Genomic DNA, 72089 nt, shown 5'->3' with positions numbered 1-72089 from the left:
CGTGTCAGACACACTGTGGTGTGATTTTGACTCATCTGTATTCTGTCCTCATTCTTGAAGTTGAAAGAAAAAAACAAAGTGCAATCGCTAGCAGTTTTGCTTCATTAGCAACACTTGGAGAAATTTAAACTGACCTCTTAGATGCAAAATGTTTTTCATAAAGGATAACAAGATGCCTTCTTTTTAACAGCTCAGTCAGGACTTGAATAGTTTTCAGATGACTGATATTCTGGATATTAAAAAAAAATGTAGTCTGATAACTGATTTCTTTGAGGGGTGGAATTTTCTCCGAAATTCATACTTTGGGAACAAATCCATATTTTGCAAGCAACTATGCAGTTGATTTAATTAAGTTAAAATCCACCCAGCTCTCTTTCGGGAAAAATATGTTATCTAATACTGCTTTTTATAACATTTTTCAGATAGATAGTTTCCTGAAATGGAATGGAAGATTATGAAAGAACCAAGACACTGCAAAATGGGATCCGAATATGGATTATTTAAAAATAATCACAGGTAGCATTTGCAAGTTTTCATAGTGCTTGGCTAAAAATACCTGCTACATACTAACAGCCCATTGTTTCAGGTAAAACATTGAACACTCACAGGGGAAAAATTTAAAGTTTGTTATTTAAAGAGATAAGTGCTGAAACACACACACACACACACAACTTCCCCAGCCAAAACCAACACAGCAGTTTGCCTCCTCCCAAATTCATCATCAACCTCTGCTTTTTACTACTGAAATTATTGTTGTGTAGAATTCATTATTTTGTAAGTTAGCTTTAAAGGCAATATTACATTCTGTCTTTGCAGTTCTGTGGCTACATCTGTACTAGCAAATTAACTAAAGCAAGAGCTCAGATTTGAGTCCTCTGACGACTTGAACATCTATTGATAGAAGAGTGCTGGCAGGCTCTTAAATGAAATAAATATTACTCTCCCAAACAACTTCTGTGCAAGGTTCAGGAATGAGCACATTTAAGGGACCATTCCCAATAATTATTTTGCCTGCCACCACTCTCTTTTGGAGGCTAACAGAGTTTAATTGTTTGGATACAGACCATTTCACACCAGCTGGCCTTGCTGCCAGAGACTAGGTTTCAGCCCGTTTAGTTTATTGGTTAGACTAGCAAACTTGTTAGACTACATCGGTGAAAAGATTAATACTGCCATGTGAGTTAAAACTTTCCTGGCTGAAGATAAAAAAGGACACATAAGAATGCCTTTCTTCAAAACTCACTTTCTTTTCAGTGTTTGGTGACAGACTGAACCTTGTCAGACCCTTACAAAAAGTCTTGCTGAAATAAAGGTGTCTCTGCTGTTTGCCTTAGGAAGAAAAATCTTTTTAAAAAGCAAGGAAATCTGGAAAGCCATTGAAAAAAGATGTCTGTGTGGTTCAAAGCAGTAACACTTCAACAAACTCAGGATTTTTATACCCAATGGGTGAATTAACAGAAATTTTCCAAAAGTAAAAATGTTCTTTTCACGTCTGTTGTTTACAGTGACAGATCCTAACCTACATCTGCAAGAAGCTCGGGAGAAAATTCACAGTACATGTTGGGGGTGGATGCCTTGAACGCATGTTTATCTCCGTCCCTGTGTCCCACCAAAATAGCCCACAGTGCCCAGGATCTCACCGGGAGCAGGGCAGCCTGTACAGGTCTCTGCAGAAACTCTCACCGGCCCCAGACTTTTAGCTGTGCTCCACGCTGTGGTCCAGACAGACGTACAGCTCCTCATCACAGACTGGTTTGGGTTGGAAGGGACCTTTAAAGGTCATCCAGTCCAACCCCCCTGCAGTGAGGAGGGACACCTTCAACTAGATCAGGTTGCTCAGAGCCCCGTCCAACCTGACCTTGAGTATTTCCAGGGATGGAGCATCTGAATTCCCTGTCTTGGAAGAGGCATTGAGGATAGCAGTACATGTATTTACCTTTCTTCAACTTATACGTAGAAAGGGACCTTCTACACCTGGACAAAGACCCATTTTATGCTGCTCAGCACTTTCCCTTACTTTGAACAGAAATAACTAGTAAATAACAAAGCAGTAAAGTCTTGGCTGCTTCTGTAACCACTAAGTATCAACAATATTATCTCCCATTCTGATACTTACCCTTGTTTATCTACACCAAGAGGAAACAACTCATTTTCAGAAAGAATCATACAGAAGTTAACAACAAAGGTTGCATTACGAATGAGACTGCTTTTCATCACGAAAACTTTGCAGTCTAAAAGTCTCATACACTGTTTTCTGCAATTAACTATAAAGGCAGTTAAGCTCTAAGCTATGTATTTTTCTACATTCATATTCATATATACACACACACAAATCTGTATAGCTTCTCATGCACATATATACATGCATATACATATATATGTATATATATACTATATATGCACACATAAATATACACATACCATATACATATACCATGGATATATATATAAAATATATATATATAATGCATAATTAATGCAGACACATACATATACATATATAATGCACAATTAGTGCATTATATCAGTGCACAACTATATATGCATATATATGCACTAATTGCCATGTAATTAGATGTTTAAGTGGTGATACTGGTGCTCACAGGTTCAAGAAAACATACATATTCAGGGAAATACTTCCTTCTAAATGGATATTTTCCAGAAACAAGCCAACAAAAAGTGAAAAGATCAAAAATGTAGCTGCAGTCATGGAAGTTCATTTTGAAACTATAAGCCTATTAACAAAAAGTAGGAATTTTATATTACTTGTCCACAAAATTTATCAGCATCTTCGTATCTTACATAGTCAACACAGTCAAACTACAAACTTTTAAGCCTATTTACTTAGTTCTCATTGTATACATATTTGAGAGGAAAATTCCAAATAAAAATATCCTGACATTTATCATATATATGCTACCTTCATGAAGCTTACAAGTTGTGTGGGCAACAGCAAAATTTGGCTTTAGAAAATAAAATAATTTGTTTCCACAAAAATGTACATGAAAAAGTATGGTTTTCATTATCTATTTAGGTTGTAACATACTGCCGGTAATAATTTTGGTATTTGTTTTAAACTTCGTTGGTTTTTTAATTGGAATTTCACGTAACAGTAATTTCTTAAAGAGGTAATGTAGAGACACAGAAGTGAAAAGTGTTAGCTCTATAAACAAACTAAATAAGCCACAATTAGGTTTAAATTCCTCTCACACCCAAGGGATTATGAAATAACACATGGGAGACCTAAACTGAATAAGTGAAAATAAATAATCTAATAATGCCTTGGTTAACTTGATAACAACATTTACCATTCAAAAGAATAATGTGCCATGCTTAAACCGGCTGATTAATGATTGATGCTGTAACATTTTAAACCTGACTGATTGATCTATCAGTGTTTTACAGCTTTTGTCGTGCTTGACTCCTCTGTCGGGCTGGGGAAAAAGGTAATTTAGGGAGCCAGAACACAGCTCAGAGGAGTTTATTAAGGTTGGATTAAATATTTTCCTTCATATGTATACATGTACTTCTCTAACAAGTAACATAAATAATATTTATAAAAACTAGTTTGCAATCGAATGAAAGATGTTTAGCTCAGTTAACAACCTGGATGTTCCATTCATTTTTGTTTGGACCCATTACAAAATATTATGCTAGTTCAGCGAGCTAAACCAAAACTCAAGTGAGAAATATATCAACTAATATCAGTATGATCTGGACCAAGAATTCATCCTTCATGAAAAGAAAAACAGAGCTGATTAATAAAAATCTTAGTTGTTAGCTAGAACAAAAAAATAACTTTTCTTGCACTCTTTTCAACAGCAGTTGACTCCAGAAGAACTTCACAATTCCTGAATCTTCTCTTGTCTACTTTCTTTTGAAGGGAAGTTCACTTCTTGAAATTTCGAATCTTCCCTGTGACTCATTATTTTACCTTAAAATCTAAGCTATCAGTTTCATAACTGAGACTCTTCCTATATTTTAAAATGTAGCTTTTACTCTTGCATTCAGAAAACTTGTTTAGTGAAAGCTTGAAATGTGATGCTCTTTCTAAGGTAGTATTTGTTACTTTAATGCTGGAAATTGAGATAAAATTGGGAGTTTAAACATTGCAGACTTTCAAAATATCTTACTGCAAATTCTGGAAGAAATTACCTAAGTTCTGGAATGAATTTTGCAGAAGGAATATGATGTGACAGGCAGCCATTTAATTTTATTTCATGTGTAGTCATCCTAGAATGAATGAAGAACATTTATTAGAAAGTTAAACTCAAATGTACAAAAACTATGATGGAAACTAGTATTTTTAGTAATGTTTTCCCAATTATTCTTTATATTCCAATTTGACCTTGAATATTTATAGCATTATTGACATTGTTATAGCATTATGGGGGGGTGTGCAAAAGTGTATCATATCATACATATATATAATACATAGCATATTTTATTAAATTTAAAGTTCATATTAATTGCATGCTATACTCTACCTGTAGACAGTCATAAATATGCATGTGTATTGACTATATACATAGGAAACTGAAATCAGATCAGTGGATTTTGTACCTTATTTTATCATTATTGGATATATTTTAGGTATTTGTGTATCATAAGAACACTATTTTTCATGTGTCTGAGTGCTTTCAAAACAGTTTAGAAAAACTACGTTTAACCTCTCCATGTAAAAATCATTTTTTCTTCAGACAGTATGCACAAAAATACAGACTTGAGGAAGAAAGAACAAAACACCACCAAAAAAGCCACCACCCTGAGAAATCCTGAACAATGAGCTTTAGAAAAGAACAACAATTTGGTATCTCTTTTTCTGAAATGCTGAAAATAGCTTTCTGATGGTCCTGCACCCCGGTATTCAAACCCCGAAAATGTCTGCCTGTGAAAAGGGTGGGTATGAAAACTGTGGGTTGATAGTACTATATTTGCATCGCAGAGCAGGATAATAAAGAAAAGGGACGTAGCGCAGAACTGCTGGAAGGTGTTCAGTGGTTTGGTGTGTGGACAGCCACAAGCAAAAAGTTTCAGAAAAGTGCCAAACAAGAAAGTACAGCGAAGTACAATAAAACATCTTTCTATAACATATCCATACGGTATGTCTTATCCATATCAAGTTTTATTTATAGTAAGTGTTTGAAGATCACGGGGGGGGGGGGTCTATAAGTTACAGAGCTAAGTATATCATACATGTATTTAGTTGCGCAGTAGAATGTATTTGAAATCTTTAAGGTTCTCGGCTCCACTGTAAGTCTAGCTCCTCTTTCAGACCATGCTGCTTCTGACCAGCATCCAGACACGTCTTCAGAATAATAAGACCACAGTTGCCTTATGTACAATTTAGGGTTGGCTCGGAGCTTGATTCCGACCTGAGTAAAAAAGGGGGGAAAATGAGCAAAGTGCCAAAGCAGTGGCTGAAATAGACTGATTCCTGCTCACGGCTCTTGATCTGTGTTTTATAGTATATATATTAACAACTTAGTCTCTTGAGTGTGAGTAAGTACATTCCTGCTATCAGATCAGGCAAGAAATGTGTGTGGTTAAGCTGATTGTAAAATAATTAATATAAGCGATAATCATTAAGAAGGACTGAAATGGAGACTATGGTCAGATGTTACAATAAATGCAGATTCACTGGACCACATCAAAATTGCTGAGGCCACATGGGAAAAGTAGCCAACTGGGTCAAATTTATTTAAGAAAATGTATGATAATAACTTCGAGTAGACAGATTTTCTTGCATTAGCATGCTTAGCCTGATAGCACATTCTGCAGCCAGTATGTATCATTTTTCTGTCTCTTGCTTATTCCTCTTCCATTTTCTAAGCCCAGAACCTGCAAGCAGATGCTGGCCCATGCCATGTCCCTCTTTGCCAGACCCACTTCTCAGGATCAGGCTTTCTTCACCCACCACCACGTTCTCTGAGCCAGAACCACTACTCAGAAAGACCTTTTCATCCTGGTACTCAATCAAACCACTCACACATCTTTTCAAAGACACTTAAGAAATAGCTCCTTTTATTTTCATTCCAGACTCTCTGTCTCTTGACCATCCTGACACCAAAGAGCTTTATTCTCTCCCACCAAATGGCAACCAGAATTAAACCTCAGATGTGAGTCGATCCTGACAGAGAGTTAGGATGCTAACTGCTCTGAGACTGCACTCTGCAATTTCTGTTTGCCATGTTCCCCACTGGACCCCTACAGAAGCAGTGAACTTGTTAGAAAGAGAGGGAGGCAGTCCAGTAATCATATATTGAAGAGAACAACAGTCTCTTCTATTTTCTTGCCGAAGTCTCAGCCACTATGCATGAAGCCAGACTGCGATGTGTACCATATACAATAGCAAAGGCAGAAATAGCAAACCGGAGGAGGTTTGGGATAGAATGGGTGACTGCAAAGCAAAAGGACACAGTCTTGGAAGGGAAAATGTGAACAAACACCCAATTTAATAAGGTATAATTTGCCATCATGTAGGAAGGAGTCTGCAAACGCACAGTCCTCACTACAGAAGGAGCAGGAGCTGTTGTAAGCAACGCTAATGCTCACCGCCGGTTCTAGCAAGTGCAACATCTGTCATTAGTTAGTGCTCTGCAAAGCTGAGCTGTGCTCAAACTTGTGTTTTGCATTTTACATTTTCAGTAAAGTTTTGCTCTTCTCTTTCATTTGCCTGACATCTTTACCTCAGTATTTCTAGAGGAACAGATCTGTTAGCAGGGCTGGGAAAATGAAAGACTGGGATGTGAGGAAAGGAGTCTGGAAAGTCAGGAAAGGCTGGAGGCAGACAGCAAAAAGTGAAGATAGGAACAGGAGACAGAATCTATGAGGGACTATTTATTTCAAATTAATAAGCACACATGTTCACAAAGGGCAACCAGGCTTTTTGCACAAAATTTTCAGCAGAGCATCAAACATAAGTTAGTTTTCCTGGGTGACAGGGAAGAAATAAGGAAAAAAAAATGTACTAGACGCTGCTCTTTGCATTTGTCTTTTTCTCACTTCCAAAATTCAATCACATGCTCTTGCAAGGTCTAGCAAATACTGTGGAGGTCACCCTAGAAATGATGCCAGTTACAGACTCTGCTGAGATTTATGCTCTATAAGCACCTCTTTCACTTCAGAAACTGGCAATGGAGAAATATGCAGACTTTCTTTTACTTTTCTCTGCATGAAAGACCTTGGACAGTAAGAGACAGTAGAGAGATGGAGTAAGCTTAAGAAGGCAGGACTAGGCATATCACTGCAGCAACACCTCAGTGAGACCCGATGGAAGGTGAAGATAATTTTATTTTATAAAAACACTGAAACAAAACTGATTTCATGCACTCAGTTACACTGTCATACTCACATTCCCACAAGCACCAAGGAGACATCTGCCCATGCTGCAGACACCAAGACCCCAGGAATTCTGCCCAGGTTTCCTTGTGACTGCAGGAGGGACAAGGGACGCCAGCTACCGAGTCCTCCTGGTGTTTCCTGCCTCTTGCTTAGATAGGCAACCCCATGCACACCTGAGCCTTTTCTCTGACTTTTGTACCCTCCTATGGGCTGACCGTGACTGTGATTTTTGTATCTCCATCTGCCCCAGGCATGGAGGCATTAGGATTTACTCACTGTCCTTTGTCTACTTATCTAGGTGTATTTTGGCTCCTTCCCTGTTCTTTGTCTTCCTTCAATCACCTTTTAACGGCTCCAGTCTGTCCAGAATTGGCTTGTTTTAGGCTTTCCCTTTTCTTAGGCTGTTATTTTCAGAGCTGGGTGTCCTGAGAAGCAGCACATCTATGTGCCAGAGTCTTGGTGACCTCCTATTCAAGATGCCATTGGGACCTGTCCTCCTTCCAGCCCTTTTCCTACCCTCTGGTGCTTCTGGTGCTTCCCTAGCCAGACATTTCCCTTATTTCTTCGTTCAGACTGGTCTTAAGGTTTCTGTGCCAATTTTATACATTAACTTGTATTGTTTCAAGAACCCTTTTGTACTTTTTGGACATATCCCCAGACACAGAAGTAGTATAGAGAGCAGATACTGGCTAAAGCTCTAGAAGTTTTTTAGGTTAATAGAAGACTTGCTGCAGTTACTTGCAGAGCAGTATTGGCTATTTCACTCTGCTTTTTCAACAATTAAAGTGGTTGAAACACTGAGTGAAGCTGAGTTAAATCTGATCACTTTTTTAGCCTGTCCTGAGTTATTTGCTTCTTTTGTTACAGTTAATAATAAAGGAGCTATAGTCTAAAATTATCCCAGGTATGTGATCCCCACCCTGTTGGCACAGTAGTGATTGCTCAGTAAATTACTCTTAAACCCAACTATGTGTGGAATGACATGGACAACAACAGAGAAAAAATTTTGAGAACTGGAAACATCATATTTCTGAATTGTCTAACTTAGAAAGAGCCTCTAGATTTATTTCAAATCTTGTTTGAAGTTTCCCTTCATGCAAAATCTTCCATGAGAAGTAGTTAAAGGGAGCTTTTAACGTAACAACTTTGACATGGAACTAACCTTTACTGCAATTTCACAATTTACCAAATTGGCAGTGAAAACGTCTACCAACTTAGCAAGCAGTAGCTATAGAGTTGCGCAGTTTGTATTTCACTGACAGAGTTGTACATGAAGTATAATTTACACATGTTGTTCAAAAATATATGTAAAGAGCCAGAGGTTATCTGGCAAAGCTTCTGATGAGCTTGTTTTATGTTAAGAGCTGCCGCAGTAGCAACCATTAACTGCAGTAATTGATGTGCTACATCCTTAGAATTTACAAAACAATGCTTTACTTCCAAATGTCCCTATAACCTTCTTACTTTCTTTGGTATTGATCTTCAATCTCCATACTTCATATCAAAATTAATCTGTAGTCCACATTTTTCTGATTAAATCACTTATATTTTGATCTCTCCCTTACCTACTTCTCTTACTCATCTTTTTTTAAACCTGGCTTCCTCACGGTCCTTTTTTACAGAAAGTTCCATTAGAAATCTAATACAGAGGATGATGGTGAAGGCTGTGAGTACAGCTTTAAAGTCTAAACACCTCATCACTTCAATAATGTGGTTAGCCTTTGAAGCTTTATTAGGCCTGAGACACAAAGTCTGATCACTTTCACAGTTTTCCCACTTGGCAGCCATTGACTGTTAACACATCATTGAAACAGTTACTTAAGAAACTTGTGTTTTATTGGTTTAAACACTTTTCAGCATACTAGGAGTGAGGGTATGATTATAGATTAAAGGAGCTCAACAATTTTTTTACTGAATATTTTTGTCTCCACTTGATGAGTTCTTCCTGCAATAACTTGGAGCAACATCACATGATTTTTTAAGTATTTAAATGACAGACCAGAAAAAGTATTTGAATAGGTTGATAGGGGTTCTATCAGAGAGTAACAAACAGGTATCTAAAATAGAACATGTCAGCCATGTAGTGGCCACCTGTTAGCCATATATTAGGATGGCTGACACAGATATAAAGTATTTATGAAAATGGTGTCTTAAAGCTTCTTGGACAACTTTATTCTCCTCAACATTTAAACAACTGTGATTTGAATGAAGACAATAAGTTTAATATTAATCTAAGAAGAAAAGGAAATTAAAGGATAACTACAAAAATATACAGTAGCCAAAATTTTTCAACCACTTTCATGTCCATCGTTACAGCCTAAGAATCAAAATAGAAGATCTCCATTGGTGTCATTCATCATAATTGCAATGGATGTCCACTAGCTTTAGGCTCTGGATCCCTATTGTATATCTCTCCTTACTCCATTAGTCTCCATCCTCACACCCCACTCCTCCCAGCGCTTCCTCTTACACATGCCCGCTCACAATGAAAAGTAGCAGACTTCCACTGTACACGATGGACCGAATTCCTCAGACATCAGCACCTGAATATTTTTTGCTCCTCAAAGGAATTAAAGATGGGATCAGGACAACAAGGATATATCTCCTTTATATTCTGGAAAAACACTTTCAAGCATCTGTGTTTTCTATCCTCTTCATTTTCCTGAAATGACTAAACCTCATTCTGCTGTGGACACTGACATCCTTAAAGGGTATCTATTGCCTATCATTAACACAATGAACATTCAAGATCAGAAACTAGATGAAAGACTCTATATGAAACACTACAGTGGTAGGAAACCAAACGACACTAATGAGAGAAAAATTAATGTACAAGATGCTTTTTCTTCAATGAATATTTCACACAATGCTTTTTTTCAGATTCAGAGCTTAAGTGTTCTTTTTGCTAATGGCAAGTAATACACTAGAAACTATCAGTATTCTCAAATAGAAAGTGTTTTTCATTTCTGAAACAAGTGTGTTTCACAAACACACACACGTTTTCCTACACTGATAAGACAGTTGTAACTGATATTGCAATATTGCAGGATATAGCACTGAAGAATATAATCTTATCTTTAATTCTCTTGCTTAATCCAACACACAGAACTTTTGTCTTGCAAGCATAAATCAAACATCATCTGCCAAAACAAGATGATGTGTGGAAATATATCTGTTGGTAATAGCATTAGATCGGGTGAGACAGCACAGGGGCCATAAAGGGGAGCTTAAATTTATACATGCCACAATAAATAGATTAAAGAAATATAGCAATTGTTAACATCCAAAACCTTTTCTACAAGTGGGAGTGGAGGAACAGTAAGGCTCAAGTCTACATATCAGGGGTCTATAACCCAAAACAAGTCTTTTTTGCCTTACTGTAGTTTCATTGCATGGATATTGTGGTCTGTAATTAATGCTGCAGGAGTGAAAATAAGCAATGAAATGGAGATGACTAACAGAGCCTACAACAATTTGAAGATAGTATAAATACTTTGTGAAAAGTACAGATCTTAAAATGACTTCACAATAGGCAGTGGAAATGGTACACCTCTCAGAATTTGTGTAAAATATGTTCTGTTATTTCTTTAAAACTCTTAGATTTAAACATTCCCAAGGCAGTAATATCTCTACACAAAAGTTTATTGAAAGTGTAGCATGGCTCATTCCCCATGTCATAATATTCACTAAGATGAGTGAAAAATTAGAAAGCAAGCAAATTATTTTCTTCTTTAATGCTTTACTCATGGTAGCATGCTGCTGAGTCTTATTTCTTCCAAATTGCAAGCTAATTTCATCCCTTTCTTGGGAGGTAAGCAGGGGTATTCAATGTTGCTTAAGAAAACACCAACTTTTAGAATATAGATTGCCTTAAGTTCATCTTATATAATCAACATGTTAAATATGATAAAATTAATCCTATCATTGTCATATAATTCTGTTTTGAAAGGCAAGTCAATATTCGGTATTGAACACATTGAACCGCTCAACAGTACTCAGAGAAATCTTCTAGGCCAAATATTGTGTGAGGGTAACAGCCAATCAAGTTCCCATGGATACTCATAACGCATGAAGGCCCAAAGGTCAACGGGTCATGAGAAAAAAGAGTTACCAACCTGAAGAGTACGGCTGCTGCATCTGTGAGCAAGTTCCCAAGAACAGCCGTGGTGCATGAGTGGCTGGAGGTCACGAGGGCGTGAGAATTTGGGAGGTTCCTGCGCAGTGAAGTCCACCCCTAGAGTCCACCAACTCCACTCTTACTAGGGCTCACGTAACCCCATGTTACAACTAGATTAGCTCTTCAGGAACATTAGGATGTCAACAAAGACTCAACATACCACTATTGCCTAGAAATGCCACCTCTTGAAAAATAAGAGATCTAATATATGGCTGTCATGCAAACACACTTCTCTAAAACGGACAACGTTATTTTCACAATGTATATAAAACATTTTTCAGAACAAATACATGTAATATAAGTTTCAGGTTGCATAAGCCCTGAAGGCATCACAGAATAACCCAAGCATTTCTTATCTTTGTAAGAAAAAATAAACATCCAAAACTAAAACTCTCTCATAAAGCAGGTGCCTTTTTTTCTCCCCATAATAATTTGTTTCATCATTTACTCATATAGCAAGTATACCTGAAGTACATGAAAATATTACCAAGAGTTAAAGACTAATTCACAGAATTCAGAAAAGAACTCTTGTTACAAAGTTGAAGTTGCCACAATATATATATATATATATATATAAAAATATATTTATTCTTAGTTTCAGGACAAAAAGATATCACATAGCATTTCACAGGAAACTCTAACTAAAATATAGACAAAATAGACATGTGAGTAAATAAGCAACCAAAAAATTATTTCTGAGAATGTGTCAGAGTGAATGTGCTGTGAAATGTACAGGTGTACAACTAACTTGGATGTCATATAAAATGGAAGAATTAGAAATCTAAGAACTAAATTTGAAGGCAAAAGCTTTTGGGAGATGATGAGAATGGTCTCAAGGAAGAAAGCATTCCTTTTACTAAAGAAAATGCAACAGAGGTCATTTGTATATTTAAATAGAGGTCATATGGATGGAGTCTGTTTACCTATTAAAAAACCCAACAACAACAGAGCATTACTTAAATTTTGTATTTGGCTCTGGTTTGGTGATGGGTGGTGGTCAAAAAAAAAGCAAGGAACGTAACATTTTCCTCAGTGGGATATTCTTAAACAAAACACAATAAACCAACATTTTTGCTTACTTTCCCTCAAGAACTTTTGTAAAACAGAGAAACAGAGCAGATAATTTTTTTTTTTTTTTTTGGAAATGAAATTGAGTTGCATACTTATTCCAAGAATTTTTTTCACTATATTATTTTGAAGCAGGACATGACATTTTCTCATGCTTTTTGAAGACATAAAAAGCTGTAAGTATTTAAAAAGATGAAAATTAAAAACAGTACAGAGGAAATACCTAACAGTGCAAGAAGCCTTTCATTATTTGTCCTTGGATATGAATTATTCATATTTTATTACAGTAAGCATTCTTATTAATACAACTACAAAAATTCTTTACGTAAAAAAATATGGGGAAAAATATACATGAGTTTAAGGTGAAAAAATACTTCCCTAATGTATTTAATAGGCAGACATTCCAAAGTTCAAATAATATGCTTTTCCCTAAAGGAAAGCCATTTAAAAAAAAAAAAAAAAATTGGATCAGTTAAAATATACACTTACTTTTATGGTCTCTCTCAGATTTTGGATCTGTCATACAACAAAAAAAAATAATGTGGACTTCTGGTTTCAGGACTGCAGTCCAATCAAGTTTACAAATTAGAAGTGAACTGTTGCTATTATAGTTATTGAGCACTTGGAATAAATATCTTGTTTGATATAGTAATGAAGTAGGGAAGGAGAAGAAGTCTGCAGGATTGAACTAAACTTGGCAGAAGAAAGAAGTCAGGAAGGAATTATGACAATTAAAAAGTAAAAATTAGACTGAAAAATCAACTGAAAAATTGATTTTTCATTAACTAAATACTGAACATCCGAATCTTAATCTCCACTCCTTATTAAGAAATCCATCAAAACCACTATCTTCCCAAGAATCAGATGCAGAAGACTGGCTTCTCTGTCTGCAACAACACTTATGTGCCAGAGCATGCCACAAAATTTCCCAGATCACAAGACCTGGTTCTCAGATCATACGTATGTCACAGCACGTGGCGTGGATGACTTGTTTTCCTTTCTAAGAAAACCAGTGTATGTGATTATGAGAGCCTACTGCTTATGTAGGTTTTATTCAGATAGACTCGGAATTTAGCTGGACTGCATCTAGGGATGGAGACCGTTGGAGCCGGGAAACCAGCAATACTTCTGGATCCTGCAATACATTTCTAGCTTCTCATAATGTCAATGCAGTTACAGTTAATAGGCTTGGATTCACTGGTTTTTGGCCGTAAGACTGGATTATGGCCAACCACCATGCCAAAGCTAACCAATAAATGACATGCAGTAAGCTTCTGCCCTTAGACTGCATTGCACTGTTTGCGTTGGTTCCTTACAGAGAATCCTAGATCTCTCAGTTGAGCTTCAGTGCTCTTGACAGTTGCATTTCTGGTTTTGGTGATAACCTCCTCAACAATTACATTTATCAGAATCAATTATAATTTCCTTAAAGATTCACACTATTGGCTTTTTGTGCACATTATCCAGTTACCTTATAACTAAAAAAAGAATTCACCTTCCATTGAGGAACAAATCCCTCCATTCTTTGTTATCAGAAACTGCAGCAGAAAATGTATCTTACAAAATTACAAATTTCAAGTAAAGCACGATTGCAACTAGATTTAAAATGTTTGCCAGCTTTTGCTTCCAGGGCTGAAAATCTTAATCTGCCCAGTAATTCATAATTTGTTATTAGTATTGAACATTCAAATTACACATTTTTTCTTACCTTTTCTCAGGTATCAAAGCTCTATGGTTAGCAAAACAATCTTGGCTGATGTCGTTCCTAATAAACCAGTGCCAATTACTGTAGGAGGCCTTGACACTAACGGAAGTCCTCAAAGTTTGTTTCAAAATTTCCCCATGACAACTTTATAATTTTAATAACAGCATAAGCAGACTTCCTAGGAAAAGGGTTCAGATTTGCCTTGACTAGTTGTTAGGACATTTAGCTTAGATTTTTCAAAATTACCAATGTCAACAATTGGGAAAAAACTTCATGAAGAAGTAGCAGTCTGGTTCCTCTTCCCTGGTGCAACTCTTGGTGAATCACAGAACTTTATTTTCCCTATGAAAACTCTCACACCACCAAACTGAGACTACATGTAGGGAAAGAGAGAACATGCTTCTGATGGACAGCTCTGGGCTGGTCCTGGTCACCGTCCTCCTCCCAGATCTGCTCCCTTACTGGGTGCTGTGGGATGGGGCTCTCATTACAGAGGGCCCAGACCTGCTGGCTCTGCGGCCACCCTCGGCTCCCAATTCTCTCCCTTGGCTGCACCCTAACCATAAAACCTTTTAGGAAAAGAAACTGGGGGAATATGTCTTTTGACGATAGGAATTGACTTTTTTGGGTGTTTCAGGTAACCTAAAAGTGGATGAGAGAGAACAGCCCACCCAACCTCAGTGAGGTTCCTCTGATGACAGCCAGATGACTTCCTTACTTCTCAGGGACCAAAGCTATTGCACAGGATACTGCCTTGAGAATCTAAGGCAGCGCTTTGGAAAAAGACTTCAGGTGGACGCAGGGGTTCTTAACATTGGTCCTGTTAAACCACAGGTGATCTCTTGGCCAGATGCAGCTTTTATTTACCAAAATTGCTTACTCTATATTGAGCAGAAATTATGGTAAGGATATGTCCACTTGAGTTTAAGATGGCAAAAAATCTTGACATGTGACAGCCAATTCAAGAGTCGGTGTCACTTGAATGCAGAAGTTTTAAGTCCCTAATACATTTCACATCCTTTACAGTTTCACTTGGTTCAATAACAAAGCCTGTAAAGGCCTAAATGTCGATAAGAACCTCAGATCTCTGGAATTTCATGGTATCTTTTATTTTGTAAAAATAATCTCAGAAAAGAAATACTCCTACAGTTCAGCTTCTAAACTTCGAACCTTCTAAAGCTAATCAGCCATATCCTAACTAGAAGTTTCTTTCTCAGCTCTCACATATGTATGATACGTGGTCAACATTAATGAAGAATATTAATCAGGCCATTGGACTGAGAAGCCTGTTAGAAAGTTGGACAATGCAATGAAAATAACACTTCTCTAAATTAATTTCTGTGCGTGAAAGATTTTTATAACATGAGTCGCTGTAAGATTCAAAAACAAGGATTTTTTTTCTTCATTTCAACCTCAAGTAATACAACTAATTCTGTTACTTTCATAATTTTAGGCTCAAGAAATGCCATTTATGAGTTGGGACTGCCAAAATGTCTGCCTCTAGTCATCAGTAGGCTTTAACTCCTTTCTGAAGAGAAAGTCTTCCTGAAAATTAGATTTGAAAGATGCCACTGTTCATGTAAATGTGTGACTGTTGATCATCCTGAATACCCTATTCCTAATCCATAACCACAAACAGACTGCATTCTTCTGTGGCTGTCCCTCACCATCTGAGGGAACAGTTGCAGTTTTAATATATAACATTGTCATAGACAGGAAAAAATTATTCACAACATGCCTGTCATAAGCCAGCTCTTACCTTATGAAAATTGTCACTTGTTGATAGTACAGAAAATCTTTGCATACAAAACAAATATTACAAATTTTTTACAGTTTAGTATGTTTAAAAAATGTGTTTTGGAAATGTGATTGTAATTTAGTTCTGCTCCTGGAATAGGTTCTTAAGGCCAATAAGGGACTATATATTCCAGGAAAGAGAGAAATCTCATTTTTCTCCTATGAGGTAGGTAGTAATATTTTTAAGAGGGAGGACTACATGTCTTATATTAAATTATGAAATCTCCTTGCAATATACACTTTAACTTTCTGGTCACAAGTTATTTTTTCTTTTGCTGATCCATGAGATGGAATGGAGGAATTACTACTACCCTGAAAAGTGATTCACCAAACAGCCTCTCAGATTTCCTAGAAGTACTTTGTAGGTGCTTGGACCTGCCCCTGACCAGTACTCTTCTGAAGCATTTCTACTGCTCTGTACCATGGTAGTAGGCTCTTTCAGCAGGGAATACTTCATCTGGGAAGAAAGGATCTTGCTTTATTTACACCAAAGAATGGGTTAAATGGAAACTGAAAACAAGAGCAGAGAAATGAATGAAGAGGCTTTTTAATAAATAAATAAATAAATAAGGAATAATCTATTTATTCTCTCCTTGAAAGAGAGAGAATTTGATGGACTGCAGGGCTTGGTTGCCTAGAGATGAGTAGTCAAAACTGTGCAATCTGGGGTTACCTTCTGGTGTGGTCTAAGATACCAGAGGTTGGCTTGCCATGAACGTCTATATTTCCCTCTCTCATCAGCACTCAACTACAAAATAGTGCCTTTCTCCAAGAGGTTTGTAACAGCTATGTACCTGACAGTCTCTTGCATGATTCACTTCCTTGATTCCACACCTGGCTGAGAGACTAGGATGAAGAATGAATTTCTCTATTTCTCATGAGCTGACATATCCTATCCCTGTCAAGCCTTTCGTAGTTCTCACCTTTCCTCGTCAGATCCTCTGATTTTATCACATCCTGAAGACCTCTTCTATTGCCAGTTTACAAAAGCAACATGAAATCTTTCAGTAGAAAGTTTGTGCGTGTCTTAAATGCTCCTTTTATTTTTATGCTTTTTTTCTTCAGCCAAGTTACTAGGCTATTTTCTAGTACAAAATGGACATAGAGAATATTCTTTCAGCTTCCACCACCACCTAGTGCAATCCAGTGTAACAAGGAAGTAAAAGACTCAGTGTGCTGACTGGCCGGAGGCAAACAGGGTCCCTTTGCCAGCATCAAGTCTGTCTTGAATTCTCAGAAAAGCTGAAGAAAAGAAACAGGAGTTGCTATGTCCCTACCTTGGGAAGGAAAGCTACCTTCTACACCAGTAGAAGACTGGCAGATCTAAGGATCTGACCAGATTGTGGGATTACCACCAAGGCAGAGTAGTTATTTCAAAGTGCTGTCAGTAATAAACACTACAGAAAATCAGTTTTTTTCACTGTGGCTAATTCCTGGGTCCCTGGCAATAGCAATGGTATGGAAATTACAAAATAAGGTGTTCAAAACAATGACAATGAGATTCACACCTCAAACCCACCCAGCACAGAACAAAAGACAATTTTTGAATGCGAGAGATCTTTCTGTGCTGGTACTAAAAAATCCTGTCCCACAGCACTGGCAATATTAAGGCTTTTTTATTATTGATTGGTTAACTCCAGTTTTAAAAATTTAACCGATTTTTCCCAAAGTTGCCTTCTGACATCACTATTCTATGTATAGATAATACTAGAGCAATATCTAGGAGTAATACACTACTTCTCACTAGAAAATTAAATCCACAGCTGCCTTTTTGTGTTTACCACTTGAGACTAGGGTGAGGAAGGCACATATCTGGCTCTACATCAAGTGATCAAATATTTTATAGCTAACCAAGGGCATTACAATTTTACAACATGAGCTTTCAGATTTCTTATGCATTCAGTAACGAAGGAATCACTTTATAACTGTCCTGAGCCAATCATCTTTCCTGACCTGTATATCTTTTAAACAGATGTCATTCTAGCTAAAGGAATTTGAATATTGAAGAATCTGTTGTGTAACTTACAAGTACAGGTAAACACTGTTGATAACAAGATGCATATTTTCTATCTTCATTTTATTGTGCTGGGTTTTTTTTATATGCCTTTTTCAGCTTTCTACTATGGAAGGAGAAAAGATGAGCTGAAAATCTTCAAAATGATACAAAAATGGAAATAAACAGATATATGTTTGTAGTCTTCTATTCCGTCACTGTTGTCCATAAAATTCTATGTTTTGGATCTTGTAAACTCCCCATGAAAAAGAAATAATTATCTTATTCACGTAAGACTTGTAAAGGGCTTCAAATTGTGGTAAATGAAGAAAATGTATTTTAAGCCAAAACTTCAAGTATGAATTCTTGGGATTCAACCTGAATGCCAGAGCCCTGACCTTTAACACTTCCTAGACCAAAAGGGAAACTATAACAAATATGTGTCAAGAGGTGATGACTCTTCTCTCTGTCATCTTAAGAAACAGCAGTATCTGTGCCCTTCCAAGCATAAGCATTATTACATCAATAACAAGTGATGTCCAGATGAAGCAAACAAATCTTTAACTAATTAAGAATTAAGCTGTTTTATATTGCTCACTATTTGGTTAGCTTTCATTTGATAAATGCTATCAAGATCTTTCTCCTTCCTCAATTTTCTCATTTTGGAAATGGTACCTCAAAAATAATCATAGAAATCTACTTTTGATCATCATAACATTTACAATTATGAGACTTACCAGTTGATCTGTTAAGAATATAAAAATACATCTGCTTTCAGTCTAGAGGGCTATTAATGGAATATGGATGACTAAGTAAAGAGCTACTGACACACAGAATACAGCCTTACCTGAAAAAACTGGTGAGGGAATCTGTAAGAAAACTCCACAAATCGTTTAAAAAAATGTGGAAGCTAAGTCAGTTAAGAAATTTGTATAAATGAAAGGCACATCTGAAATAGATAATGTCACTATATTACTGTGGATAATGTATTTTCCTTTTTGTGGGGATTATATGAAGCTACAGCAGTTTGCCATGCCTAACAGTAATGCAACTCCAATGCTGGTTTTTCTTTTTCCTAGAACATTGTCAAAGAGAGAAGAAAATGGGAAAAACCAAATCATTGGTTTCTTCTTCACAATGTGACAGAAAGTGCAACGAAAATTACTGTAATGCTAATGCAGGAAAACAATACAGTAAGTGAATTCTAATGGCATTTAATTCAATTTTGACTAAGATAGAAATAAGGATCTGCTGCAAGAACACAATGGTTATTGCAATGCAGAGAATTTATCAGAAAATGCAGAATATCAGGAACATGGTGTCAAATCTTTGCTTTAAGACTACAAAGAAGCAGCCAACAAATCAATAACATTTATAAGCAGTTTACTGATAAATCCTGGAAATCAAATGATCTCTAGTCAGCTAAGCCTCTAATCTATGATTATTGTACCATCAAAATAGGTCTTCCATTTTCCCTGGGTATAACTGGATACAAACAAATTTGCAGAGATGACTGACTCCATTTTGAAAGAATAGCAGTCTGTTATCATATATAACACTGCAACTAAACCTTATAAGTCATTATAATTTGACTGCTAGTGGGAAAAGGGAAGAGACACAAAAAATGTCATTTTAGGAGTGAAAGGGAGTAAAATAAGCTGCAGCTACCACTACAGCCATTCTGCTGTACTTGCAGAGCTTGGATAGTCTTTTCCTTTTGAGTGGTTAGTAAATCCATCTCATCACCTTTTTCCTCCCAGTGGCAGTTCTCAGGTCTGGTCACCTGCCCTTTTTGCTGACAGCTACAGCTTTTTTGTCTGCTTCTAAGGAGAAAGATTTTCTGTAAAGGAGAAGCAGAGAATGGTTGATGCAGTGTTGACAAATCAATGAAATCTGTATCAGGCCATTTGATCATCACATTCTGCTTGTATACAGAATCATATGTACATATTTTGGTACCTTAGGAGTGTAATTCCATAATTCCCAATGTTTATGTCTATAAGAGTCCATCTATTAACTGTGAAGTAGAAGTTACATATCAACTGGTTTGCACTCATTATAGGCTATAAATCTGTAAAATTCTACTACAGACAATACTTAAAGAAAAATATATTTAATGAATTCTATGAAGAGTGACAAGTTATCCAACAGCACTCTCATGTATGTGCATAACATATTAGCTAACATTTTAAATTAGAACTGCTGGCCAGCTGAGATGCCATTTCTTGTTTCCTCTATATAAATATAATTATAGCTATAAAAAACTATAGCGAGAGATTCATAATGTTTACAGACTAATTAGAATCACCAAATTAGCGAAGATATTTGAAATGTTAATAATGGATCATTTGCAAACTCTTTTTGTATACTACAGAAACTATCATTTGCATTTTATGTCCCATTTTAATAATATCATCCCAATGCTCCTCATCAATGTCAGTAGTGCAAGAATACTGAAAAGTGTGCTTCAGCATGCAATTTAAATCTTCTTCCTAATGTGACTTCAAAAACACTAGAGAAAAGTTCTTTAATGTCTTCAAAACAACTTGCCAATTTCTGAAAAAGAAGTCCAAAAAAAAAAAAAAATAGTCCAAACTTGACGGTCAAATGTCATAAAATGTTATCGGACAAATTGGTTGGAAAAAGTCCCAACAGCTTTCATTGCTCCTTTTCTTTGTATTGCAATGCCCCCTGCAGGTATCAAACACCCTCTGTTTCTCCATAGCATTTTCTTTAGCTCTTTGAGTGGAGCATCTCCTCTGAGAAACGCATGACTTGCAAAACCCTTGCTAATTGCAAAATATTGTTTGAATCACAGAACAAACTTATAAAGTAGAAAACGGAAAGTAGAGGGAAAAGAAACTTGATATATACTGTATCTTAGATGGAGAAGACTGTATGTGTAAGACAGAGAAAAAAAAACACATTGCAGAGATTAGTGAAAATTTGCATCCTGACCTGTACTCTGTAAGTCTCAAGAGGTTTAAACTGGAGAGGAATATGACAGTCCTCTAATGCAATTTGAATGCAAAACTTCTGGCCTCAGTCTTAAATGAGCTGCATGTTATTATTTTTCTTAAATGAACACAACAGAAAAAGTAAATTAAGTCTCTCAGGATGATGACATAAGATCTCTGGAAGACCGTAAAGTAGCCTTCCAGTACATAAAGGGGGCCTGCAAGAAAGCTGGAGAGGCACTTTTTACAAGGCCATGTAGTGATAGGACAAGGGCTAATGGCTTTAAACTGAAAGAGGGTAGATTTAGATTAGATATTAGGAAGCAATTCTTTACAGTGAGGGTGGTGAGGCACTGGCACAGGTTGCCCGGAGAGGCTGTGGATGCCCCATCCCTGGCAGTGTTCAAGGCCAGGTTGGATGGGGCTTTGAGCAACCTGGTCTACTGGAAGGTGTCCCTGCCCATGGCAGGGGGTTGGAACTAGATGATCTTTAAGGTCCCTTCCAACCCAAACCATTCTATGATTCTATGATAGATTTTGTGAGCTACCCACCCACATCAATTTATGTTAAGCATGAACCCAGACAACTGACTTTATGTGATTACCATTATACTGTAGAACATACCTGACAAATAATGGATGCTCATACCTCTTTGGCAGGTTTCAGATAGGGAGCTATGGAGCAGACAGTTGAAAAGACTGAGGAGGCAATGTGAACCTCTGAAACCCAGGTGGGGCCCTGGTGCCACTCAACACCAGTTATGTTGGTATGATTAGAGTGATTACGGGTCTATTCCAACTGCATTGTTAAACCTAGGTAATTTGAGGGATCTGTGGAAATTTTTCACAGACTAGTAGCTTGATTAAGGAAGCATGTCAAAAAAGAGAGAAAGCAAGGAGATTTCACAGTGGTTGGCAGGTAATATTTGATTGTATTAGTTAAGTGTCATGTTTCCTTCTGTGTTAAACCCTGGAAGGATGTTAAGCAGAAACTCCATGAAGTAATTACAGCATACTCATACCAGATAGGGCATAGCTGAGGCAAGGAGTGGATACAGTGGTTTCTCCATTTTTGTGGAACATACACAGTCTCAACGTACGGACACATAAAGCTTCAACAACACCTGCAGTACATAAGGGTAACAGATGAGTGTATAGGCATGGTCCCTTGCCTGTCCCCCCATCCACAAATTTGAAATATGTAACTAAAAATTAATAAATTAATGCCTTTACTCTGTAAATTGTTTTCCCAAAGAAGCTGCTTCTATATAACTAGTACTAGAGTAAATTAAGAGAATAGTAAATGTGGTGGGTTGACCCTGGCTGGACACCAGGTGCCCACCAAAGCAGCTCTGTCACTCCCCTCCTCAGCTGGACAGAGAGAAAATATAAAGAAAAGCTGGTGGGTCGAGGTAAGGACAGGGAGAGATCACCCACCAATTACCCTCACGGGCAAAACAGACTCAACCTGGTGAAAATTAGTTTAATTTATTACCAATCAAATCAGAGTAGGATACTGAGAAGTAAACCCAAACCTTCAAACACTTTCCCCCCATCCCACCCTCCTGCCCGGCTCAGCCCCACTCCCGGTTCTCTCTCCCTCCTCCCCCAGCAATGGGGGTTGGGGTCAGCTCGCCACACCTTGTCTCTGCCGCTCCTTCCTCCTCAGGGGAGGAGGACTCCGCACTCGGGCCCTGCTCCGCCGTGGGGTGTCTCCCGCGGGAGACAGTCCTCCACCAACTTCTCCAAGGTGAGTCCTTCCCGCGGGCTGCAGTTCCTCACAAAATTCCCTGGCCTGGGTCCTTTCCCCGGGCTGCAGTCCTTCAGTCCCAGCCTGCTCCAGCGCGGGCTTTCCCATGGAGTCCCAGCCATCTTGGGGAGCACCCACCTGCTCCAGCGCCGGCTCCTCTCTCCCTGTGCTCACCATGGGCTGCAGGGGCATCCCCTCCTCCGGCGACCCTCCTCCTCCTCTTTCTTCACTGACCTTGGTATCTGCAGTTGTTTCTCTCACATGTTCTCTCTCCTCTCTCCAGCTGCAGTTGCCCTTGCACAGGTTTTTTTTTTTCCCTTCTTAAATCCGTTCTCCCAGAAGCACCACCACCGTCGCTGATGGGCTCGGCCTGGGCCAGCAGCGGGTCCGTCTTGCAGCCGGCTGGCACTGGTTCTGTCAGACATGGGGGAAGCTTCTAGCAGCTTCTCACAGAAGCCACCCCTGTAGCCCCCCTGCTAGCAAAACCTTGCCATGCAAACTCAATAAAGTAATTCAGTTCTAACTGAAGCCATGTAAATATATTATAGATTATAAAAATGAATAAATAATGTTCCAAAATACTTTTGTATTTACAAGTAGTTTCTGCTAATTTTAAATCGACTTGGTCTTCAGCAGCACTGCATTATAATCTTGGAAGAGTAGAAGAGCACATTCTAGCTCTAAGGCTTTGATTGCAAACTTTTTTCCTTCAATTTTATAAATAGCTATTGCAGCTGATTAATTAGTAGTGACTGATCAAGTTGGTCAAATGTTATTTTTTTACCCATTAGATATATGTTGCAGACTTTGGAATTGAAAATACAAGGCATTCATAAAACTACGTGACGGAAGTCTCATTAAGGGAAATGTCTGTAAACAGATATAGCTCAACCTCCAATTTAGTGATGTCAGCTTATGGCACGAGGGGTTACAGTAGTAAAAAAAATGTATATCCACTGAAATATAGATGCACATAAATGCACATGCGTACATATATATGGGCATGTCCTTCAGTTCAGAACTATTTAATATCTCCACTAGGCTGTATCTCTACCTTGAAAATGAAACCCAAAACATCCATGTGGAATTTTATTCTCCTTAACCCTTCTGCCAGTGACCAATTCACTCAGGATGTGTATTTCAGAAACAGAAGAGTATAATATTTAGGAAAGGGGGCAGGGAGGGCAGTTGTCACATGTAAGTACTTTCCCTAACTTCTGGCTTCTTCTAGAGTCACCTGCTTCATGTGCTTTTCTACTCACCTTTCTTTTATTTCTGTATTTCTTCCTTCCTTTTTAGATGTCTTGCTGATCACTACTTCAGACACTTTTTCTTCTTGTCATTAATGGAGAAGTGTTTATAAACACTGAAAGACAATAGGTCTTAAGATAGTAGATGAGGACATTATTACAACAGCATTTTTCTTTAGGCTCTAAAAAGAAGTGGCCATTTCCTACACCTAGCTAGCACCCAAGGTTTTGCTGTGTCTTGCGATCAAATTACATACCTTGGTCATTAGTGAGTTTTTTGGTATGACTTAGTCCTTGCAAACTGGATGCCCGCAAATGACCTGTTTGGTCACAGTTCAGTTTTCAGTATTGGTCAATCCATCTAATTAGTTAATTTAATGTGTATTACATATAAGGTGTTTTTTAAAATTGAAATCCTAATCAGCATAATTAAAGAAAATAACATACTTGAAGCAGTGCATTATTTGCTAAGCAAATACAGAAGGTTAAATCAAAAGAATTTTTTTGTTGGCCTGCAGAGAACTGGAAATTCTGGAAAGAATTGGCTGCAGACTTGGTTTAACAACCATGTCTCATCTTATGGTTTATCTAAGTACACTTACACAAGAATATAAAACCACATTAAAAAAACCCACAAGTACAAAAATTTCAGAATGAAATATAAAGGCTGCCCAACTATCATTTCTGTTCAGTGCTGAAGAGACACAAGAGATTAGCAAGCAAAACTTATTTTAATGCTTTTCATGATTCATGTCTCTAAATTTGATTCTTCTTATTGAACTTTGGCTACCTACTCAGACAAACACCATGCTAAGTATCTGAAAAGAAGGTGTTTAGTTGAAACTTGTTCAAGGCTCCCTCTGCAGTCTGCGAGACGAGGCAACCCATCCCGCGGCAGATGTCTAAAGGGCAATGGCATTGATTGTTGCCTGGAGATGTCGATCCCCTTCTCCCTGCAAAGCAATCCAAGAGGGTATACAGTAAATAACAAGCAAACAGTGTTGGTTTTCAGTGAAAATTTTGAGAAGTAACGGTGGATAAGTGGAATCTTCTCTCACAGTGAGAAGAATGTGTGAATACAATTAGATATACAGAGCCTTAAGTGTTAAAGAAAATCACCGAATAGTCAGAATTAATGGATATACAATGGATACAGGGAAGGAGTTACACTGGGTTTGTAAAAGTTCCATGAGACTAAGAGGACAATGACAATCAGTACATAAAACACAGTTAAAATTATTGCCTAAGAAATGACAGCATACATACACTTTTGCTTAGGGAATTACTCAGAATAATCAAAAGGAAGATATTATATTACAAATTCTTAATCCATAGAAATAAACTACAACTATATTTATTTAAATATTGTAAAATGAATCATAGAAGAACTACATGTGATCAGGAATACACAGTCATTTTAACCTGTGCCTCTGGAATAGGAAACAGCTTTTTCTGAAAAAAACCCCTTTTCTTTTCTTTTTTTGGTTGGCAGGACTGGGTCGTGAGTGATGGAGGAGTTAGGAAGAAGAGAAAGAGGGACTCCCTTTTCAACAGCAGCACATAACTATGCAACTTTTACAGAAACCTCTAACTATGGGCCTCAGCTTGCAGGGAACTAGATCCAGAGAGCAAGAAGTCTCTCCCACTTCTGTATATTATTGAAAGTACTCAGAAACTGAGGACAAATAACTAACAACTTACGGGGGGGGGGGGGGGGGGGGGAGGTTGAAAGCAAAAGCAGGATGAATCTACCCTAGACTAATATCCTTCTATAATCAGTGAATAAAAATGGACCAGACGCTATGTCTGAGTTCAGCAACTACACATAATTAACCACAGCACTAATATTTTGCTGTAATCCTGGAAGTCTTTGAAACTAAATCCTTTAAAGTTCATGTGGGTGAAAGTGAAACAGCTTCCCTGTGCAGCACTGACAATATACATGTAAATTGTTGCCTAAGATTATGACCACTTTTGGATCACAAACACTTGCTTAAGATTCTTAACACTATAAATTAAACTCCAGACTAATTTGGTTGTGTTTGATTTTCCTAACAGTCAAAAGGTTGTGGCTGTGGTACTGAAAGAAGAGCTGAAGTGAACAAAATTAGTGACTTTTACTTTCATAAGCTTGATTCATGGAGATCTGCTGCTTTACCAGTGCAGAAAAATATATAGCCCATCTTTTTTCTTTTCAGAGAAATCCAAAAGCTAGGCCTATTTTCATCTCTTAGGCTAACCTCTGCTTTTACTCTGTTAAAACACTTATGACATCAGTGATGACATTTGATGTTCAAAGATGAAAGCATAAGGTGAACGTGCAACAACAAGGGCATTAACATGCTATCACAACCAAGTTCTATAAAGTTCTAATGCTTTTCTGAAAAATGCTAGATGAAGTTTCATCCAGATAAGTCATATGTACTGATTTGTTGCTTACAAACACCTCAAAGGCTGTGTCATTCCATTAGCCGAAAGAAGAAAGATACTTACCTACATTTCTTAAAAAAACCTAGCAAAAAATGCAGCACACTCATCTGAATTCAGTCTGAAGGCATCTATCCACAGTTTCTGACTGAAAGTGCTAAAAATTAATCAAACGCTTAAGAAGATGTTTCACTCTAGCTTTATAAATACTTAATATCGAGATTGGGCAGCTCAAATATAATAACTGGCATAAGTAGAACTCTTGCTCTAGAATGATCAAACAGCACTGGCATTTTGGAGTTTGTTACTTTCTTAAAAATTAGAAATCTAGTTCCATAATATCCTTTCTTTGATTTAATTTAAAATTATATCATTTTTTTAAATTCAAAATAGGAAAGCAGAGAAAACTGGAACTTCAGTAAAGGTTATGCATAGGTATACCCTTTCAGAACATCTGGTGATGTAGCCCTAAGGTCATAGTTCTAAAATAAAACAGCTTTCCTTCCTACTGCAGCTTAAGGTCCAAGATACTACAGTCTTACAAGTGTGTCATATCCAGATCAATTTCTGACATCAAAAAATGAAATAACTGCTGTTATTTCTGCTGTTAGTTGGCCTTCTTATTAAGGGGGTATTTTTTTAGATAGGTACATATTGAATGTTACAACTGAATCCCAGTTCTGTTTTCCTTCAAAATGTGGTTTTCTTTTGTCTTACAAATCTACAGTGTCATGAAAGTTTTTCAATTCCAAACCACAGAAATTAGGCAGGCAGAGATCAATTGTACAGAAAAGGGAACTATAATGGGAGATATGCAAACCTGCAATCAAATTTATCCCAAGAACATTACCACACAGATTGAACTATTCCAGGAGCAGGCTAAAATGATAGAGGTTTTTCCCGTTTGAGGATATTTGCCCCTCACTGATTGAGCCAAGCATATGCAAATTTCTTCATTTTGTACAACTCATGATTACAAGTTAAGAATCATTTCCTCCTGAATTCACCTGATTTCAAAGCATAAATATCCAGAAACTGACAAAATATAATGTGTTCATCTTAATTTAAAATTTAATAAATCAGACTCTAAAATATGATAAGCAAAATCCTTTTGCAGTAAAAAAAAGCCTGAAGCAAAAAGTATCAAAATTACTTTTAGTAAAAAAAAGGTAATATACAAGAAGATTTTTGCCCCAGATAGTTGCAATAATGTCACAGATTTTTGCTGAATAAACTTAATATTTTGTAGCACAAAGTCTATATGGCCACATGGTGGATTGTCCTGGTTTTGGCTGAGGTAGAGTTAATTTTCTTTCTAGTAGCTGGTACAGTGCTATGTTTTGGATTCAGTATGAGAATGTTGATAACACACTGATGTTTTCAGCTGGTGCTAAGCAGAGTTTAGACTAAGTCAAGGATTTTTCAGCTTCTCCTGCCCAGCCAGCAAGAAGGCTGGAGGGGCACAAGGAGTTGGGAGGGGACACAGCCAGGACAGCTGACCCAAACTGGCCAGAGGGATATTCCATACTATGTGATGTCATGCCCAGTATATAAACTGGGGGGAGCTGACCTGGGGGGGATTGCTGCTCGGGAACTAACTGGGCATTGGTCAGCGAGTGGTGAGCAATTTCATTGTGCATCACTTGTTTTGCATATTTCAATCCTTTTATTATTATTGTCATTTTATTATTGTTACTATTATCATTACTAGTTTCTTCCTTTCTGTTCTATTAAACTGTTCTTATCTCAACTCGTGAGTTTTACCTTTTTTTTTCCGATTCTCTCCCCCATCCCACTGGGTGCGGGGGGAGTGGGTGAGCAGCTCTGTGGTGCTTAGTTGCCGGCTGGGGTTAAACCACGACATGGATTTACAGCATTTCACTATCTGACAGCTTGCACTTCAAAAACTTCCAGTTGCATGCATATTATCTGAACACGGACTGTCATAATTAAAGCTAATCAAACCAGTAAATGGGTCACATATACAGATCAAGACAACTATGAAATTGTAAACAAACAGCAACTGAAAAATTTAATTCCTTTTAGAGGTTCATCTAACTCTTATCAAAGCATCAGTCAGCGTATACACTGATTTAATCAGAGAGTCATCACAGCCTCTGCCCATGGAGGTCTCATCCAGGTTACAACAGTACAGGTGCTGCCTTCATTTCTCCAGTGACAACAGGTTTACCTTGTGGTTTAGTCTGGTTGCAAGGGCAGAGAGCTATTTATGCCCTCAGAATCTTTAAGGTCAATTATCATTTCTGAAAGCATTAAGGCCAATTAAGTGTAATTGAGGTTTTTCTTGAAGTTTACACATTCGTGCAAAAGTGCAAAGAATGATTACTGTATATAGTATAATTCTAAAGCTACAGTTTTATTATTTATCAAATAAACTAAACTTTATATTGCTTACAGAAACAGAATGCTTCAATGAGCCTTCAATATGCATTTGAAGGCTGTGTACCTACTAAAACATTTTAAGATGTACTTTTCCCTGCCAGCTGCACTGACTGATCAAGAGGAAATGAAAATGCAACTCCCTTCTCCCTCAGGTTCTGCAGATTCCCATGCAGTCAGAGAGAAGCAGAGACAGCCCATCTTCCAAATTCAGGAGCTATGTATTCACCTATTCTATACATGATGGAGGCATGTAACCAAAGCTGCTTTTACATCTCTTAAAATTATGTAGAAATACATTCTTTTATTCCCAATCTGTATAAGATGTTCATCAGGGGTTCTAACACTGAGCTGTCTTTAATTCTCCTGTGTATTCTGTAAGCATCTTTATCTGGAACTGGCATTTCTCATGAGGATCATGATCATGAAGATTGTCATGTATTTTAAAAATACCAGGAGTTATTTATTCACAACACAACGCTGGCAGAAGAGAATTTGGGGCATTGTCACTAACACTTCCAGCAAAGAGAAATGCTTTGTCCAGTAAGGACAAAGAAAAAGCTTGAAATGAAATATTTCTGCTTAAAGAGTTAGTTTCATGCTTATTTAACTATCTGAACTTATGCAATGCTTTCAATAGTTCACATTCAAATTATTCATAAAGAAATTGTCATCCATCTCTAATGATGATACCAGAAAAGTATTTGCTCATTCCACTTAGTATTATCGCTCCAGTTCAACAAATGCTTGGGGAAATCTATTCATTGACTTGTAAATTATAAAAGGATTAATTTTAAATTCAATTTTTACCAATTAATAAATTTGCTGAAAATTTAGGGACCTTTTTTTTGTCATGATCAAACCCAATAGGAAATTCCCTAAAATACAGTTTTTTGAAATTATGTTCAGTTCTGGAAGGTTATTATTATAGTGTATTTCACCTGTGGTTTCCAAAGTTGGACTTTTTTTGCAACAAAAATTTAATATATTTAATTGCTTGGAAATTAGACTACTATCAAATATGAAAAAATATAAGAAAGGGTGACTGACAGTAACTTAGAGCAAAATATCCCAATATTAAGCCCTATTCAGATACCATACACTTAGAACACATTGATGCCAAAAGTCACCATGATCTATCTATAGCATTTAAAAGCTGTCATAAAATAATAAATTATGCTGAAAGTGCCGTGATATTTTTAAGTGTGCTTGTAAGGAAAGAAATATTTTTAGTTTGAATTTCACCTGTAAGAATTCCTGCACTCTGAAATTATTTTGTTGTTCCCAAAGTGCTCCGGTCTCCCCCCGGCTTCCCAGAGGTGACGAGCCTTGCTGTGGTACGAGAAAGGTCTGGGCTGAGAAGTGAGAACTCCTTGCTCATGGGCAGACCTCTTTGCTCCCACTTAGGATTCCCAAGAAGCAGAGTCAGAGACTCATCATTCGACGGCAGCTCCTGCTGCTTGTTGCCACATGTAACCTGGATTCAGAGAGACTTGACCCTTTCCCTGCTCTGCGGTGGAAAACACTATGAGGTTGCCTGTGCGGTATCTACAAAACTCGTGCGAAGGCTCCTGAGGATACACAGCAAGAGAATATTGTCAGACAGGATTGCCATGCAAAGACACTGGAATTTTTCAACCATTTGTTTTTACCTATAGAAGCAAAACCATTCAAATGAAGACTGACTTAGAAAAAATTCTCAGGATGGCATTTCTGGTAGAAGAGTGTGCCTTCCCCCTGTGTGACTTCACGTTTAGACAATGGTCTTCATTCTCAACCCAGCTCTGCCCCATCTGGAACAGATTTCAACTCAGATGAGCTTTTCATCACTTAGCTATTTCAGGATAGGTATATTTCCACAGTTTCTGTTGGAGCTAAGCTATTTAAATGCCTACTGAATTAAATTCACGTACCAAGAAAAAAAAAAATGTTAGGGAGACGGGAAATGATATGACCAAACAGGAATTTGTATGTCTAGAATTCACATCTTAGAAATATTTATAAAACACTAGCACTGACAACATAAGTTAATTGATGGAAGCAGAGAGTTCTTTCATCCTTTTTGTACAAGTCTTATTTAGACTGTAATAACTTCATCTTCCCTATATTCCCCAGCAGCAAGCTTTCCACTTGTTTCAGGATATCTTCAGTCAGGCAGAAAACAGTATTACTGGATAACATTTCATCAAAACCCCTGCTTTGTCAGGGTAAAATCTTGATCTCCTGGTAGATAATGTTATCAAAATAATCACAGTTTGTTCACCTTTATCTCTCAGGAAGATTCAGCAAATCTGTCAGAAAATGTTACTACAGCAGTCATGGTTAGTAAAGATGTTCCAGAGAGTGGCAGATTCAACTTTCCACTTTTTTGAGACATGGGATAGTTTAAAGTAAACATTACTAAACCGTTGATATTTCACAAATTCTTCTTTCTGGCTTCAGTTCCTCACTAAATTCCTTTGAGTCCGGTAATGGTTATTATTTTGTAGTCGTGGTTGGAAAGTGGAGGACATACACAAAACTTGCAGCACATGAACTTCAGGCACGTTGCTTTGAAGGACTGAAATGTTACATCTACTTTTGCCTCCTTTTTAAACTATTTCTTGCAGGAATATATTGTATTGATACACCTGTGTCTATTACAAGATCTCCAAGTCATTTAAGCAGATACTTACTATAAAAGTGAGTCATTATACCAGACCAGTGGTAGAATCCTAAGGAAAGGTCCTGCAAACTCTTCACATTTATAGGTTCACTCTATCTCTATCACAGAGTACAAATTAAATCTGACCTGTACTACAATAATGTAGAAGGAGCTTCAATTAGCAAGTGTTTGTCTTATGCAAATGTTGTTCAATAGCTTTTAATGATACTGTCAAGTACCATTCCAATAATGTCTCTTGCTCATTTTACAGTGATGGAGATAATTTTAGCTAGTAAAGTTAACTGGCATAAAATATAAAGCGAAATAAGAGCTGAAGGAGTTGTGGAGCTAAAGCAGAACTCAGAACAGACAGAACTGATATTTTAAAAAATTACCCAATACCTTATGTGCCAAAACAGATCCAAATACAAATTGGAATATAGACAATTTTGTCTTCTATTGCCTCCTGTCTACAGAATCTCTTATTCAGCCTCACCAAGCCCTTTCCTATTACCCTGCTCAGCAAATTTTCTCTTGCTTTGCACTGAAATTGCCACAATTTCTTGTGAATAGGTTATTTTTAGATAAAGAAGAATGTTTTGTCATAGTAAATCAACAAACAGCTTTCTTCTTGCATTCTAGTCTCCAGAAAAGGAGACATTTAAGTTTAAATGTTAGTAATGGTGTAGTTAATAGTATCTGTAGATAGTACAAAGAGATCATCTGCTCTTGAGGTGTGTTACCTGGTGAAAGATAGGACAAGTCACTTCGGTCACTAAATGCAATTTGTGAGCACTTTCAGGCTGTGTCGACTCATCACATACTGCCTGCATGGAAAGAGGAAGCTGTGTTTTCACAGGGAGGGGAGACAATAGGTCATATGGAGATCAAAAGTGGTCCAAAAAATCTGAAGTGATCATTTATGTCCTTACTCAAGGAGTCTGGCTTTTTCCTCCATTACTTTTTTTTATATTTTTACAAAGCTATGCATAGAAACAGAAAACAAAGATGAAAACAAAGATGAAAACGCTTTAGTATGTTTTGAGAGCTCTATTTTAACATCTGAACTTTTTTTATGTCTACAAGCTCAGTTATGACCTTTTTAATTCTGAATCAGTAGCTACAAAGAATTAATGGGGCCTAACTAATCCACTTCATATTCACACCATTAGTTTATTTAGATAAATTTTCTTTACTGCTCCTATGTGGACAAAAGCTTAACAAAGACTAATAAATTGATAGAAAGCATATTACAAAAAATAAACCCAGTAGTAATTTGCTTAATTACTCACCGAAAGACAAATGTTATTATAGCAACACTATATTTAGAAATGTCGCATGCTAAATGTAGTGGATATATGGGAAATACTTATAAAGACATATGATGTAAGCATACGCATTAAGTTTGCCACTGTACATACTTTCAATTGGTTTAGCATGTGAAATAGAAAGAAGACAAGATAAAACAATGGGTAGGTGAGATAAAGGGTCAAAAGAGGACAGATGGCAAGAAGATAAAAAAAACAGACGAAAAATAATGACTTCTGGTAACTGCACATACAATACATTATGCAGTACAGGGAAGTTATCAACAGTATAAAAACTTTTAAATCTTTTCCAATCCACATAAAAATTATTTTTGCAAAGGTACTACAGGACTGGGATAAAAAAAGATAATTTCATAGAGAATCAGGCAAAAATGTAGTAAGTTATCAGTCTGCTAAAGTTGAAGTGTTAGGGACTGTGAAAGATGCAAAAAACCTAACTACTTGCATATGGAACAGGAACTCGGAAAGGAATGGTAGCCTACACATCAACAGTGATGATTATGCGCTCTCACTGTTTACAAACACATCTCTTCTCATTCCTGCACCAAGCCTCAGTTACTCATATTTAACAGAAGAAACAACAAACCAACATCTACAGAAGGGTTTTCAGAGGAAGTGGTAGGGAAAAGAACACAAAATCACAGAATCATAGAATGGTTTGGGTTGGAAGGGACCTTAAAGATCATCTAGTCCAGCCCCGCCGCCATGGGCAGGGACACCTTCCACTAGACCAGGTTGCTCAAAGCCCCATCCAACCTGGCCTTGAACACTGCCAGGGATGGGGCATCCACAGCCTCTCCGGGCAACCTGTTCATGGGCATGGCAGCTGTGAACCTGAACACAGGCATCCACGCAGGCTGGGACAAGAGGAAAAAGATGGAGTGCAAAAGTAGACACTTCAAATAATGTGTTAGGAAATGAAATGAGACAAATTGTGAGCAGATGGAGTGATTTAACAGCAATGTGCCATTCCCCTTCTATACTGTCCATTTTTCTGACTGGATTTTCTACTTAATGGACTTCAGGTTTTGCTCTGGCTTCCAGACAGTAATTCATCTCACCTCAGAATTTCAAGTGATGGTGGACTCAGCATTTGGCAGCCAAGTGAGTCTACACCGTTGCCAGGACAGAGGCTCCTTCTGCCAAACTTCAATCATTTACCTCTAAGGTGGTTTTCTTAGACCTTCCTCAATGTCAATAAAGAAGAATAAGCAGTTTTAGAGAATGATTTATCTAACATATTTTAAAAGTCTACTCTGGGTTGAAATGAATTCCTTTCCAAAATGTCTATTTCTCTTCACTGACCAGTGAAGCAGCTTAGAATGACTAGCTCAAATATCCAAGTCTAGACTGTAGCCCATGCTTGCATTCCTTTGACGAATCCCACCCAAGATGTCAAAAACTAAGAGGGAAAACATGAAACTGTCTGTTTATATGAAAACAAACAAGGAAAAAATCACTGGGCCTGTTATGAAGTATATGGACATTTATGAAAGAGAACTCTTAATATCAAACAACATGCATATCTTTGGGATGGAAAAAACCCCCACCTTTATCTGGAGGACATTAAAGAACCAAGAACAAGTCTAGATTGCCCAACAAAAATCTTCATTGTCAGGTAGGTCTTTGGCTTCACCTATAAAAAAATCAGGCAAAATCAGAATAGAAAAAGAACAAAAAAGCAAAACCACTACCCCTTCTGTGACTGCTCCTAATTTCATTAAATATTCCATGTTTTGTTCAATAGGTCATAAGATTACCAGGAAATTTTTAAAGACAGTTTGCAACATATGACAAAGATCTGCTTTATATTTGCAGATTTATAATAATTTCTTGGGTTTTTTAATTGATGTTTTTTCACTAAATTAATACCTTGGCAATATTCACCATATCTTTTTATTATTTTTATTTAGAAAAGATTTGCATTTCAGATTTCTGCTTGACTCCTTGGCCAGATCAAAGGTACTATGGAAGTGGCAACTGGAAAAGTCAAATGCCACTTAAATTGACAATATTGATCTATAAAGACTAGACAAACAGCAGTGCCACCTACCGTTTAGACTTTAACTACAGAAACTCCTAAGAGCTGGGTCCAGGTACCTTATATGGTTTACACTGGAAAGTTCACTTTCAGGAGTTACTTTCTGTAACTGACACAGTGTACCTTAAAAAAAAAAGTTTAAAAGCAAAATTAAAAAGAAATAGCTCTGCATGGGTGAGATCACTGTCTTCCATTTCTGTCTTATTTTTCTCATGTGAATTATTCCAGTTGGGGAAATAAGAAATTTAAAAATGTTTTTAAATTAAGGGATAAAGTGGGAAGGCAACTGATTTCACAGTCACATGGTCCTTTGATTAGTTACATGATTTTGGAACATATCAACTGCACTTGAGCTTCCTACACAAACTCTCAATCGCTCACTCACAACACACACACATGAAATGGACTTGCAGACTGAGGTGTTCCTGAAATTAATGATTTTTTCTCATAGAGACAACTTACAGAAAATAATGTTATTTTCAGATTAATTGATAAAGGGCACATAAAATATTAGCAGATCTTATTTGGAGGAAATGTTTGTACTGACATGTTTAATAAGGTATCCAGGACCAGCTCTTACTGTAGGGGTAGTGGGGTCCATCTCCACGAGAACTTTATAACCCCTCAGTAAATCTTTGAGTCTGATTTCATCCTTGCATCAGACCGAGGCATGGCACACGCTAGGACAGAGCCGGGCACCACAGATGCCAGGATAGGAAGCGCATCAGCCCCCAGTGATTTCCCTGCTATCGCCCTAAACCCCTACCCCTGCCAACAGGCATGGGGCAAGCGGGGCTGAGCAGGGAAAGTAGCACGAAGAAAAAAGTTATGAGGTCCTTTGGGAAGTAATGGCCATTTGTCGGGGGGGGATGTTTTTCCAACTTGTAACAACTAAATATCCTCCTCTTGTATTACCCAGAAAATGAATAACCTACAGTGCTCCTTTCATGTGTTTGTTCTCTTAAACCTCAGTTGCGTTACACACAGGTACACATATACACACCAGCCTATTACAACATTTTCTGTTGAGATCACCAGTGAAAAAAGCTTTAGAGGGGCTCCTGGTGACGCCATTCTAGAAAGCCAGGAGTTTTAGAATCCCCATCCGTCTTGTAAAATGATTACAATATTCCAGTAATATATGAGTCCCTAAATATAGGATACATGCTAATTGTTGAAGCCACCTGACAGTAAGGCTTCTAATTCAACCTGAAAGAAGAGAGGCCATTCAGAGGGTGAGTCACTTCATCTTAAGTTATGATATGAGCTGATTTATCTTACTGCAAACGAATGTCAATGTTTACTTTACATATATATAAGAATAAAAAATTTTGGCCTAAATTAATAGCGCAGGAAAACCTTTAATATGGATCTTTCAAAATGAAGAATTTCAAATCTCATTTCAGAGCAATGCTTTGTTTTAAAATTTATGACTTTTATTTTTAACAGGATGAAGTATACCTTGACCTGCAATTTTTGGTTTTGGGTAGAAAACAGGAAGTGTCTATTCACTGTCATTCCTTTTGAACAAACTCCCTTGCACATGTGCTTTGTGTGACAAAGAAAAGCATGGATTAGCTTTACAGGCTAAGTGTCAGTGAAGACAAATTTTCTAGTCTGAAGTGCTCAGTTGTATGCTACGAAGTACAAGTAAACTCTTATTTTACTTCCCATATCAGTGCTACCATGATAATAAATATTGAAAACAACTTTTAATATCATAACTAGATGATAATATAAATATGTAAAGGCATGACCTAAACTCTCAGAGACCACTGGGAGATATAAAGCTGCTGAAAGGCTGTATTGGGTTTGCATGGCAAGGTTTCAGTAGTGGGAGGGCTACGGGGGTGGTTTCTGTGAGAAGCTGCTAGAAGCTTCCCCTATGTCTGACAGAACCGATGACAGCCGGCTCCAAGACAGACCCACCACTGGCCAAGGCTGAGCCCATCAGCGATGGTGGCAGTACCTCTGGGAGAATGTATTTAAGAAGGGGGCAAAGTTGCTGCACAACAGAAACTGCAGCTGGAGAGGGGAGTGAGAACATGTGAGAGCAACAGCCCTGCAGACCCCCAGGTCAGTGCAGAAGGAGGGGAGGAGATGCTCCAGGCACCGGAGCAGAGATTCCCCTGCAGCCCATGGGGAAGACCATGATGAAGCAGGCTGTCCCCCTGCAGCCCAGGGAGGTCCACAGGGGAGCAGATCTCCACCTGCAGCCTGTGGAGATTAACGGGGGAGCAGATATCCACCTGAAGCCCATGGAGGTTAATGAGGGAGTAGATATCTACCTGCAGCCTATGGAGGATCCTGTGCTAGAGCAGGTGGATGTCTGAAGGAGGCTGTGACCCCATGAGAAGCCTGTGCTGGAGCAGGGTCCTGTGCAGGGCCTGTGGCCCCATGGAGAGAGGAGCCCACGGTGGAGCAGGTTTGCTGGCAGGACTTGTGACCCTGTGGGGGACCCGCGCTGCAGCAGTCTGTGCCTGAAGGACTGCAGCTCAGGGAAGGGACCTGCACTGGAGCAGTTCGTGAAGAACTTCAGCCTGTGGGAAGGAGTCACATTGGAGAAGTTGGTGGACTGTCTGCTGCGGGAGATACCCTACGGCGGAGCAGGGGCCAAGTGCGGAGTCCTCCTCCCCCTGAGGAGGAAGGAGCGGCAGAGACCAGGTGTGAGGAACCGACCCCATTCCCCAAGGAGGGAGAGGGAACCGGGAGTGGGGTTGAGCTGGGCAGAAGGGAGGGATGGGGGGAAGTTGTTTTAAGATTCAATTTTTATTTTCTCATTATCTTACTCTGATTTGATTGGTAATAAATGAAACTAATTTCCTCAAGTTGAGTCTGTTTCGCCTGTGATGGTAATGGGTGAGTTATCCCTCCCTGTCCTTGTCTTGGACGAGCCTTTTGTTGTATTTTCTCTCTCCTGTCCAGCTGAGGAGGGGAGTGACAGAGCGGCTTTGGTGGGCACCTGGCATCCACCAAAAAGGCTGACCCAGTAGAGTATCTAGGCGGCAAAATCAGATCGAATGCATCATTTAAGTAATGCTACTCTGTTCATTCTAGATAGATGAGGCCTTTGGAAACTGAGAAAGAACTATCTTCTCTTTGATACTTAGAAGTAACTTGAACATGTCATCTCTAGACTACAGAGCAACTGTGAGTCAATCCAGGGGAAATCTCACCCTTGGTCTTTCTGTTAGCTGCTGTTACTCAGTTTTAATTAAAAGAATGCTCCAGATAAAGAACAGACAGTTTCAAGGGAATAAAAATGAAGACTACCTTGCCTACTCAGCTTGATCAAGGTAAATTTAAGTGGCACCCAAGTGATAAACTGTAGGCAGAAAAGAACAGACAGAAGTCAAGATCAAGACAAACTTTAATCAATACAACCACGAAAACTAGTGTTACGTGTTCCTCGTAAATTATATTGTACCATTTTATTTAATAAATTACACAATATCAGTAAGTCTTTACAATAATTTTTGTTTAGTTAACTGTGTCAGCCGTAGCCTCGCTTGCTTCTGAAATCAACTACAGAGCGGTCAGCCTGCAAGTTATATCATATAAAGCTAGTATGCACTGTTGGATGCAACTAAACTCACACAAATTTCTTCAGGCTTGGACCAAACCTCTGGCAAGGTTCAGATCTATCCAACTACTGTGTACTACCTATATACTATATTGTATAGTACCTTTTTGTTCAGAAAGGCTGAGACTGTTAGCCTTCTGCCTTGAATGATTTTCTTGGCTTAAATCAACTAAATAGGAGAACTGTCTCATACTTTATGTATTTTTTCTGTTGTTGTGATTCCATCTGAGAGGCCATATTACAGGGCTGCCTCTGGAAAGTCCATTGTTCAATAGGCTTCTGGTAACCTATGTTCCAGCTTTCCAAATTGCAGCTTAAGATAGGTTCTTATTCTGTAGCATATGACAAATAAAAGACTTCTTGAGCATTTCTAAGGACAATTTAAATTGGGCAATTTAGGGGGTTTCCCCCTTTAGTCAATTCTGTGATAAAAGCTTATTCACCAGTTAAAGTTTTTGATTTAACAGATAACGGAGATTTTTAGATTTCTAAAGTGCATTCAAACTAATGATGCAATGTCTGTCCAGCTGATCATGATGGTTTTCTTCTGCTTATGTACTGTTGAGAGACTTGGCTTCAAATACTGGTAGACTTTGCAATTATTCAGCATATAATCAAAAGAATAGTCAAACTAGTAAGTAGTAATTAATAACACAATGCCACAGTAATTACTATTGTAACTAAAGTTACTTGTTTTCTTGAGCAGCAGTTAAATCCACTTTCTTTTTCATCACCTTGGGTGTTTTTCTGACATTGATATTGTGATGAACACCATTTTCCTTTCCTCATCACACTTTTGGATCAAATGTGGTATAGCTTTCTGGAACTTCAAACTTCAAGTACGTGCATCTAGCTCTTCCTTCCACTAATCAAAAATCTTTCTCTATTTTGCTTTCACTGGAATTTGACTCTGTTATTTGCAATGCCAAACCCAACAACTAATGCAAGCTGTACCTATTTGATGAAATTCAAGCCCACTCTTAACTGTGGACTGTTACTAAAGCCAAGGCAACAGTGAAGTAATGTTACTATTTCCTAACAAAGTTCACTAGCAAAGATGTAGTCCCACTGTTTTATGTTTGTTTCCCACAGACTTGAAAAGAAGCAGGAGAGGAGCTGGAAAAAGCAATTAATGAAAAAAATAACTGCACTCCCTGCTCTGAGAAATTATATTCCCATCTGATGCCCCAAACCGCATTTCAACTTCAGATTTTTTTACAGTCAAACTAAATTGTCTTTTTTTCTTTCTTGTAGGTATCATTCATAGAATATATACTTTTTAAAAAGTACTTTTTCCCGAAAATTCCCTGTGGAAGTACACCTTAGATTCCAGTCACAACTCAGTGATGCACTGGATCTATTTTCACCTTGCCTTTCAACAAGGTTAACTTAATTTTGTTTTTGTTTTCCCCTTTTTATTAAATATTTCAATATTATGTCTATACCATTTGGAGAGATCTTTGCTAGAGGTTGCTAACTTTAATTTCATAAAATTGGCCATTAGTATCACAGCTGCTTTCCAAGCCAGCTGTTGAACTTGGCCTTCTGAAAGCCTCCTGCTACTGTTCTCTTGTGAGCCTCAACACATCTTCAGCTTTGTTAACACTTCCTTTCTCCCACAGTTCCTTTGTAGCTAGACATTTCCATCTTAATTCCTCACCTGCTTCCACCCTATGAAGTCACCAGTCTCCCTCCCAAACCAGTTGTTTTTTATCTGGAAGCACCTCTGTTCTTTTGAGCTCATTTTTTGGGGGGACAATTCCTATACTTGCTTTATCTGTGAACTTCTATCTCCTGTAATCATTCCTCTTTGGGTCTCTGTTTGGACACCTTAGCCAAGCACAAAGTGATTCTGCAAGCGGCATATACCCAGCTTAGAAGTAAAAAATGTATTTATTGGTTATCATACACAAATGATCACTACTAGGTTAGGTGTTAATATGCTCACCACCTTTTATAAGACACATGCAGAGTCTTTGCTAGCCAGGCAGGCAAGAGTCAGGAGGAGAAGAGGCAGTTCCTGCAGCTCCCTGGAGCACAGCCACAGTTGTGCCATCTTCTGACACCCTGGTTTTTCTTTATGATTTTATACCTGCCCATGTCGGTGCTTTTCTTTGTCTTACCTTGTCAGCAATTTCACCTTTCTCACCTCACATGAATCTCCTGTTAAGACTTTCTGACAGCTTTTTTTTTTTTTTTTTTTTTTTTTCCTTAAACAACTCAGCAATTTCCTCAGAAGTCAGCCATGGTTATGTAGCTGTGTAGTATCAGCAATGGGCCTGGTATCCTTAGAGCACAGATGCCCAAACAGACTTCAAGACAGGGAGTCACACTCCTCTTTTTTCAGCACCGAGATGACTGTGACAAAGAGATAAGGAAATGAAGTAGTTCTAAGTGGCTACCAGTCAAACCTGTAGGTTTGAGTACCTGTTGCTCAGTGGTAACCTATATGCTTGTGCTTTAACCCATAAGAAAAGCTTATCCTTTCCTTTTGATACACCATTAGACATTTCTTCAGATCTTAATATACTGCAATAAATCATTACATTTTCCTGAACTTTTCAATCCATGTATCAGCATTTGGATGTAAGCCAATTTGAATTAATGTTGCAAAAAAATGCATTAAATTCTTTAACGACACCTATCCATAACAAGTCTTCCATCTTCCCCATGAAAATTTATTATGCAGAGCTCATAGAGAAGAGACAGTCAGTAGAAGACATAATTTGTAAAGATATACACTTGTGAATTATATGCATAACAGCTTTGTCAGTAATAAAAGACGACTTTCAAGGTAAGTTTCACTCTCAATGATTTTCTTTATATGTCTCCTCATTTTCCATGTTGGACTCAATCTGTGAAGTAAGAATTCAGTCTCACTGGCAGACACACCTTATAGTAGTCACAACACTAAACCATTTTAATTGTGCTGACCAAAAATGTAACAAAGTTAAAGTCATATTACCAAAAGCTCCTTTTGCTGCTGTAGCTTGGGGAACTGATTTTACATACACTTCCAAATAACTTGTAACTTAACCATCTATCTGTGCTCCAAAATACCTATTCTGGCACACACCATGCTGTAAAACCATTGCAATGTTTATATAACTCATGTAAGCCTTTTTTTTTTTGGTACATTTTATTCTTAAGAAAATGGCAGAGTATTACAAAGAAAAACTATTAAAGGAGCAAAGAATAAAAGATATGTGTCATGCTATAAAAATGTTGAATATGGATAAATTTATCTAAACATGAACTCGCAGCAGATAAAATAAGCTTTGACACTTGAAGGATAAGGGTGTGATGCTTCAAGGGAAAGGGAAAATATTGAGTTGAGACAGGGAGCCAAAGAAGTCTTCTTTATAACTTTCTTCCAAAAGGGCAAAAGTGACGTGAGTGCCAGCTGCTACATTTGAGAGACACTATCTCTGTTTGCTGTCCTTGGCAATGACTTGCTTTGCCTATACTTGGAACTATCCCTGATTAAAGGTTTAGTTCTCACCAACTCAGCTTAATCTACATCACTCATTCTCCAATTCATTAATGGATCAGACACAGTACAGAAGGAACAAGAAGCTAATGTACTTGAGCCCCCATTTGGAGGGATGAGAATGAAAAGCGTCCTCCTGCCATGTTTGTGACCTTCGTACTTGCTGTAGCTGTCAACCAAGTATCACTTTAGATGTATGTGTGGTCCTAATGATACTACTGCCCACTACAAATTAGAACCCTGTAATTAAAGCAAGATTTTTTTTTTTTTTTTTTTCCGCCATCACTAGGGCTCATCTGGCTTTCTCATCTAAAAGCCCACCCTGTAAATAGGGGGAAGGAGTGCAGGATGATGAAAAGAGAAGGCAGTAACTCCACCATGAGATGGTTTGGCTGCTGTAATACAATCACAGGGCTCCGTTTTGCGACTATTGCTTTTTAGCCCTTGAAAAGATGACTAAATTGTGCACAACCACTTTACACAACAGAACCTGTCGAGGTTCCCCCCCAAAAAAGCTGCACCTCCTCCTATCCCAAATCCCCACCAGCCCCTCCCATAGACCAGTAAAAAGTAAGAATAACGGATGCCAGAGGTGAAGGAGGCTCTGAATCTGTGTGAAATCTAACTTTTTTTTTTTTTTTTTTCCTCCAGCTAGCTTAGTGTAAAGCCCTGTCAGACCCCTGGGAGAGTTCACCCATCTGCACTTTTCTCTCAGACGCCTTTGCTCTCCCCAGTCTTCTTCACCCGCTGTTGGCTACAGGATCCCTCTCCACCTTGACTCTGTGTGCTGACTGCGGTGCTCCTCTGCCAGAAGGCTGAGGGGACTCACCTTATGAAAGCACACACACACACACACACAAAATAATCAACTTTATTGCCGCCCTGAGGTCACCCCTTCAGCAACAAGAAGCCCCTACACAGTGGCCGGGGTGGGCACAAGGCGGTGCTGGGGGTGTGCGTGTGTGTGGGCGGACATTTTCCCGCCCCCCGTCTCCCGCTGACGGCGTGAGGAAACGCAGCCCGCGGGCCTTCTCCCTCGGGAGGCCGCCAGAGGAGGAGCCCGGCCCGGCCCGGCCCCGGCCAGGCAGGCACGCCGCCACACTCGGCCCCTCTCGCGATCTTCGGCGCGAAGACACGGCGCCCCGCGGACGGGGCGGGGGGGGGCGACCGGCGCCTCAGGGGTGAGGCCGGGCTGGGGCCGCCCGGGACCCGCCGCGACCCCCGGGGCGGAGGACGGGACGGACAGACCCACCGAGCCGCCCGGCGGCCTCCGCTGCTCCCTGCCGGAGATGTCTCCGTGGCCGTTAAGGAGGGAGGTGGGGCCGTTCGGCCGCGGCCGGGGCGCCGAGAGGGGCAGGGTGCCGCTGCCGCTTCGCGTCGGCCGCGTTAGACCCCGCGGGAGGGTCTGAGGCAGGGCCCGGCGGGGAGGGGTCGGGGGGGCGAGCTTCAAACCTGGAGGGACGCGGCCCGCTTAAAAATCGCCCTTCTGCTGGGAGTTCACAAGTTTAGAAGGCGCAGTGACTTTTCTTAATGTTGTGTTCGCTTCAGTTGTCGCTTGGCCTTTTGTATTTGTTACGCGTAAACATCCTGTCTCGTCCTTTCGGCTCTTCTGCTTGTTTATATCGGTTATTTACTGAGCGAAAGTGGAGGGAAGAAAAACCAAATTGCATTGTAGGCCTCATCTCATGGCACACAAGATGAAGCAGAAAACCTGAAACCGACTTGCTTGATTGGGATTAAATCTGAAGTTGGTAATATATAACTCTGAGACCTCGCCTACACAGAATCACACTGGGTTTGTTTGCACTGGTAGTCAGGGCGCTAACCTGCTCTTCATCTGAACAAGTGCATTTCCATATGTTGTTCCTTACGGTCAGAGTCTTGCTAGGTGTAAACCAGACTTACGTTTGATTTGAGAGTCACTCCTACAGTATCCTTGTAGCATAGAAGATTACAAGGCAAGCTTTGTACCAGACAGCATGCTTGAGCTTTTCTGACTAGGAACTTGACATCAGCGCTTTGTTTTTGTGAACAATTGGTTTGAAGTTGCTGGAACACTCCTTGCACGTTTTTCAGCTGAGGTAGAAGGAACAGTGTATTCATGTTGTTAATTATAAGGGACAGTTTGTTCACTTGTTCTTTTACGTTATTAACAATTTTAGTCCTTCCTGTTTCTGAAATGAACAGTTTACTTTAGTGGTGAACAACACAGTGCCAGATGGAGGCTTGCGAGAGAGAGAGTAGTTGCTGAACAAAAGTTCTGCCTAGAACTGCTTCATTGGCAAGTGAATCAACTGTTAATGCATCGGTTTTAAGTGAGAGGGTTGTGAAGAAGGCCTTGTTGCAGTATCAGGGCCTTGATGTGCAACTACCTTTCAACTACACTTTTTTTTTTCCTTTTTTTTTTTTTTTTTCCCCACTTAATGTTTTTAAACAGGTTATGTTTAGAAGAGAGGGAGTTTCTACTGTGTACTTCTATGGTGTCCAAGCTCATCTATTGATACTTCCTTTGTAACTCCATGGTAAAACAGCTTCTGAGAGTATCAATTTGGTTGCCACATCATCTGGATCCAGAGATCACTTTTAAGAAAATGTGGACTGCTAAAAGACTTTGTAGTGCTCAAATATTGTTGCTTCAGTTGAAAGAAGGCAGGTGGTGTAGTTGCATGTTTCCAAAAACTCAGCAGTTCTGGACTGGAATTCTAAACAATTGCACCGTAAGAGCGCCATGTAACAGAGTTCAATTCCAGGTAAGTATTTTTGTGGTGCTCTAGGTATAAGTGATGTGCATCAATACAGTGATAATAGAATTTCTTGTAGTATCTACAGAGCTAAGCTTTTCATCTTGCAGCCTTATTTATGAATTGAAGATGCCTTTAGTGTATCAGGGTAAAGGGGCAGGCAGCAACAAGTTGCAGGAGAACCAGTGTTTCAAAATGAACTTTTTGTGTCTGATAGTTCTAAGTTGGGGAGGAACATTATTTTTTTTCAAATTATACTTCAGACAATACTGTGTGATAACTGACAGGCTTATTAGTTAGAGTGACAGCTGTTTAGTGAAGAGTAGGAACACAGTTCTCTGGAAAACTTTTTACTAATGCAATATTGCACAAAAAAGGGGGGAAAAAAGTCAATTTTTATTGGATTGGTAAGGTAGGATAAAAACATAAGAGTTTGATTATAAAAAATGTGTATATAAATAAAAATAGTGGGAAAGGACACAAAATTAAGACTAATCTTGGACACTGACAGTTCTAAATGGCAATGTTTTTCTAGATGTCTAATTATGTTAATCTTTAAAATATAAATTGCTGCATGTATAAATAGTGGAACATTGTGTTTTCAACTAGTTTAGTGGGGGCTAAGCAATTGAGAAGTACTAATCTGTTTAAGGATAAATAATGTTCATCTTATATTTGCCTATTGTTTCTCTTTTTAATAGTAATATTTGACTGTATGATTGTAGGTTTCCAAGGTAAATGATAAACGATCCGTAGTAGATACAAGAATGGCTACTAGTGCAGAGGGAACTAAAATAGGTGCTGGAAAAAGTCCCAGTGGAGTATGTGATGGAAGCCAACATTCATTAGAAGGTATTGAACCTTTTGCCACCCTCTTCTTAAGAAGTCAGCCTTCCCTGTCCTCTCTAGACATCTTGTATTAATGGTCAAGATGGTCTAAACTCTTAATTTGAAAGTTTTGTATGATATGATGTGTTTATTTTTTAATTTTAAGGGGATTATACACAATTATTATAGTTTGCAAAGACTCATGTAACTTTCCTAAATATCTCTTTGGCTGATTGGATTGTGTACTGATTATTTTGTACTTCCAACTTCATCAGACTCTTACAATGCTTATTCCGTGTGACTGGATAGATGCAAAACTTAGTTTTCCTGTTTTCTTGCTAGCAACCGTGGTGACTCTTAAGTAGAGTACAGTCTGTTGGATGGGTTATTGTTTTGTGTGAGCCTATTTTTGACTAGGAGAATCAATTTTTTGAGTATTCACTGAAGGCTACAAATGGTCTGTGATGCTAGTGAACTTTTTTTTCTGTTATAAATGTGAGAAAACAATTAAACATTCCTGTGTGAGTGATGATTTCTGATTCAGGTAAATTAGTAGTTACAATTATGACCTTTATTTTAGCAATGCTACCTAGCTAAACAGTTCTTTCAATAACTTTGCTTGTTTTGCCATTCCTAGCTAATAACTAATCCTCAAGTGTGCTGTTATGCATCATACATTTTGGCTCCTGTGCTTCAGGGTGCTTGGTCATTCGCATTCTATGGATGTTTAATTTTTGTTTGTAAAGGCTTTTTAGTCAGTTGCTTTGGGCACTTTCAGCTTCTGTTTACAAACGGGATGACAGGGAGGTAGCTATGACTGGTTAAGACACTGAGATTGTACACTGTTTATATAATTATATTGCTCAGGAAACAGCAGTGTGAGAAACTGTTGTGCTATTTCTTGTGCATGACAATTAGGAAGACAGTACCTGTCCTAAAAAATCTATATGGTACCTTGTACCGTATCATAATTCTGCTGTATAGGCTTGTCTCCTTACATACATTCTCTTGTAGGTTTGCATTACAAATGGATGAGATGCTGCTGAGTAAACAGAAATGCCCCCCCAGTGAATTTTTCATCACCAGTGAATTTTTTTTTTTTTTTTTTCCGCAGATGCGAGAATTTTTTTAATAGAACTCTTAGGGTTATGTTTATTTCTGAATGCTCCTGCATTATCTGTAAAATAATGAGATTGAACAACCCCAGTGTCCTTCTAGTTTCTTCTTGTACTCATCTTTTCTTAACGCTTCTGTTTTTTCTTGTAGACAACAGAAGGGTACCTATCCCTTTAGCCAGTTAAAATCTTTATGTTTTGAGATTTGCCATTCATGTAAGATGACAACGTTTTTGAAAGTAGTGGCAAAAGCATTTGCTATGTCCTACTTACGTCGTATCTCTACAGCGTGTGCACTGTCCAGCTGAAATGTACTTGTGCATCTTTTAAGGTTCATTGAAATTTTTTCTTAAGACATGCCAATATGATAACTTCGAGTTAATAGATAATATCTTTAATGGTCAAAACTTATGTTAAACCCTCTAAGAATATTTGTTCTGAAGTCTTGTGGAACAGGTGTTTCATACCAAGCAAGATTTCTGCTGTTTACTCAGGCAGCTGAAAAAATGGTCTATGTCCAGATGTGACTGTGCTCCTATTTCTGGTACTGTGTAAGAAATTGGCAGGGAATAGTAATACTGTAGACATAATTAAATTTCTCTGTATGTCCTCTTGGGAGTTGTTATAACCCTACTATTCTTTTTGATCAAGAGAGCAGTGATCTACCAGTTCATCAAAGCAAAAGACATTTTTGAATCATACTGTCTCTGAAATACACCATTCTAACTGGCAAATCACGGGTTGCCATGACATATTTGCAAGAATCAAAAGAAACGGGAAAGTTTATATTCTTATAAAAGTGAGTATCTTGGTTTCCTATTTCTTGCTTTTCTGATTTTACAGGACATTCATCTAATGAATGCTTTCTCATCTTTTCCTCTTAATCAAAGATTCCTTTGCAAGGTGAAACAACATTGCTTAACTGCATCTGTCAAGCAGATAGTTCCTTATAGAACCATGATTCTTATTCATCTCTATCACTTTTGTAGGTTAAGTGCTTTGTTACAGATCTGTTTTAAGAGGGCTTCAATTCCATATACAGAACCTCCCAGCAGGTAGATGCATAGTGCTGAATGGAGATGTTAATGTTCTGTTGTTTCTTGTCTATAAGGCTGATTATTTGCAATACTGTACTGATTTTAATATTCTGAACAAAAGAAAGAAGACCTCCTCGTTTCACCCGGCAACAGATACTAGCTATCGTGTAGGAGCTAAACATTACATGATTTTTACGTTAACAGCTGGAAAAAGTCCCGAGCAACCCAATTTGATCTGATAGGTGACCCTGTTTTGAGCAGAAGAAGGTTGGGCAAGAGACCGCCTGAATTATTCTATGATTCGATGATTTTTTCTCATTATTTACCCACTTGTAGGGTTGTTACATGTATGTGCAAAACCCCATTTCTCAGTCATGCAGCTAGATGTAACCACTGGATCTGTTATTTGAACATGAACGTCATCTGCCAATTAACATTTGTATATTTTTAAATTTCATGTATATGTGACAAATACATAACGTAGACCTGGGAACTGATAGTAATTAATAAAAATGTAGTGTCTTGATAACACAGCCATGCTGTGGCTACTTCTGATTTGAAGTTCTCTTGGGGAATCTGTAAAACAGTGTTGTATTGCATGCCATACAAGTCCAGTGGATCAAGTACTTCTGTTTAAAAAAAAAAAAAAAAAAAAGATTTCTTTTTAACTGCTTTCTGGTTGCATTCATTGCATCTTTTTGGACTTGAAATTAGTCTACTCTTAACAGTGTAGGAGACTACCAGCACTGCTTAACAACATTCCTTTACTTGAAATCTTAGTGTTCTTTTTTCTTTTTGCATGTTCGTCTCTCGCTGAATCCTTTTGTCAGTCAAGAAACTGATGTGAATACTCATCCAATAATCTCTCTTTCTGTCTCATGGGTAGGGGAATGAAGGAGGAGGAAGAGAACTATGGGATCTAAGCGTTAAGAAATTAACTCTCATCAAAGACTGAATGCCATGTATCCAGACACTCCAGAGAACAGTGATTCCTCACAATAATTGATAATTAGATAGGATTAAAGCTTATATAAGAAAATAAGATTTCCTCATGAAGCCTTGTAAGAGAAGGCATGGACATCTGACTTGAGTCAGTATCTTTTCAGCAGTTTTTGATCTGATATTCAAATCATCTCTTCAGTTCACATAACCTCTTCTGTTCTCGCTTTAGAGAAAGTGTACCAGCCAACTCTTTATACAATGAAATGTGATTGTCTTCTACAGTTGAAGGGATTTTTTTCTTTTTTAAAAAAAATTTAATCTAAAAATTCTTGCTGTAACTATGCTTCAGATACTCTTTTTAGTTTTCATCTTTTTTTGATTTGTGAACATCTAAATATTTTCCAGCAGGGAGAGATACTTTTAGAATGCTTTGTAGATGAGCCTTGTAGGTTTAGAAGATGTGTATGTATATGTACATAAGTGTACATATGCTTGGTTTTATCTACATAACCTTATTATATTACACTTGTGTTTCTTAGTTATATTTCATAGGTCCCTTAGATATAATTCTTGGGATTTGTGAACTCTTACTTTGCTTGTTTATTTTGTGACCAATCAACTACGTAAACACGGTCCTTATTTCATATAATGTTTCACATTATTAGTGTCTTGAGCCTGAAATCTCTTTTGGACAAAAATGGGAGTTAATTCTTCCATGCTTGCTTTTCTTCCTAATTAATAATGCAGTTGCTTTAAGCAACTTCACCTTTTTGTCCGAGTGGCCTGTGATACAAATGCATCTTTGCTCCTAATTTGTAGAAGGCATGGAAACAGCTGCAGCAGTTGGTTAAACTCCTGAGAGTTTAACTAGCCTGAAAGGAAGCACATCATGGCATCAACTTCAAAGTCTGTTTTAGTTTTCTTCCACTCACTTCAAGGATTTTTTTTAATTTTTTTTAAGTAGACTTGTGTTTGTTGTTTTCCAGTAAAATCTTAAGTAATTTTTTTTTAACTTCTATGCAGTACAGTGATTTTTTTTTTTAAGTAAAAGATGCTTTCTTTTTAAAATTAGTAACACGATTTATCATTTGCTTCACTGCAAATGCCTTTCTCATTGTCACAGCAAGAGCCAACCTCAAATCATTTCTATCAGTACAAATGTGTTAGACATAAGTTACAAGGTATTCCTACTTACAAGTGGTTATGCAAGTGTTTCCAGCGTAAAGGGCGTGAAGCGCAGGTTGATACATTACCTTATGATAGTGTAGTGTTTTAGCAGAGTGACTGATGCACTAGGCAGTATGGCCTGGCACTACGAGATCTATGAGATGCTCGCTTTCTCTGTTGTGTTTTTTTTTTGTTGGTTGTTTTTTTCTTTTTTGGTTGGTTGGTTGGGTTTTTTTTTTAGGAAAATAGTAAATCTGTTTAGACCCATTCATGGTATGTCTTTAATCATGTTGTAGGTAAAGCAGCTGAGTTTAGCATGTTTTCTTATCTAGTGGTTTTGAAAGCTGTTTCTTATCCTCTTCTTTCCTGCTTTTCCCATTCCCAAGCTGAAGAGGCAACTTAACCCAAAACCTGTTGCTGTACATGTTTGCCTCTCTTCATCAGAACTGATACCACAGTGTCTGTAGATTATTTCTAAAACAAAGATCTCATCAGCTATCTCACTACAAACCAGAAAAATCAAGTATATTCCTGCGTGTGCCGTTTTTTTTTTTTAGTCCCATTCATATTGAGACATACCCAAATATACTAGGAGTTTATTTTTAATTCAGTACTAAGATAATCTGTACAGTATCTTGTATATCTATACAATATAATCTGTGGAATATCTTGCTCTCATAATTGTAATTATCTGCAGAAACAGAAGACCTAATAAATATACAGCCTTACATTTTATTTTTTTAATAAACCACCCCTAACGGATCTGAATTTACGCTTCCTGGTTTTTTTGTTAGTTTTAAATTTTATCCTTCACACCCTGAGTGTGTGTGTTTTCATACATTTAGTGCTTTGTATTTTACTTTTTTTTTTTTATTCCTTATTTTAATAGTAGCAACAATATGTTGTGTGTTATTTAGAAAAGAAAAAGAAATTACTTTAAATAAGTATTTGTCTGTTAATGATTACTAATAATACTAGTAAGCAAATGAGTTCCAAAGGTGAAGGAAAAAAATTGCTTTCTTAGAGAATTATATTAGGTTCAAGGCTGTGTGTATGTAAGGAGAGTATGATGACACAGTAGCCAGCAGTTTTAGAATTAATTTTTTACTCTAGGTGGCTAACAGTGTTTGCTCTCCAACAGCATTATTTTATCAAGTTTGAGTAGCTACTTTTATTTTGTATTTCTTTGACAAATTAGATGAAAATGTGCAGTTACAGTGTATATAGATAGATATATATATTTCTTGATTGAAAAAGGGTTTTGTGCTATTTTAGACTTGTGTGTATTTTAGACTTGTTTTCAATTTTGGAGATGCTAAACTAACTGCTACTTCTCTGATGTATTTGGTAATCAAAAGTTTTTACTGTTCTTAAATAAACTGCTTTTTGTTATGTAGATATAGTATATTATATGTTCTGTGTCAAAAAAATAGATCTATATTATAAAATAAAATTAACTGATCCTTTTTCTGACTGTGAAACTTTATCTCCACAGCAAAAATGAAACACATCAATCTGTCATTTGCAGCTTGTGGTTTTCTGGGTATTTACCACTTGGGGGCAGCAGCTGCTTTTTACAGGCATGGTAAGAAGTTACTGAAAGTTGTGAAAGCTTTTGCGGGAGCTTCTGCGGGATCATTGGCTGCCACTGTCTTATTAGCGGTACCAGAAAATATGGAGGTAAATTAATAAACTCGTAGGTATAGGACATGATCATTTTCAAAGGATATTTTTTTATATAATCATCTACCATTAAGTTTTTAAAAATATTTTGGTTTTTGTTTTTCTTCTTGCCTCTTGTAAAGGAACAGGACTTGTGTATATGTTTTCATTAACAACACATGTGACTCATGGGCAAAATGTTTATGAAGCAAGTGTTTCTTTATGACAAAAATCTGTCATATGAACTTCATATTTTAAGCTATATAAATTTCATGTGCATGAATGTTGAGTTGTGTGTAACCAGATATAGTTTAATATACCGAAATGTATATGCACTTAAATCACTGTTACGAAGTTAATCATTGTTTTCTTGGCTAGAGGTAGGCCTTGTTAAGCAAATGCATAGCGCCATCCTTTCATCCTTTGTGAAAGGAGGTGAAAATGGTAGATGGAATGTATGTTCATAAAGTCAAAGAACACCACACACTAGCTCAAATTTTTTCCTTGCTGTCTGTGCTTTATTAGACAGTGCCAGAAGTGGATTGTGCACCTCCTTTAGACTGAGTAAAGCTCACGACTTAACAGCAGTAGCCCCACTGTGTGCCAGGGAGGATTAACCCGCACAGTATTCTGTTCTGACATGCTGCATACGTGTGTGTGGTTTTTTTTTTCCTCCAGAGATGCCACTCTTTTCTCAACATGAATATGGTGTCATGTAGAGACAGCAAAGTTATGTTCAATGACTACCCTCTTACAGCTTCTGTGGGAGAGCATTAGCTGTTCTTTGGTTTTTGTTTGTTTTTCCCCATAGGTTAAGGCTGCTTTGCCCTCCTGAAGTGCCTGTAGTGACTTTGCCTTAATATATGTAGAAGACTAGGCCTTGCCAAAATGTTAATTTTACTTTAATATACTGAGTTATAATAAACAGCATTACTATGTGGGACAAAAAAAAGGCTGTTAGATTTTTGTTGTAAGTACACTTAGGTTTCAGACCAGTGAACATCAGGTAACTTTCTCCGAGCCTTGCTTATTACAACTTTCACTGCATTTGATTCAGATAACAGTTCCAGCCAATACCACACTTTGCCACTGATCTTTCTGTTTGTTTGTTTCTGCTGGAATATGAACTTAACTTGCAGAGTTAGCTATACTTCTGTTGCTTTCAGCAGTAACTTCTTCCCTGGCTTCTTTCCACCCTCCCCCTGTCCTGCCAGGTGCATTCTTTATATGATTTGGTATTAGGCAAGTTCCACGCTGTTATGAAGACAACCTTACTTGTATTCTGTTCAGGTGTTAGTCCTTTTCTGTAGCCTCTGACTAGTAGTTCAGTTTCAGGTTTGCCTGCATACCTCTGACTTTAATCATAGAATCATGGTTTGGGTTGGAACAGACCTTAAAGATCATCTAGTTCCAACCCCACTGCCACGGGCAGGGACACCTTCCACTAGACCTCTGTGGTGAGCACAGCAGCTAACCTTTCTTAGCCCAAGGAAATTTTTCTGCTTATTGTAGGCTCTGGGTGTGGGCGTTTGTTCCCAGCCTAGTGCAACTTCCAAAAATCTTTCAAAGTAAAAACATTAGAACAGGTTTTATTTTTTGTTTGTGGAAACTAAGCCTATATTACATTGAGTCTGATGGATTTTTTTCTTGAAAGTGTGTCATGTTAATACAAACTGAAGAACGTTTCATGAACTTTTTAGTCCTTTAAATTTTTTTTAATATATTTTTTAGTCATTCTGTTGTATTGTTTACATGGAAAATTGAGAGCTATTTTGGGAGGGGAATAATTCTTCCTAATTCTCATGGAATTTAAGTAAAGGCAGTGTTATGTACTGAATAGAATTAACTTTTCGTATCAGGATAATTATATTACTACCTTTATTACATTCCTAACTTGAAATATTTTATATCCACAAATATAACTCTTAACATCCATTAATTATTTTTTTCTTTTTTTCCCCCCTCTCCCCAGAGATGGCTGTATTAGACAAGCTATAATTAGGACTTTTTCCACCCCCTAGTCTCAAAGAATTAATACAACCTTTCCTTACCTTGAGAGAATGTAACGTTGAGGATTTCTTGTTTTGACTGTTGCTGTTCTAATATGACAGTTTGCAAATGTTTTTCTGTCATATCTTGGATTTTTGTCACTGTTGAAAAAGCATGGGACTTGAGAATTCTAGGGAAGCTTATAGACTTATAGAAAAGTACCTGTTTATTTCAAAAGTACCTTGATCACGTTTGATACCAAGTTTGCTTAACTCAATACAAGCAGTTACAATTTCTAAACATGTTCTCAGTCACTATTTAAAATTTAGATGTAGTGTTTAAAGCTTCTAGCACTAAAATTATAAACAATTCATAGCTGTAAGAAGTTGTCCCTTTTGGCAGCAAGAATTGAGAGTCTAGGTATGGTCTATTCTTAGTACTTGTAATATTGAAAGTAGTTTTCTGTCATTCACCTAGGTTTGGATTCATCCAGCTCCCTGTTACTCTTAGCTCCTCGTCACTTTATTAAAGCATCATCATTATAAAGGTAGTAGTCCTGAGGTGCTTCTATGTAGGGTTTAAATCCTGTACCCTCTTCCTCAGTAGGACACATTTTCTTCTCTTTTTTATGTAGGTTTTTTCTTTCCCCAGTCACATCAATCATGTATTTCGTTACTAGCAACATATTTGTTCTTCATGCAGGAAGCTAATAAGCCAGGAACCCCAAACTATTTATAGACAGATCTTTTACTCTGTAAACATGTGGTTATATAGGTGAATATGGGTATAATATATTTATTGAGTACCAATTTCAGAAAGTTGCATAAGATTGCATGTATTTTTTTCCCCAAGTCCCTAAAATTGTTAGAGAAGTCTGCATGAAAGGATAAAAAAAGGAATATGAAGACTTAATAGTGAGTCTTAAGCATTCAGAATAATAATTCATTGTTTCAGAATCTTTTTGATAAAAAATAAATGCTACCAATTCCTTTACTCTCTTTTCAGAGTTCTTATGGCTCACCCTTCAAGCTATTTTCCTGCAGTCATTAACACTAGGTATTTCAGCTTGCGTAAAAGAGGTTCCCTGTGCAGTGGAATCTGTTGCCTGGTTTTCTGCAGTGTCTTGTCTTCCTATGTCGTCCATCGTACTATTCCCTTCATTAAATACTTATACTTCCATAGTATTGTATTCATTAAATATGTGTATTTGTTAGTAGCATGGTTTTTGCATTAGTGAGAAGAAATTATAATAATTGTAGTTTTTTTTAGTGCTTATAGGCATCTTAAGGTACTTGTGTCTGGTTTTCGTACTGAAGTAGTCTTTAAAATAGAAGGTGGCATTACACTTGAAATACAAATGATTGTTCTTGTAATGGCGTGATTCAGAGGACTGATTATTTAGCAGTGGTAATATATAGAAAAATAGCCTTTAACTTTCCTTGATTGTTAAAGTGGTATTCTTGTGAGGGTTTTTTATTATTATTAATTTTTATTTTTTCTTATTAAGGATCTCATTTTCTTACAGATTAGTTCTTATAAAAGGATCAACATTTTATTATGCATATCTTGTTACAAACCAAGCACATATGGGAAAATATTTCAGTCTGATCTTATAACTCTCTTGATTAAAGCTTTAGCCACTAGTATGTTTTAGATACCACAGTTGAACATACTTCCCATAACTGAAACATCTTTAATGGTATATATTTTTAATTTCCAGAAATGTAAGCAGTTTGCCTATGGATTTGCAGAGGAAGTTAGAAAATTGGACTTTGGTGCTGTAACGCCTGGTTATGATTTTATGAAAACACTTAGGTACCTATCTTAATGCATCTGTAAGATCATTTTTGTGTGAAGCGCTCTGAAAGAAAATGGAGAATGTGCATATTTTTTCTATACTGTGGGGCACTCAGCACTCTTTCTTTCGCCCCCAGCATATTTGCAAGGTTTTTAAATAATGATGGTGAATAATGTTTAGCATTTTCTTTATTCTAGGGAAGGCATAGAGTCTATTCTTCCTTCTAATGCTCATGAGATAGCTGAGAACCGGCTCTATGTCTCAGTCACTAACACCAAAAGTGGGGAAAATCACTTGGTTTCAAATTTTGCCTCCAGGGAGGACCTCATTAAGGTAATGAAATTGAATATTGCTGCTTAAATAAAAATACTTGAGTTTCTTCAAGGCTTAGGAGTATGTTATTAGCTGTACAACAAATCACTGTTTTACTCAAGTAATCACTTACACTATCAGTGGTGCTACAACCACAACTTAAACGATGGAAGCAGAATTTGATCCTACAGTTTCACAAATTTTGCTAAAACTTATTTTGTGTGTGTTTCCTTCATCTGTTTTTAAAGTACTATACGCAGAGTGTGTTTAAAAAGTGACAGGGTAACTAATGGTTATGGTAGATAAGAATAAAATAGAGGATCTCCAAATTTTGTAACAATTCGCTGAGTCTTTTTGCATCACCTACTTCACTGATACCATTTATATTATATTTCATCAGAAAATAAAGGAAGTTAAATTAAATCCAACACTTTATACAGGTCCTTGTGGGGAATAGGTATAATGTATTGTTAAGTACCATATATAAACTGCATTTTAACTGTCACCGGAAAGCATATCTTACTGCCCATCTCTTCTTTTGAATGCCACTTTTTAAATTTGAATCAGGATTGTATACATAAGCTGATATGAAATGGTAGGAGGAATTCAGATGCATGTAAAGCAAATGTTCTTTCTAGTAGTTGATTATATCTAGTGGAGGACATCATAAGATAAAACAGAATAAAGGAGGAAATAGAATAAGAAGGAATTCCTTCTTTCCCTGTCCTTGTGGATGCTTAGAGTAAATAAGAGCTTCTTTATAATTAACACTTAAAGAAAAAAAATCACACTTGTTGGCAAAAATCTCAAAGTATGCATTGGAAGTTTGCCTTTAAAGTATCATTTTTAAAAATCTTGATGCTGTTATATTCTACACGGTCAATTGGTTCTCAAAATTTGTAGGACTTAAACTTTTTGCATAATTATCTTTGCATGATTATCTCAAATTATGCACTGTTATTTCTAGCCATAGTAGCCAGCAGTGACAAGCATGGAGATTATTATTCCGTAGGTTTATGGTTTTTTGCAGTGAAATCTTCTAACCTGAAGATGATTAGAAGTGTCAAGATGACCTTGGAAATACATACGTTTTATTAGTATTTCAAAAGTTCTTTCATTGTCTTAACCATTTCTGTTCTATTCTTTTGTTCCATATACTAGCAGTAGAATGGGTTGGAATAATAGTAATGAAATTCCAAATAATTGCTCATTGGAACATATTCATATTGTCTGTTCTTCCAGTGCATCTCGTAATACATGTTTTTGTGCATCCTTCCTCTATGCATGTATCATTTATACAACAGTCTGAATGTTGGTGGCTGCCCCAGTAGTATGGAGGATAGAGCTTGTTAGGTTATATAATTGTATTATGCCTAGACACAATCTGCTATACCCAAGGCATGGATGAAGATACTGCTGGGCAAACAGTGTTTAATAACAAAACTCCTGTGCCCTGTGCCAGAAATCTTTCAACTTCCATATGCAGTTGGTTTCAATGCTTAACAAGCCTTATGGTTCCAAAGTTTTTCATAATGGTTAAACTGAATAGATGTTGCTACAATTTTAAGCTTTTATTTTCTTTTGCTATTCCCAGTGGACGTGGAAAGGCAGTCAATAATCTTCCTCTTTTGAAATTGTCTTTACGTATGTGAAGACAATCATCACATACCAGCGTTCCTAGACTTGCAGTTCTTAAACTGGAGGTGAGGCGGAAGAGAGGCATGATTTGTATGTTTGTGAGGGAGCAGGGCACCAAGCACTGTTGTATTTGGTTTGGAAAGGTGGGAGCAGTGAATAGGAGTCCACGCTGGTCTATTAGTAGTAGGGAAACTAACACTTTCAATTTGTCTGTTCTCGCCTTGCTTTTGAGATCTAAGTGACTTTATAAGGAAGGCGAACTGCTTTTTTCAGTCTTGAAAAGAATTCATGCTTTGCCGGGGTCACCTGGTTTTGACTCTTTTCCTTCACTAAACCTTTTGTCCCCATTTCTTTTAGTTCAGAAGGGGCAAAGTTACTGAGATGGAGTTGAACGAGAGAGTAGAAAGGGGGTTGAGCAGGGGAAGAAGCCCATGTTGGGAACTTGGGAACCCTGTGGGATGTCACTTTTGAAAATCTGGAGAGGAGTGGTTTCAAGGGGGACCTTATCTTATGCTTTTGTGAGGGAAAGGCCTGTCTGGTAGAGAAATAGCTACAATTTCACATTTGGAAAATAAGAGGAGAAAGCCTTTTTATCTGAGCTCAGACAAAGCTCTGGTGCTCTAGATCACTGGGAAGAGAAATAGGCAAGAAAAGGGTTCTCGAACTGAAAGTTAAAGACTTCGTATAGTCTTAATTAAAACTTGTTAGGGGAGGAGAGGTGTTTAATACTGAAAGTAGCTTAATTTGTTGTAAAAATAAATGCAATTCCACCAAAATACCCTCAGGCATTTTCTTCCATACTCCCCATGGATTGTGGGGTTTGGTTTTTTTTGCACCTGATCATCTTTCACATAGTATATACTCCAGTCTGTAACCTGCTTCCGTTCCGCAGATTTCTCTCTTATGCCGCCATTCAAGCACATGCATGTGTATTCACCACATCTAGCTACGTGAAAATTTCTGACATATTATACCTTATCCACACATCTACCCCTTCTCTTTGAAATGCTGTATACTGATTGCATGTATATGTATGTATGGGTGGATACATAGGTATGTAAATACACACACACTCTCATAGATAGTGCTATGAGTGGATAGAAAGGTATGTGTGTGTGCACATCTGTATGTAACGGAAGAGGTGTCCTGGTCTAAAAAAAAGTAAAAACTGAGAACTGCTGTAGACAGCAATGTAGGTTTACAATAGGGCAAGTAGTAATTTGTTACTTTGCATTTAATACATTCAAGTATTATCAATACTGATAAAGATATGCATATGTGAATTTTCAGGCTGTTTATCGTATTTTGGAAACTTTGAATTCTTAGAAAATCTGATTTATTAGAAGAGTAAACACTAATATAAATATGCCAGCAGAATGATAGGGTCAGCTTTTTTGACAATACTCTATATTGCATTTTTTTCAGCATATGCATATTTAGTTTCTGCAAAATCATAGATTTACTTCACATTGTGTAAGACTAAGTTCATACTCTTTTGAATCACATTAATAAATGAGTTAATTTGTGGTGTTTTGTTTTGAGAGTTGTCACTGTCAAGTCTTAAAAAACCAAATGCTATTGAGTAGTTTTAATCACATTTTGACATACCACAACAAGACATTTTGAGATGACAGTGGTTTTATGTAAAACTAATATTGACTGATTACTGCTGTATTATTTAATATAGATAAATATGTATGAAAATATTTATTGGTGCAGAACTACTTTGTTGCCTTTTTTCAGTTTTGTTCTTTATTCTTTCTGCTTTCTTTTCTCTAGGTCCTGCTAGCAAGTAGTTTTGTACCAGTATATGCAGGAATTAAGCCAGTGGAATATAAAGGAGAGGTAATTTTTCATTAAGTTTAACTACCAACATTTTTTTTGTGTGTGTAAGAGCATTCTTAATTTATGATGTACTTATGTGATCTTAAGGGAAGGCAACTGCAGTACTATATTTTGTAGCATAATTAGTGTTTCTGTTGATACTGTAGATTAACACCTTGAAAGATGACATGAGTTTGTTTGTGTGTTGTTTCAAAAATTGTGGCTGCTGAGACTGAAATGATCTCTGTAGCATGAAGCCGTTTCCTGAACATAATGTCTAACAGTTACCATGAGAAGAAGCTTCTCTTAGTAAAGATACTTCTCACGACAAGCTGTGTTACCAAGTCTAAAATGGTTTTTACAACTTAAAGGTCCACCATTCTGCTTTTCTGTTTAATGGAAGGAGTGATAAGGGAGGTCTTGGCAAATTGGACACTGCTGGAGTACACGTATGTGTTTACATATGTGTTGTTCTCAAGTTCTGTACAGAATTACATGCTTACCAGGTACCTTCAAAGCTCTTGCCTCTGGACAAGCATTAAAGAACAAACTTTTTTTTCCCCCTTGTAGCACACAGCTATGAAGTTTTCAGAGGTGTACACTACTATAAGAAAACTTTTTCGCAGTTGCCTGTACTTGGTTTAGCTTCAAACTATTGTTTTTAGTAACATAAATACATTAACATTTTAAGAATAATTTTGACTGTTTAGTCTGTTTGTAATTACTAGAAGCATGAAAATACCCTTTCTTTCTTTCTTTCTGAGAAATACTATGTGATACTTTTTCCTTTATTTCTTCATAGGGATCCAAATGATACCTTTAGAACATCTATAATTCTCACAGCCACCCTGCCAAAAAACCCCCACAAAACCATGTGCGTTTGTGTCTAGCAAGAGGGAATTGGAGTTCGTTACATCAGAAAGCTTATCAGCTTTAGAATTATGTACACTGCAATACGTATCAGCTAAAATGTTTGAAGGGTTTAAATCAGTATTGCCTGACTGATTGAGTTAAATGGAGACTGCTTGCAGCTTCCCCGGGTCTGGAAATTTTGTTGATTGGAGTCTTTACATGTTGCTTGTGCAGTTCAAAGGACATACATGGATGTTTTAGGTTCATTCTGCCATTACTTAAAGGGAAGGAAGTGTTGTTGTTAAATTTCTTTGTTGTTTCAATTAAGAAATTGAAAAGTTGGCTCAGAGTTTTGTCCAAAACTTATTTAAAATCCATTTTACTGCATGAACACTGCTATTATGATTTGCATAGATATTGTAGTATTTACTGAAACACCTGCAGTCTCTTCCTAGTGGATAGTTCTCCTACCTAACTTTATTTTTTGCATTCAAAAATGAAATCAATGAATGTTTCACAGACACTGGTTCTTCTGTTACTTGAAAGCTTGTTGTCATTCCTAAGGCTTCTTGCTACTCTCCTTAAGTGAGATTCAGAAAAGGCAGTTTCTGGGAGTGAGGTTGCTTTCATTTATTGTTATTTGTTGGAATGATTAGTTCTGCATGTCTGCACTGACTTTTTTCATACTTTGTAAAACTGTGCATTTGTGGTTTGGTGATTTTATTTATTTATTTATTCATTTTTAAGAAAACTGTTGCCTGTAAATGCACGTGACTGCCATTCTTTAGTCCAAAACACTTAGAGCAGGGTGAGAGCAAAAAACCTTAGGATCTCTCTTTCAATAGTATTTCCTTGGTTTGGAATAGCAGGTAATGAGGATATAATGAGGTATATGAGTGGGTGATAGGGGCCCTAAAGTATGTAGCGTAGAGCCAGATACACAGCATGTAACCTCATGATCCAGACGTGGTAAGCACTGAAGTCAGTAAGATGGATTGGATATTGATTTGGCTCTGCGAGGCCATCTATCATATTAGCATCATATTCCAAGTTTCTTGAAAGCTTTACTATAACAGTCCAATGTTCTGTCTGTCTGCATTTACACTAGTTTCAGGGAGTAAATTCCTTCGGCCATATGGTCCATGGCAGCATGGAATCAAGCTTAGTCCCTGCTAGCCAGAGTGCCTTATCTGTGCTTCAGAACAGTTGATCTGTATCTTATCTGGGTTACATATGTCACCTGCATACATATCACCAGGTCATCTGGGAGTGTTTTTAGAATGTATTTCAGTATTGAGGTACATGATGCACAATATACAAGAGAGTACGGTGCACTTTTGCTGGAATAGTATCAGAACATAGTCAAACCTGTTGCTAGCTTGTCCATACTGCCTATAGAGAGTGAACCCTAGGGTAACCTGATGGGAGTATTGCACTGTAGTTTTCTTTTTAGGAAGAATGCTTTTTGGGAAGCATTTGGCTCACACTGGGATTAGCTAACATACCTGTAGTGTGCATGCTTGGAGGCCAGACTTTTGGGGTGTGTAAGCTAAATTGCTTGGTAGCATAGACATAACATCAATCTGTTCATAGTATGTTTTCTTCTGGTTTGATGAGCCTAAAAATAATCTGAAGGAAAAGGGACTGTAAGATAACATCTGAGAATTTATAGTCTGTTAATGGCCTTAACCAGATTGGGCTATCTTATTACCTGGGTTGGGGATTTAAGGTGCCCTTGGACTAAGCTTCCAGTAACATTAGGGCAAACTTACTCCATGTGAAATTATCTTTCTTCGAGTTGGTTTGGTGTCCTCTGAATCTCTGGCAAGGTTAATGTTTAAGCCAGATAAAGATCTGCAAATGATTGAGTTGACTGTATCTGATGATGAGGCTGTAGTTTGTGTCACTATAGTTCTTACAGAACAGGTTTGTAAAAACCATGTACTGGTAAATGGGTAGATTCTGTTAGGTCCAACCCACATCGTCAATTTCATTGTCTAGTTTGGTTTTCATTGCATGTTATTTCAGAACTTTCTCTGTCTTTGCACTGTACTTACAAAAGAGAAACTAATTCAGAAGTTACCAGGAATTTGCCTCATCAGCTAAGAAGCATTTTTCAAGAATTGGTTAGTGGAATTACAAGAAGCTGGGACATTACATACTTTTATTTGCAGCATATAAATGTTTTATTTTAACTATGTAACATGAGGGACTGTGGAGCTAAAATATTTTTGACTGAGAAGCAGTTGCTCCCAAATGCTTGAAAGAAAATAAAATGGCAGAGGCCAAGTTGGCCAGGAATAACGGAATCTACAAAAGATAGTGCTTAATAAAAATTATTGCCCTTGCCTTGGTAAATGTTTTGATTTTCAAATAAATATGGAAGTTACATAAGAGGAGAGGGGAAAAACCTAAATAATCAGAATTTTTAAAAGTGGGAGAACTTTTAGGTGGTAAAAGTACTAAGCTAGACTTGTGAAAGACATTAATAATGTCATCTGTTATGGTGTCTTTGAAGTGGCTTAGACAGGGACTCTACTGTTCTTTTCACTGTAGGAATTACAACAAAAAGCCACTCCAAGGAACATTGCATATAAATCAATAATAAATCACTATTTATAGACACACACAAAAAAGCCTTGGTGTTAGAAATGTTAACATATGTTGCAGCTTTACTCAGAGTTATCACAGCAATGGTGTAAGGGAGTCTGAGAAATCTGAAAGATAGCTTTAAATGGTTTTGGAATTTTTTTTTTTTTTTGGCCTCCTTTTCTAAGGCAAAACAATCTCAATCCTAAGTATTGATGAATATGATTTTTGTGGAAAGTGAAGGACTTCAGTGGTGGATTGTGGGTACTGACATCAGCTAATGTCAAGAGTCAAGCTCTAAAGCATATTATGAAATAATAGGGTGAGAAGGGCCATAGAAACTATTGAATGTGAATATTTGTAGCTTGTATTTTAAACTCAGGAGCATAAAATTCATCTGAGAGAGTGCAGAAGAGGGCGGGATGGGAGGACAAAGCACACACACACCACCCCCACAAAAAAGAATGGTGCTTGCTATATATCCATGTGTAAAAGAGTAAATCCACGTATTGCCAAATATGGGAGTTGACAGTGGAAGGAGGGGCAAGTGACAACAAAGTCTTCTGGTTGCATGAACAGCTCAGAGGGATCTACACAACAAAGTGACAGACCTCAGAGAATCTCAGGGGCTTCTGAAGAGCAAACACTGTAACCTGAGATAATGCTTCCTGTATAGCAGTCACTACACTGACAGCTAGTGCCTTGCCAAAAGTTTGAAGACAAGTTTAATTTAGCTGTCACAAACAACTTCCCAATAGTATACTTTTTGTGGGAGATTTTTTTTTTTACTTTTGTGACTAAATTCCTGTGGTGTTTTCAGGAATTTTGTAGGAAAACTTGCATTATTTTGCCATTTCATAATGGTCACATATAGTGTCACCTACAGCAGAAAAGCAGTCTTCTGCCTGATTAGTGGTGAGAAGTACTAGTACAATTTGCCATTTGTTTTTATTGTTAATGAAACTTGAAGATGATATCCTGGAGTATTCAGTTTACGTTTGGGGAGGTCAAACCCTTGAGAAGCACTGAGGTGAATCTTACAATATTATTTCTTACAGCATTTCAACTTGCCTAGCTTTAAGTGTCTACAGTAGTCTACATCTTACATAGTTAATATGTTTCCTTTATAATTAGTGGAGAAGAAAGTGCAATTCAAATATAAATACCTACTTTAGGATAAGGTGAATCATGTGCTAGAAGTGTTTTCACTCCCTTGACCATAAAGGAAGTGTAGAATAACTAATAGACTGTAGATGTGTACAGTTTGGTGAGGTGCATCTGATCACCAGACCTCATGTACAATGTCAGTGAATGCATCTAGCCAACAGACTGATGTTGAGTTTTGGGTTATGCATGTAAGCACAGAAAGAAATATGAATGTGTAAAATATATTGGCAAGAGATGTCACAGCTGTCCTTGCTTATACTGGAATAGAATATGGCTGTGGTCCCTGTGAAGATCAGTCCTGTGCTCCTAGCCTGCCTTTAGAACCAAGAAATATGTGGGGCTTTGCAAGAAATTAATTAGTTGCTTTTGTTTTTTCTTTCTCGTTCTTTCCTGTATTCAACTCCTGTGGCAGACTTAATATCTGCTCCCTCCTATGTGCCATCATTGTTCAGCTCCTTCCCGCCTTTACCCTCCACTTCCCAGCTATTGCTGTCTTGTGTTGTATATGTAAGACAAGAGGCTCTGGAAGAAGAAGAGAGGAGTCATCTTTGGTTTAGCATGTGCAGCCAGTTTACCTGCACATACAGATTGTCCAGCTCCTAGTTTGAATTAGAGTAATGTTTTAGAGGAGTATACGTTGTCTGATACGGTTCACATGTAATATTAACAATCTTATCTTTTCATGTATGTGTTGAGAAAAATTCTGTATGGGGCATTTTATTATTAGATTAACTAACAAGCCTTACCAGTAGCTTGATAAATATATTATGCACATATTTACACATTATGTCAAATGCTCATTGATTAAACACTCTGTGTATACATTGTCAGTTCCTTGATTTTTATGCCTCATACTCAAGCTTATTCCTGGTATTCTGAGAAGGAAACTTGTAAGTTTTCATGAGGGTGGGGTGCAGGAGGCAGGGACAGGAAGGATGAAGTGTTCAGTTATGATCATATTATACTAAGGTTATTTTGAAAATATTTCTATTTGCCAACAGAAGTGGGTTGATGGTGGCCTTACCAATGGCCTTCCTATCTTGCCTGTTGGAAGAACTGTGACGATTTCTCCTTTCAGTGGTCGATTAGATATCTGTCCACAAGATAAAGGACGTGTGGATCTTTATGTTAAATTTGCAAAACAAGATATAATGGTGAGTTGCTTGTTTATTAAATAACTTCAGAAGAAGAACAGGTAGTTGTGCAGTTAAGGTTATGCTTATTTTTAAGTGTCTATTTTGTGCTTATATATCAACTTAAGTAACGTTTTGGCATTTTCTATTTTGAAAATGGAGGGTAAACTTTTTCTTAAACACAAGGGAAGGAAAATGTAGAATAAAGAAGAAAGGTTGAAAAGCATTGATCTAGTACAAAATTGAGCAAATTATCACAGGCTATTAAAGGGAAATAATTAAGCTTGCTTTAAGTATTAGCTGTCTGGCTAGGCAGAGTGTTTATAGAAAAAAAAATATTAAGACTTCTGTAGAATACCTCAGGAGATGGAGACTCTAGAACATACCTTCACACTTGTTGAAATCAGCTGCTCTAACTGAATTTAAAATAAAAGTTTAAATCGTACATTTGAAATTATATACAATGACTTGTCACCTCATTGCTCAAGAGAGCTCAGGAACATTTGTGACCACAACACTATTCCAGAAGTTATTTTGTTAGATGTTACAGAAACATTTCTGTGTATTGAAATATAGGCTAAGACTGTTTTTTATGGCCACCTTTTCACCATTGACATTGCTGTCTTTGCAAGCTTTGTCTCACAAGCTTTAACCACAATATTGCTTCCTTTGACATCATGAAAGAAAACATTGAATAGCAGTAGACCTAGCTGTCAAGAAATTACATTAGAAACAAAAAATAAAGATTAACAATAATTGGTACTTTTTTTTTTTAGTTTCTTTTAGACAGTTCTTAATAAGTTTTCTTAATTTGAATAAAGTCAGTGTTATGTAATGTCATCCTAAATTGGACCAAATTTCTGAATCTTTGTAATGTTTCACAGAGATTTTAAGCATGGTAGTACTTGGTAAATGATCATAAAGTATGAGATTATTGATTTCACATACATTGAAAATATATGTAATTGCTTACTGTATATTTCTTGGTTATGATTTGTATCTAGTATCTAGTGCATCTAGAGGAGGAAAAATAAGCTGGTGATTAGATAAGTTTAGAGATAGAAAATTAATTGCAGAGGTACACTGGTTCTAGGGTTTTGCAAGTGCAGACTTGTGCAGAATCTCAGGCAACGTTTTAAACTATTCTGTTTGAAGCACCTTTAGCTTTTAGAGCTGTAAAACCATGCACTAAGAATAAATTTTTTTCAGCAATACTGTAATCTGCATAAAATGAGGAGTTGAATATCTTCCTTTATCTGTACTGGAATGTGAACAGTTTTCTGTCTCTTTGAACTTCCTCCATTTATTAGTGTCAGACTTTGAATAATTGCTTACTTCCAATAACGAAGATGATTTTGATGTTGTTTTGCAAAATTGTGCGTAATAAAGTATGTGGCTAAAGTATTAAATTAATCATATAAATGAAGTGTTCAGAACATTATTAAATCTAATTATATTTTTAATTTTGTTGTAAACAATTTAATAATGTCTGTGTTCAAGAACAAAGTTCTGAAGTCTTTTTACACCATCAAAGTGACTACTTGAGATGCTGAGTAGTTCTTAATTTGTTGATAATACAAACTACATTTATACTCACATGTTAAACATTGCCTGGGAATGTTCCCAAGAATGTGGTTGTTTGCACTAGTAAGCTGTCAAAATATTTCCTTGCACAACTTTAGCATGTGCCAACTACCAACACTGCCAGGCAGTTCTGGGAATGTTTCCAAAGTTAAAATGCTTCAGAAACTTTGGGAAGTTTTACAGGCAGACAATCTGTCTTGGAGGCTGTGAGTTTGATAGTGTATATTAGTTTGTGCCAGTTTGTCTTGACGCTTGTACCTGGACATGATTAATTTACTGGTATAGACATAGCCATGCTGGTCTTTTTTATTTACATATGCTACATGAAACGGGTGACAGAACAGATAGCAGCACAGTCAAGTCTAGATAAGTTGCTTTAATAAACTAATTTATAGCTTCTCGCTCTGTTGCAGCTGTCTCTGGCCAACCTAGTAAGACTTAATCAAGCTTTGTTCCCACCAAACCAGGAGAAAATGGAATTGTTGTACCAAAATGGATTTGATGATGCTGTACGTTTTTTACTGAAAGAAAACTGGTTTGAATAGATGGTACGTAGAAAATTAACAAAACCTGATAGCTGTCAAAACATAGCTACAGACATCCTACAGAATCTCAGGGATTGCTGTCCCAATTCCTGTTTATGAAACTAAAAATCCCAATGGAATTGCATCTGCTTCTGCCGAGAAAGTTACCAGTTGCACTCCAAAGACCTGTATAAACATGTCACAATAGGAATTGTACTTGCCTGGTAGTTGTCTTGGTTTGAGGAGGTTCAAGCTTAGACCCGTTTTGCTTCAGCTGAAGACTTGAGTGTGGGATTTGTAAAAAGCTTGTGTTGTCATAGTTACAGAAACTTGGAAAAGTCTTTTTCAGTGTTATTTGAGAGAGAAATCAACGTTGTACCATGAAAAATTACAATCTGTATTGTTCACTTAATGTAATAGTTGTGTGTGCTAATTGGATGTATGCAGTATTGCTGATCTAATACGTATATTGCAGTGTTCTAAAGGACTTGAACACTTAGCACTAGCCACAAGAAGTAAAACATTTGCACTCTTTGATATATGTATTTTTAACATTAAAAGTTCTTGCCTTTTTAGTGAATGCAGTCTCTTAAAATTTGAAATACTAGTTGAAATTTGTACCAGAAGTGTGATGTTTCAATGTAAAAATATCTTGTAAAGAAGGGTGTAAGAAATTGTTATATTTATTATGTTTTCTTCCTCTGCTAAAATGGAATAAATGTATTTTCTTGAAACTTCTGTCAAGAGCTCATTTATAAATTTCTTGGAATGCTATAACAAGCTAAATATCTGCAAAAAAACAGTCTGTTGGAGAGAAGTTGAAGTGAGTCAGCAGATAATGAACTCAGACTCATGTATCTTGTTATTTTACCATTCACGTTGTGCTGACTACCTTAAGTGCAAGTTCAGGATTTTCAGTCTTAATGCCTAAGTGCTAAAATCCACAACTGTTTATTTAAAAGCAAACAGTGTTTGTTTAAGTGTGTTTTTTAAAGTTGATTCCTTAATACTTAAAAAAAAAAAGGGGGGGGGGAGATGTAATTAAACATGTATGAAATTATAGAATTCACCCAAAACAACAGAAAATCTGTGGAGGTGAGAAATAAGATTAAAAAAAAATCTGTTGTAGCTGTTTGAAAGCCTCTTCAGCAGATTTATATTCGTACGTAGATTGCATCAGATCAGGGTTTCTGTGGCAGGGATTTAATTTTTTTGTTACTGTTTTTGATAATGAAAGGAAAAAAAACCCAACAAACTGCTGATATAAAGCACCTTACTTTCATTTTAGAACACGAACTCTTTCTAGATTTATGAGGTTCTGTATACAGTGAAAACAGGATAGTGTGCATGATTTCCAGATCTGTAGGACAGCATTTTTGCATGTAAAACTGAAATAAGTTACCTTTGTGCTACCAAGGCACCTGTGCCTGGCTCACTTCCATACTCATTTATACAGAGGATAACTTTCAGCATGAATAGAAATAGTAGATAATGCTACTAAGAAATTCTCTTCTTTCACACTCATCTGCTATGGCCTAAGTCTCTGATTCGATGGTAATGCCTGTTTTGGCATTCTGGTGGAAACTTGAAACAGCTCTGTTTCGCTTAGTGTTCTGGGGGTTTGGAGCTACTCACCAGCTTTCAGAAAGGGCGTCCATCTTCTAATCGGTTACCTTTCTGAGCAATAATGGTGCCGCATATATTTAGTGAGCCTGTACAAAGCGTGTTTATCTGAATGCAATTTTTTAAGAGCTGCTTTTAAAGGAGAAGGTTATTAAACGCAAAGTTTATTTACCGAGGATGCATGTTGCTTTTGAGCATCAACACTGTCACAGTTTGCTATGCTCTTCAGTCCATAAAAATCTGACTTCTTTCAGCATGTTGTAGTGTCATCCACGGGAACATATGCAGTATCGTGTTTACTGAGCACTAAGAACCACAGGTTAATGTCGAGTGCTTTAGAAATTGACCTTCATAAGTTTATGATTGGATGATATAAGATTTTTCAGGAAGAATAAAATCATATTAATGCCGACATAAGCTGTAAAGTGTTCACTGTGGTAAGATAAAGTGTGTGGGGGGGTTATGTTGGAGCCTAAAAGTTGAAGGAGAACAGAAATCTGTTTAGTCGTAAGACTAGTGTAGTGTTCAGAGTGGATACTGCTGCATGCATAGCAAGACTCAAGAGATTTTTCAGTTACCATCATTTTATAAATGTTTTTTGATGCTATGTCACCTACCCAAAGCAAAAGGATGCAACCCTATTTTCTCAAAGTTGTTCAGTTGGTCCTAATGAAGCATAGTAAAGCACATTCAGAAATTCATTATTTTCAGCCAGCTATGTTTAAGACCATGTTGTTTGTGTGAACAATGCTATCTTGTTTGAAAAAAAGGGGTATTGATCAATTAGCATATTTGGGAAATACTTGCAAAAGGTAAATTGGGAGGATAGTCATAGTCTCTTTGTTTCATGTAAGAAGCCAAGGCTACTTCTAAGCATTCAGTTGTTGTGAATACCACCCATTTTACTTCCCCCAATCCCTCCACTGCATCACCTTGAAAATGTCAGATGTAAAGTTTAAAGAAAACCCATTTTTTCTAAGCAAAGTAGCTTTTTTACAATAGAGACATAACCTTATTAAAGGTAAGTCTTTGCTTTCTGGTTTAGTCTCCGTAATTGTGTGAATTGGTCTTGATTTCTACCTGTTTATCTTTGTAAACTTCAAAGCCTCCTAATTTAGTTTTGTGTTTAGGTCTGTATTTATTGACTCACTATTTCAGTGTTTGAGCCTGGACATGACTTTCATTTTAAAATCTCTAGTTTTAAGTGTATATCCCATATCTGATAAAATAGCAAAGTTTGTGTTGCTGAAAATTACCTAGAACAGAGGAGACCATATGGATATGGCAAATCTTTCTGGTTTTGCGGCATGTATGTGCCATTCATGTTCACTACACAAATGAGGGGTAACCGAGGAATGTTTGCAAAGGTGGCTTCTAGGTTAGGAAGGCTAATAAATACCTTTATTTAGGTCAGTCTGTTTCATGGGAAAAGATCTGATCCCTTTTAGATAGTCTCCTACCTGTCTCCGTCTGTATTAGCACGAATCCTATGCATACCCCGTCACAGCTTTCCTAGTTAGAATATATATGGCTGCTTATGTTCCCAACCTAATCATTTTTCTGTTTTAAAACTCTTCTATGTATAGTTTTACTGGGCAGTTATACTTTTACATTTTTATTGGTTAAATATTTTCTGTCTAAAAGAGAAACAGTGAGAAATCTAACAAGATCAGAGCCTCTTAGACTTTATTTTCTATTAACAGTAGTTGTATTCTTCAAGGAGTGAATATTCTTTTCTGAATGGAGGAAGCTCAGGGGTTTTTTACCACTTTGCAAGTTCTTCAGTTTGGTATGGATCTTTCCTGGCTAGTTATGCTGACTAGTAGCTGGAATTTTCTGTTAGAACATCATAAATCAGTTCTGCTGAAAAAGGATCCTAGCCACCTTGTTTAAGTTTCTCACAAAAGCCTAAGGTAGTAGGGAGTCCTCTTTCAAAAAGTCCTAAATAAGTGGAGTTGAAAATCAGTTAGCAACCTCTTTTGTCAAAACAAACCACGATGAAACAGAAGAATTTGTAATTTTAAGAATACTTCTTAAATAGATTCTGTTGTTTCTCTTCTTTTAGAGGTGTTTTAGGTGTAGTCCTTGTGTGGCTGAAAGCAGAACCTGCACTTGTCAGAATTTCATCTTCTGATGGACTTGCTACACAAATAGGCTGCATAACTGTTTTTAAAAAAATGTTATTAGTATCTTAAAAAGCCAAAGGAAATGAAACTTGCTAAAACTCATACCTACTTTGTACCATGATGCTGTTGATAAGTGGTTACAGTGAAGATAATTGCACACAGTACTTATAATTTAAAAAAAAAAAAAAAGTCCCATTTCTGCTGAAACATTACTAGCTCTGCTAGCCATGTTGTCTGGGAGACCATTATTTTGTTGGGTTTTTTTAAACTGAGATTTCACAAATTCTTTTGAAAAACCTTAGTACAGACACAGTCAAATCTAGAAGATGAGACAGCATAAGGTAATATTCTATCCTGAGGATGAACATATATTTATAAAGCACAATGTTAATATATCTGTTCTGATATTATTATTTCAGATTATGCTAAGGATATGCTAAGGTATTTTTTTCTTTTTTAATTATTCCATACAGAATTATATTTAAACAGGTAAGACATACAAATCCTAAGAGATAATTATTAAGAATAGTTCATTTCTGTACTGCATGTGTATCTTTCCCTCTTGGTCTATAGATAGTAAAGAGTGTTTTAGGCAGCACAGGTCCTTCTATGCTGAAATATTTTTACTGATTTTAAGAAACTAGTCTGAGATCCTGTTATATTCTAGAGAAGTATCTCACATGATTTAGGTATTGTTTGATCAGGGAGTCATTATTGTCTCAAATCATTTCATATTTCCCCAAAGAACAGACTTGTGTTTGAGAATGTAAGCTCTATGCAGATACCGTTCCTCCTCTAGTCAGATCAGTTACCACCGTTTTTTTTGATATGTAATGGCAAATTTGAAATATGTTTTTCTTAATCAGTCTTAGATGATTACAAAGGAGAGAACTTGTGCAATTGTAACTGTACTAGGGAAAGACAGAGAAGCATTAAGAGGATTGTTTTTCAGATTTGTGAATTGGACAGCTGCGTAGGACTTCATGCCTTCCATTTTAATTATAATCTTGATAAGTATATACAACATGACACCTACTGAGATTAGAAAATTGGAGTTTCACTCTGAGAACAGAAAAATGCAGTAAGTTTCTATCTTTCCTCAGGAAGCTACAAATAAATTCTAGAAAAGCTACTAACTATGAAAGAAAAAACATAGAAGTACCTAGAGAGCCACAGAAGTCTGTCTTTAACCATTAGTATTCTCCATAATTAATGAAGTTATGAATGACCCGCTCCTGGTTTCCTCTCTCCAACCCCGTTCGTGTGTAGCTACCTGTACGTGTTCTGTCAGACAGCAGAAAGCTTAGTCCCCAGTCAGTGCCCTTAACTTTCTCTAGCGACGGCAGCTCAGTTTTGCCCTAAGAAGGCGGCAAACGCAAGAGCTCATCCCACCGGGAGAAAGCAGGGCTCGCCTCCGGGAACTCGAGCCAGACCCGGGGTGCTGTGAAGTTGGGACCGAGACCCTGGAATCCACCCTGATGTTT

The 72089-nt window shown here is 37.3% G+C and overlaps 1 protein-coding gene across 8 annotated transcripts; it reads left to right on the top strand.

Annotated features, from left to right (window-relative positions):
• Window positions 1-42973: 42973 nt before the first annotated feature.
• Window positions 42974-67590, top strand: PNPLA4 (patatin like phospholipase domain containing 4). Of its 8 annotated transcripts, none has more exons than XM_041119522.1 (10): window positions 42974-43135; window positions 44142-44239; window positions 44392-44704; window positions 45421-45547; window positions 51280-51464; window positions 55156-55250; window positions 55431-55566; window positions 58963-59028; window positions 64617-64769; window positions 66746-67590. In XM_041119522.1, exons 3-10 carry the CDS (start codon window positions 44474-44476, stop codon window positions 66875-66877), a joined length of 1125 nt encoding a protein of 374 aa, XP_040975456.1. In that variant the 5' UTR covers window positions 42974-43135; window positions 44142-44239; window positions 44392-44473; the 3' UTR covers window positions 66878-67590. The 8 variants fall into 8 exon arrangements, with proteins under 8 accessions (XP_040975456.1, XP_029854992.1, XP_029854988.1 ...); XM_029999128.2 differs by lacking the exon at window positions 42974-43135 and adding an exon at window positions 43142-43270 and having other exon boundaries at window positions 44152-44239; XM_029999132.2 differs by lacking the exon at window positions 44142-44239.
• The last annotated feature ends 4499 nt before the right edge of the window (window positions 67591-72089 follow it).

The sequence above is a fragment of the Aquila chrysaetos genome, chromosome 23, assembly GCF_900496995.4.
Source record: "Aquila chrysaetos chrysaetos chromosome 23, bAquChr1.4, whole genome shotgun sequence".
In the NCBI taxonomy this organism is placed as follows: Eukaryota; Metazoa; Chordata; class Aves; order Accipitriformes; family Accipitridae; genus Aquila; species Aquila chrysaetos.
The sequence above is the reverse complement of the archived record's forward strand: the minus strand, read 5'-3'. Positions and strand labels throughout refer to the sequence as shown.

Coding starts and splice junctions, on each gene's coding strand:
- PNPLA4 (XM_029999132.2), top strand. CDS start 44,474: ATGGTAAAACAGCTTCTGAGAGTATCAATTTGGTTGCCACATCATCTG. Junction 44,705..45,420: donor GTAACAGAGTTCAATTCCAG/GTAAGTATTTTT, acceptor GTATGATTGTAG/GTTTCCAAGGTAAATGATAA. Junction 64,770..66,745: donor TTGCAAAACAAGATATAATG/GTGAGTTGCTTG, acceptor GCTCTGTTGCAG/CTGTCTCTGGCCAACCTAGT.